Source organism: Hemiscyllium ocellatum, chromosome X, assembly GCF_020745735.1.
Source record: "Hemiscyllium ocellatum isolate sHemOce1 chromosome X, sHemOce1.pat.X.cur, whole genome shotgun sequence".
NCBI classification, from domain to species: domain Eukaryota; kingdom Metazoa; phylum Chordata; class Chondrichthyes; order Orectolobiformes; family Hemiscylliidae; genus Hemiscyllium; species Hemiscyllium ocellatum.
The window spans coordinates 18,077,335-18,138,349 of NC_083453.1; the positions used below are offsets into that span (position 1 = coordinate 18,077,335).

Consider the following 61,015-nt stretch of genomic DNA (forward strand, 5'->3'; position numbering starts at 1 on the left):
CTTTAACCAGCAACACATTTTCAACTGTGATCTCCAGCATCTGCAGACCTCATTTTTTACCCTACGTCTGATCTTCCCAGACATTATGAAAATGGAACAGCTTTCCATTGGTGGGAGATTCCTCACGTTGTGCCTGAATCTGCTGTAGACTAATTTAAAGCCATGAATACCTGTATTCAGCAACTGCATTATCTTTGTATTAAAACTATATCAGGATGGTAGAGGGCCACCATCATAGAGCTAAAACAACATTTAATATTTGATTTGGAACATTGTCTGGCAGAAGCTGGTGAAACCATATTCTTTTGAGTCAATTCAAGCCAAACTTATCTTAACCAATGAAGGTTCTCTTACACAGTACAAACCTACGTTTATTAACTGCTGATTTTTCAGAAAAGTGATTAGAATGCCCACTGTACCAAATATAAAAATTCAATATTTTAAACCAATGTTGGAGTTCAATTTTGGAAAAAGCTCCACTCATTACACATCCATAAATGAAACTTCTGATAATATTAACAGTTAAAGCTCCACTTCATTGGAAACAAATCCTGTCAGAATGTAATTAGCTACATATAATTGAAAAGAGATTATTTAACTGGCACATAGGTGAGATCAACCAGGCACCAGAAATCCTTAAATAGAGCTCATGAAACTCTGGGTAACCACTTTGATATGCTTTCGATTTATTTATCCTCTTGGCTGGAAGCATCATTTCATACTGGGATATTATTCCCCACTTAGTATACACCCACCAGCACCTCATCCAAGTTGCTATATTTCCACCTTGCTCTGACCGAGAGTACACACAGGATAACCTTGGAAACAAGAGGCTGCATCAGAGAGACAACATTTCCATTTCCTTACAGTAAACCTGGCTGGGTTTTTTTTAAAATTACAGTCTCGTTGAGGGATACAATTGTTAATAGTAGCAATGTTTAGACTGAGCAGAGACAATGGACCCAACTTAGAATCTTCCTGCTTTGTATGGTTCAGGACTACACAATGGTGCATTTACAGAGTTATTATAATTTTAATATCATGTATATATATTACAGTACTACGAGTGAAAAGTTTCATTTGTTGCCATGAAACAGCACCATTTTGAATAATTTAAGATATAGCTTGCAGAGAGTCCATCAACCCTGAGCTAGCTCATCACAACCAACATCACCTACACCACCATCACTATCTATACTGGACACAACCAATATTTATGTTGCTGATCTTTTGCCACTGGGCCTACTTCACCAACATCACCTCTGCCAATGGAGCAGTTGCACAAGTCCAGTGCTTGCTCACTCGTCTCTGTGCTCAGCCCACTTGAGGTCCATTGTCGTCTCACACCCTGGGCCTGGCTTAGGATGTGTGCTGTGGGCCCAGGTCAAGGTCTGTGGTAGGCTCACCAGAGGTTTGTATCCTGGGCCCAGCTTGAGATCATTCAAGTTCCACATGCTGGGCTTTTGCTGCTGCCGCCCAAGGGGGAGGGGACAAAACATCAAGGAAGGAAAAAAAAAGGAATAGCAAAACAAGCTCCAAAGCAGGCACCCTACCTCACTGGCATGTTGGACTGAAACTGTTAAGTAGTTCACTGAAAAAATACCTTTTAATAGAAATCACTTTAAGATGTCTATTGCTGCTGAAGAGGAGTATATTGAGCACACGTAATATTATACGAGAGTTTATAATATCTATGATTACATTTCAAAGAGGTGTTATGGCATAGAAGACTCCTCAGCTCGTTAAATGAGCATTAAGAATAAATCTCCTTTTCCCCCATTCTCTTGGGCATTACTTTGATCCAAGTAACCATATAATGCCCCACTTGAATGCCTTGATTGAACTGGCCTCCACTATATATCCAACCAGTGCATTCTATACCCCAACTACTCACTGGGTGAAAAAGATTTTCCTTACTTCCCACTTGTTTTGTGCATTTTTCTATAATGGTGGTCTTACTTTAAACATCATGTTCTGAAATGTTTGCTGGATTTAAGGCTGGGTCACATTTTTGTAACTGAGCAAGTTACTGAAAAGGCACATCTGAGAACACAAGCCAGTATTTGGTTCACTGCACCCCTTCCCCCTTCAAGAAAAATGAGAGAAAAAGGATCATAATAAAATTACCCCAGCCTTCCAGGACTATCCTCCAAGGGTGCTATCACCTGAATTAATACCAAACCACAAACTGCTCAAGTTGCAATCTTACATATCTACCTTCACCTACTTCTTTTGTTAAGTGTTGGTGTGGTTCTTTTCGCCGAGCTGGTAATTTGTGTTGCAGATGTTTCGGCCCCTGTCTAGGAGACATCCTCAGTGCTTGGGAGCCTCCTGTGAAGCACTTCTGTGATTATTCCTCCGGCATTTGTAATGGTTTGAATCTGCCGCTTCTGGTTGTCAGTTCCAGCTGTCCGCTGCAGTGGTCGGTATATTGGGTCTAGGTCTATGTGCTTATTGATTGAATCTGTGGATGAGTGCCATGCCTCTTGGAATTCCCTGGCTATTCTCTGTTTGGCTTGTCCTATAATAGTAGTGTTGTCCCAGTCGAATTCATGTTGCTTGTCATCTGCGGGTGTGGCTACTAAGGATAGCTGGTCGTGTTGTTTCATGGCTAATTGGTGTTCATGGATGCGGATCGTTAGCTGTCTTCACAGGAGGCTCCCAAGCACTGAGGATGTCACCTCGACAGGGGACGAAACGTCTGCAACACAAATTCCCAGCTCGGTGAACAGAACCACAACAACGAGCACCCAAGCTACAAATCTTCTCACAATCTTTTGTTAGGTTTATCCATAAAGAACAACTATTACAAAGCAGTTGCATTTCAATATGGTTAAGTGGTTTTATAGTGATTAATAAGAAAACATACTCCTTGGGGACTAAGTGCCCAAATAGGGGAGCAAGGGAATTTAAGGAGAGATTCACAAATCATCAAATGTAACAATAAACGCAAACAAAACATTTGGGTTGATTTCAGGACAAAGAGGGGCACTTGATGAAGGTGCAAAAACTTTCACATGGACACCAGAAGGGAGAGCCTGTATCCATCAAGCTTGGCTGAACAGCTTGATACTTTTCTGACATACGGGGTGACCTAATGGAATGGGTTTGACAAAGTAGATAGTTTCATTTACTGGGAATGGAACATGGGGAAGGAGTCCAATGAGAGGACACGATAATAAGTCTCGATCCTGAATTCCTCATTGGATTTATTTGGCTTCTTTACTGTGGTGATCAAAGTCTGACAACCTCATACAGTGCAAATAGAACGGATGCATTGAAGGGAAAGCCAAGACTGTGAAGAGGTTCAATGACATGAGTGTGGGGAGATGGGGGTCTTGTGGAACATTTTCACAGTTCTTTGCTGTATCTAAAGACCTTGCCTTTCCTAATAAATAATTTCAGTGCAAGGACAACATAATTTTAAAAAAAAACAGAAATTTGAAGTTTGGACAAACATTTTGTACATCTTGGTCCACTGCGTGAGTGGGCGATCTGGGCTGCTATTATATACATACCTTACAATATTAGTTCAAATATCATTCACCCTTTGATTTTAGACTACAAGGGAGTCAAGGGTTACAGGCAGCTGACAGAAGAGTATACTTAAAGCCACGATTGCACTGAGTGGTAAAGCAGGCACAAGTGGCTGAATGACCTAACCCTACTCAGATTTTGTTTTTATGGTTGGAAATACTGTAGAATTTTTTGGCGCTGCAAGATTGAGGCATCTACAACTCCCTGGAAGCATTTAAATTCTGTATGCATGTGTGGGGCTTTTAAAACTAAATTAGGAAAACTGTATGTTAAGGGTGAAGAATTGTGAATAGCCACATGTAAACATTCAATACGTACCAACAGCAGAGACATGTCAGTGCATTTGCTTAAGGTGAGGAGAAACAATGTCATTTTACATAAAGGAAACCATGACAGTTCACTGATGAGAGGTCATTTTTCCCCTCCATCTATTCAAGGGATGTGGGTATTGCTGGTTAGCATTTATTGTCCATCCCTGATTGTTCTACAGAAAGTGCGAGTGAGTTACCTTCTTGGGCTATTGCAGTCCACCTGATGTAGACACACCCACAGTACTCTTTGGAAAGGAATTCAAAGATTTCGTCCTCATGATGACAAAGCAACAGAGATAAAGTTCCAAGTCAGCATGGTACATGAACCCATAGGGATTCACACAAACAGTTTATAAAAAAAAACACACACAAAACACCAAGAGTTGATCACTGCACTTATTTAACTGAAGCGACTGAAACAGAGGAGCATGCATTACACAACAATACAGTGAAAACAACTTACAATATATTGTGCAATATGCATCAATAAAGCTGCAGCGATTTGGTAACTGACATATCCTTAAACAGTTGCAAGCACTTCAAAAAGACTATAGTTCAAACAAACATTCTGGTATTCGGGGTTTCAATTTTGAGAAATACAAAAATAAAGCTGCATATTGACAGCTTGCATCAGTTTTCACTTTAATTTAGTGCCTAATACACAGGTTTCACTGCAGTTGTGTAGCAGACAGCTGAAGCAAGGATTTTTTAGCTGAAGTCAAATTTGAGAGAGGCAGACAAGTCTTTGGTACAGATATTTTACAATAGTTACCACTTAAATGCATAAAAAGGGATATTAAAAAAGCTGACAGAAATAGATGCATTGACATGTTCTGTAAAAGCTACATTTAGATAACATCATAATCTATAATTTAAAATCTAGTTTGCACGACATACAATTTATTAGTTGGAGGCATGCTTCTACTTTCGGTCACAATTTTCTATTTTATTATTAGTGCCAAATACATTCAATAACTCCACAGAAGTATATTGATGCATATCGCAAGCCATAACCAAGGTCAGCACTTCGTCTGTGTCCAATTTAATTTTGCACTTCAAGATGGATCACAAGTTAATGTTTACACGCATACACAGACACAAGCCAAATTAAACATGTATTTTAAAAAATTCAAGTTTTTTGTAAAAATAGAAACTTTTGGTTGTCAATGGCTGAGAAAACAAATTTTTATCCAGTTTGTCTGAATGCTATGTTCGAACAAAAATAAAAAACAGCATATAAATTATAATCTACAAAGATTTGACAATGGAACCTCTATTAAATCACTGAAAGGACCATGCTCATCCCACATTTGAAGAATTCTATGCCCAGTTCTTTGCCAAGAGCAGGGTACACAAAGTGGTGAACTCAATTTGAAATGCATTTTATAAAACCAATTTCTTTGACAATTCTCTATCATGTCCAGATTGTGAGCAATTCACATTAAAAATACCACTAGTGATTCATTTAACTTGATAGCTACTGGTGTCAAAGCATAGCTTTTGTAGTAAAGACAAGTTGGTTGAAAACCTGTTTTGTTCTGTAACTGGATTAAATATTTGTCAACACAATCAACTGGGTTAAAAACTGGCAGAAGTCAGGCTGTGCTTGCAATAGAAATCGCTAGACAGAAAATTCACTCCATGGCATTTTAAGCTTGTGGTGGATTCCCACTGAAGTGTGGAGCCACTGAATACAGGTCTATTGCTAATAATCCAAACTGCCATATACATATCGATTACCACTGAAAAACTAACCTCCAAAGTAGCAAGACATTTAAGCAAAAATGATCTTTTGTACAGGTTTAATAGCTCCACAAAAGGCAGAAAATTATAGAATATAAAATTCAGCCAGACACAATTGTTCAGTCAGCTGGATATAATTATTGGATTACAGCATTCAGTTATCCTGCATACATTTCTCATTCTGTAAGAACAGATCCCACAGTCTTTGACTGTAAAATAATCTTTCATTCTGAACTTTTAGTGTTTGAGACACATACCAATGCTTTTTCAAATCAGTTGCTGGTCTACAGGTTACAGAATTCAACCTTCAGTTCCCATCATACAAGTAATACAAACTGGAATATAGAAGTTATCTACTTAAAAATAGGCTCATAACATTTAAAAAAGAACTACCATCTCGAATAACAAGTGTCAACTACATTATATTTAAAGGATTAGACTGGTGATTACACGTTATTAAAACTGCTGTTTTAGGATTGCTTTCTGATGCATATTATAATACTAAAATTCTGCAGGTAGCACTTGTTGGTTTAATGCAAAGCTCCAGGGAACTTTTTGATTTTTGAGACTATTATTTGGTTAAATGTGCAATTATTTCAATAATGGGGAGGCAAAGAAGTTTCCAGTTCGATTGAAATTGACTGATGACTTGCCTTTGCTTCCAAACCTGTAAAACATTTAACAAAATGAAGTTGAAGGAAAAGGTTTCATGGTAATTGTTTGTAGTTTTGCTTGTCAGATTGCAAGGTTTTGGATTTGATCAGAGTAGGCAGAAAATAACTTTAATACCCTCAAAAGTAGAAACAGCAAGAGAGTTCTCGAGCTGAACAAACACAAGTCACTTCAAATTAATCAAGCAATTTGGGTACAGGCAGAGCTTGCAATCAGACCCGAACAGTGTAAATGTTGCATAGCAATTGAGACCATTCATTCATTGTGAAACTGATTTGTTTACAAAATATTAACAGAAATATCAAGGATCCTCAGGAAAAGAAAATTCCTAGCTTTTAACTTTGAACTGGCCCCTGTAACATGGTAATTAAACAGCATTTCTTACATCAGATTCGAGACTGCAGGAGAGATGTACTTACTTGGGAGTGGTCTTGGTCAGACTGGATTTGACACGTGCAGATAAGGAACTGGACGAAGGGGTCTTGCCAATTATTTGATGTTCTGGAGTGGTCAGTGGCCCAAGCATACTCACTGCGAAGAAATCAATGAATTAGATTTCAAAGAAAATGCAACCCAAAATGTAACTTATCCCCAGATACTTTCAAGAGTTTATATTTAGATTTTCATGGAAGATCCGTTATGTTGAGACTGCACTAACATGGAGTTGCACATAGATGGTTGTTATAGAATCCCTGCAGTGTGGAAACAAGCCAATCAGCCCTACAAGTCCACACCGACCCGCCGAAGAGTAACCCATCCAGACCCATTCCCCTGTTACTCTACATTTACCCCTAACCTACACATCCCTGAACACTATGGACAATCTTAGCTTGGCCAATTCACCTAACCCGCACATATTTGGATTGTGGGAGGAAACTAGAGCACCAGTTATGTCCTGGCGCAGCCCCATTTGCAGATAGATCTACAATTTGGACCAGATTTTACTGGTGAGATCTGTAGTGCCTGACATAATCCTGACTTGGATGCTCCTGGTTTAGGAGGACCCAGGCTGGTGCAAGTACAGTATCTGCATGCAGAGTAATAGCACTTCTCCAAGATAAGTGGCTTATGCTCTCATGTGCATCAATGGAGCAGTCCTGGATGCTGTGGAAGGTCTGGAAAGCTGAATTTTCATAGACGAATGAAAATTCCTAACTACTGCACAAAGTTGAAGAGATATCAAAATGAAATGAAAACTTATCTCAAAGTATTATGCCAGCCTTTTCAAGCAATGAAAGGAGACAGGTGTAAAATGGGGTTTTTAATTACAATTACTTTGGAGAGTTATGACACTGACTTACCACCTACACTTTTAATAGTCTAACAAATGTGCATACAAGTGCATTAATACTGGACATTTTTCACAGCAGCAAATTAAAATACTTGTCAACTTGTTGCAGTGATTCTATTAGTTCACTTCTTGTTTGAACTATAGCTTGCTTTAAAAAGTGCTAAGTTCAATTCTTAATTTCAACTCTCAGGTCCAAACCAAAAAATGAGAGAAAAAAACAGAGCCACGGTCTCAACAGTCACAGCCAATCACATTTCACAAACATCCCAAAGTGACTTCCATGAATTATATTGGCATTGTCAGTGAATTTATTAAACAGAGCATCCATTTTGCACATAGCGAGATCCTACAATAATGGTGAATGAACTGCCAACATTCGTTCCTCAAATAGCAAAGTCATGAGGAGAACCCGTTCCCTGGTTTTGAATACTGTAACAGGATCTACAGAGTATGGTCACGGCTTAGTTTAATGTCACAACTGAAAGATGGAGTCGGCATCATGTTATGGGATCATGCTAAGGTTAAGTCACAAGCTGAGTCTTTGACTTGGTCCACTGACACTAGTACCTAGCTAAGTGGTCTAAGAGTCACAGTTACACAGCACAGAAACAGACCAGTCAGTCTAACTCATCCGCACTGACAGATACGTAAACCAATCCAGTTCCATTTGCCAGCACTTAGCCCATATCCCTCAGAACCTTTCTTACTCATCCACCTATACAGATGCCTTTTAAATGTTGTAACTGTACCCATCTCCATCACCTTCTCTGGCAGCTCATTCTGTACACGCACCACCCTGTGTGAAAAGGGGCCATTCAGGCCCTTTTTAAATTGTTCCCCCTCACCTTAAACCTATGCCCTCAAGTTTTGGACTCCCCTACCCTGGGAAAGAGACCTTGACTATTTACCCAATCCATGTCCCTCATGATTTTATAAACTTCTATAAGGTCACCCCTCAGCATACGACGCTCCAGGGAGAAAAAGCCCCAGCCTATTCAGCCTCCCCCTCTAGCCCAAATCCTCCAACCCTGGCAACATCCTTGAAAGCGTTCAGAAAAGATTTGCAAGTTTAATAACATCTTTCCGATAGCAGACTTGAAAATATCGATCTTAAGAATAATTTTGAACTATCGGAGGATACCCTCAAATGCAAAGCTTGAAACAAGTCAGAATGGTATTTCACCAGTTTAAATAACAATGAGTATTACCTTTCATATCAGGAGTGCTGTAAGCATTAGAATTTTCAATGATATGATTAGGTTGGATATTCTCCTGTTCCACCATTGTAAACTGGCTCCAGTATTCCACTGGCAAAGATAGGAAACGTTCAACCACCTACCACAAAAGCAGCAGCATTTAGATTGTCAGTTTCAAAACAGACTGCTTGCTAACATTTTACCTGAAAACCTTGTAAAGTCACAGATAAGTGGATCATAAGATTACTTATTTGCATCATTAAGCCCAAGCTAGAGATTATGGTTTGTGCAATTAGTGGTTAACCCAAGATAAAACAATAATATTCACAATAAAAGATTGCTACTGTGACTGTCTTTGTGACATGATGCACATAGCACCAACATCAGATAAACTTCCAACTGCTAGCACCAGAAATTCTAACAGTCTTGTCTCTTTTGAGATAATGACCCAAGTTCACCCTTTTCACCTCTGCACAATGTAGCAATTACAGTACAGATGCCAGAATGTTTGCAGTGTACACCAGACGTTTTGATCACCAGTAGCTCTCCATGTCACTTAGGAACATGAAAGGAACGGTTAACTTTAAAAGCCCAAACTTGATTCCACCACCTGGGGGCACATGATAACAGTTTGGTTACGTACCTTTGGTTGCTGCTTGGTTTCCTGTAGCATTGACATGGGAGATGGATCAGGTGTGGAATAACCCACTATTGTAGGGCCAAAGACCTTGGCAAGGTTAGCTACGTCCATCTTGCATTTTGGGCTGTTAGCCACTCTAGGAGGTAAAAAAAAACTCAAGTTCAGAGTTTTGCTTCAAATCAAGCAAACTTTCTGGTTTACTTGAGCAGACCAATGAATCAAGCAAAATATTATTCAAGATTTTATAGCAATGGAACACAGCAGAACCATACGGCCAGCTAACTGGTGCACAAGCCACATTAAATTTCCATGATGCAATGAAATTTCGCTGACGCCTATTAATAAAAAATGTTTCCATCAAATAAATGGAGATATAGGACAAAAATCTTCAAATTCAGTCCAATAATCATGAACAAAATGACAGATTTTGTTTTTGCAAATTTGAATTGAAACATTGAATTGAGTGAAACACGACTGGGAGAATAAACAGCTCAAGATTGGCTTCAAGGTTGGTGTTGTTTCTGAATTTTGCATAGAGCTGGACTTTTAAGGTCAGATAACACTTATTGAATTGTCTCCACATGAGTTTGCAAAGTCTGGATCTCATCTTGAAGGCTTTGTTTTGTAGCTTCTAACATGTCCTGTCTCATTCTGGAACTGGCTAATAAAATCGTCTCCAATTGGTGAGGTATCTTCTCGGTTCTGGAACAGTTTCTTTTTCTGTTCTGTTTCTTCTTAGGCTCAGTTAAAAATAAATCCAGAGATCAAGTTATTGCTTGAATATGTAGATAAAAAAGGAAATGTTTCTACTTCATGAGAAGTCATAAGCTTAACAAAGAAAAGATTTAAACCTAACCCCACGAAAGAAATGAAGTAGAACCTGTCAAACTACACTCCTTTCCAAGCAAAGGGCAACCAGTACAGAGTGCTTCTGCCTCCACTCATGCAAGATCCAAAGTTGCATTCACTCCATGTTTTTGTTTACAAAGCAATTGAAAAGATGAAGAATGGGATGGGAAAGGAGAGAAGGAAAATAGCAATGGCATTTGGTCTACTGTGTATAATTTGGGTCTCCTTATTTAAGATATCATTGCAGGAAAAGCAGTTAGGAGAAAGTTCAGTTGATTATGACCTGGGACGAAGGGGTTTTCTTTGGAAAGGTTGCACAATACTCATTCAGATTTAGAAGAATGAGATGTAATATTATTAATAACATACAAAATCCTAAGAGGATTTGATGCGGTGGATACTATTTTCCCTTTTTGGAGAGACGAGAACAAGTGGTCTCCTACTGAAGACAAAGTTGGGGAGGAATTGTTTCTGCCAGGGGATCATGTGTCAGTGTAACTCACTCCTCTGTAGATGGAGGAGGCAGGGTCGTTGACACATTTTTAAGGCAGAAATAGACAAATTCTTCACTAACTAATAGAGTCAAAGGTTATCAGGGAATAGGTAGGAATTTGGAGTGGAGGCCAGAGCCTAGATCACACTGAATGATGGGAGCAGAAGCAAAAAGAATCAAGTGGCCTGCTTCTGCTCCCAGTTCATACGCTCATAAAGTGAGAAATGGCTGCTTTTAATTCAGATTTTAATCAATAATGTATTATGATGCATCAGCCACTCACCAGCCACGACAAATGCTGCCAAGGATTGGACACCCCTGATGTAGTGAATGTCTTAAACTGCACAAGTTTCCAAACATACCTCTGCAGATGGATCATCAGAAATGCCAAAGTATCTCGGTTAGGTTGGGGCAGCTCACTGATAGCCTGATACATTGCTGCAACACTGTTATCATCGTCAGGGATTTCTACAGAATGAAACAAAACGTTGGTGAGACAAGCTGTGCAACATCTCTGCCCCTAGGGAAAGATAAGTTAGGAACGCTGAACTCTGTTAAATGCATGAAATGAATTAATTTACATTTCCTACAGGAAATCAAGTCCAGTTTAATATACATTGCAAACTTTTATCCCCTTTGAATAGACTGAAGCACAATGATATAGCACCAAAAAATATCAATCATAGAATACCATTCCCTTTTAGGTTAATACCCAACAATTTTACACAGGACCAATAATCTAAACTCCACTCAGGTGTCTTAACCAGCAAACTTGCCAGATATAAAAAAAAGCAAAAACATATGCTCCAATGCAAGGGAAAGCAAATAGCTCCAGAAGAGTTTAAAAACACCAAGCACCTGCTGCTCCTTTCTATTGAGCACATCGGAAACCTCAGGTGGATTGACTACTTTGCAAAGTGCCTTCATATCCAATGTTAAATTAGCAAGGTTGTTAAAGTTCACTAGTTCAACTAACAATCTAGTAACTCAATTTGTTTCCCCCTTCCCTCCTGAACCATAGTTTTGGGATTCATTTTTCCCCCCAAAATCAGACTTTTCCTTCTGCTCCAGACAGTATTGGGTGCTGTTAGTACCTCACCCAAATGGTATTGTGTCTGCACACCTTTACAGGAAGTACCGGCAGGCAACCTGATCACAGGAAGCATCACAGCCAGCTCCTACTGATGACAATTTTGCTAATATCCCCACACGAGCAGAGTATGGGAGGGGCGGATGACACAATGAGCAAGAGCAGAAATCTGCAAGGTTCTCTCATGACAATGAGGAAGGCATGGAGTTTAATTTGGTACAACAATGACTGGGCTTCAAACCTGGGATCTGCCTGGCAACAGCTGTTTCATTTCTTCTAACGTACAGATTACTTGACATCAAAATTAAAAGAACAGCAAATATTTAAAGAATGATTAGTATTTTAAGTCTCAATATTGGAGCCTTTAGAAACAGGAACAACAGTTAATAAAGGCAATATTGACTGGACACCTATATACCCTCAAAATAGACTTTGTAGTTAAATTAAAAACAAAACACCTGATGAAACTCAGTGGGTCTGGCAACATCAGTCAAGAGAGAAACAGGGTTAAAGTGTTTCAAGTCTAATCTTCAGTCCTGAAGTTAACTCAATTTTGCTCTTCACAGGTGCTGTAGGCCCTGCCATGTTTCTCCATTTTCTGTTTTTATTCAAGATTTCTAGATCTGCAGTAATTTGCTCTTATTTCATTGCCATTAGATTGTCCATGCTGAGTCATATCTGCAGTTATTCAACAAACAAGCTCATCACCAGAATCAAAATTTACAAACCTGCTGCACTTACAAACGCTGAATACAGTTTGAAAGTCACAATGGGTTCCTTCAAATTCCTCAGAAAATCTTTCAGAAGTCCACAGATTGCATGAATGTCATCCACTTTACTGAGCAATGGCATGTTCTTCCCTCTCAGGAACTTCTCCTTTAGCTCTTTCACAGTGCGGTCACACCCAGAGATACGGTACAGTCCGGTCTAATGGAGACACCAGTTACTAGCATTGTACAATTAAACCTGACAAGCTATTTCTGTGAACCTTGAACACACTTTTCCAACCTTAAATTTTTTGATAAATGGTCTACTTATACACAAGCTCATTAATTCACCTAGCATTAAAACAGGATGTCAATATTTTGAAAGGGACCCACTGTTATGCACCCAACACTCCTGCTTGTGACAATCAGCATTTTGAGGTTCGATGAGCTCGTGCCATTTTGTGTTGGAATGGGGCAAGTGCATGCTCAATGTATTGCTGTAGCTAGTAAAAGGGCAGGATTATTTCTATAGGGCAAACAGAGTTCCTTCAAGCTTCACAAAAATAATCGGAATTGTTGGTACCCTGCGTAACAATAATTACAATTCATCAGGTGCGTTGCCTACACAGAGCTTGAACTCCAGGACTGAATAGCGTGAGAAGAAAAATATAAACAGCTTGAAAACTTAACGTCTAGACATGGAAATGGTTTGATGGACTCCAGTTTATTTTGTATTAAGGCTCCAAATTGGCAAATTAGGAATGAAAGGTTTTAGTCCTACCTCAGATAATCCTCTTTGCTCAATCTCATTGATGCAATGCACCACAATGGATGGGATCATGGGTGACTTAGAAGATGTGAAGTCTGCCAAAACCCCCTGGAAGCAACACAAACAAAATGATGAATATTTCAGAAGAAATACCATTGTCATTCAGAATGATAAGATGAGGGTGATTTACTTAGACATTTCATTTATAAATTAATTGCATACACCCAAATCGATAATTTGTTAAACTATGCAGATCATTTATGACAAAGAAAACACTTGATGGAATATAAAAAGTACAATATTGTACCTCAATGCCACAGCTGATTACACTGTAAATAGCTATTTGTCATTTCATGTTTGATTTGTTAACACTTAGCTGGTCTAAACTGTTGAAAAACTTAGACAAGTTTATCTAGTTTTACTTTACAATTGCAAAGGGCTTAATTGATCAATTCTGCTGCCTGATAACAATACCAGATTTCCAGACTAAGGGTGAAGCTTACTTCTCCAATTTTCACAGGGGTTCCTGCCAAAGTTGGGATACAGGGGAGTGCACAGCGATCTCGACATTCAGGGTGAGACACAACTCTGCAGTCTCGGCACTTCAAGGCCAGCTTTCCAAATTTGATCCTTTTGCCACAAGGAACACATGATTCTGGCTTTATAACCTATAAAAATATAAAAGGACAAACATATTGTCATTTGGAACACTGCAGCACTGTTCCAGAGTTGTGGAAGTCAGTACCACATACGTACACCTCCAACCTCACCTTTTACACCTTTAAGCAGTTTCTTCAGAGAAGCACAGGCCTGGAATAATAAATCACCCATTACATCGTACGAGGCTCCATGCTTGGGACAATCCTAGGTGTGCGCATGACACCCAGGCTTACTTATAGATTGCAAAAACGTGAAAAGAAGCCTCGCTCTTAACTAAAACATTATTCAATAATTTCAAAATATCACAAACTAGACAAACTCCAGAAAACAATCTGGGACAAAGCTTGCAGTCAAAAGTTTACATGGAGAATAGTTAAACAAAACCAAAAATTGCAGCAACAGAAAAATTTAACAGAAAATGGCAAGGAGGAAGAGAGAGAGAGAGAGAAACCAGACATACCGTTTTAGAGACAAACTCGTGAACCCTTATTCCTCCATTACTCTGAGGTGTGCTGCAAGTATCAGATCTACTGGCTGCTGATGGGGTGCTTGAGGGAGTTTCCGAAATGGCATCAAGATCTGGTCCTTTCAGATTTGCTTCAAAAATAAAATGCTGTAATGTAAATGGTGTAAAGCCATAGACAATTCAGCTGGACAGGGAGAACAAACAATATACCAAAAGGAACAGTCACCAACAATTATGTTGATTAGAACTTAAAAAGCAAATAATTTACTGGTGATCAAGACAGCCATCTGGTAACTCAACTTTCATCATTGCACTCAAAAACATAAAACGGACAGACAATCAGATGAAAAGCGTAACAAATTTGGACCAACAATTTTTTGCCTTGATTATTAATTAACCTGATTTATTTACTACAAAAAAGTCTGCAAATTCTCAATGCAAATGAGCAAGAACAAATCTGAATCCCAGTTATTATACAGTTCCTATTATAATAATAGTAAATGGTTGCACAGAGGATTATCACCAGCCTGGCAAATCTTCAGCACATGCTCTCTGCAAGCTGCATGGCAAGAGGAGATAAACAGAGCGAACAAGAGAAAATTACCTCATTTAGATATAAATCCATACTGATACACAGCAGAACAACTAATCTGAATAAATTTGACCTCTGTTCAGGAAAGGTATACTATCTTTGTTTGAACATTGTTCAGTGTGTAGATATCTCTGGTTAGGCCAACATTTAATCCCCATCTTCAAATGTCCTGGCAGGTGATGGTGAGCTGCCTTCTTGAACTTCTGCAATCCTGGAGGGGTAGATACACCCACAGTACTGTGAAGGATATTAACCCAGCAACAGTGAAGAAGCAGTGATATACTTCCAAGTCAAGATGGCGTGTAGTTTGGATGGGAACTTACCAAGTGGTGTAGTACCCATATAACTGCTGCCCTGATCTTCAAGCTGGTAATGATCGTTGGTTTGGAAGCTGCTGCCAGGTTTTGAAAAGAGTACTGATGAAAATCAAGTGGGTTGCTTTGGCCTGGATAGTGTTAAGCTTCGAGTGTTGTTGGAGTTGTACTCACCTTGGAAAGTGAAGAGCATTCCTTCACACTCCTGAAGTGTGTCTTTTCATGGTGGACAGACTTTGGAAGATAGGAGGAGAGTTACTCACTACAGAACTCCTAGCCTTGTGACCTGCTGTTACAGCCACAGTCTTTATACGGATAGTCCAGTTGTGCTTCTAACCCCCAGGACATTGGAGGATTCAGTGCCATTGAACATCAAGGGATGATGTTGTGAGTGTGGTGCTGGAAAAGCACAGGTCAGGCAGCATTCGAGGAGCAAGAAAATTGACATTGCGGGCAAAAGCCTTTTGTCAGGAATCAGCCCTGATGAAGGGCTTTTGCTCGAAACATCAATTTTCCTGTTCCTCGGATGCTTCCTGACCTGCTGTGCTTTTCCAGCACCACACTCTTGACTCTCATCTCCAGCATCTCATCTCCAATGAGTGCAGTCCTCACTTTCGCCATCAAGAGATGATGGCTAGTTTGTCTCTTGTTGAAGACTACCATTGCCTGGCACCTGTGTAACACAAAGGTTATTTGCTCTTTATTAGCCCAAGCTTGGATGCTGTCTAAGTCTTGCTAGAAATGGACACAGAGTATACAGCATCTAGGGTTTCATGAATGGTGCTGAACATTGTAAAATCATCTGTGAACATTGCCAATCTGACCTTACGATCAAAGGAAAGTCATTGTTGAAGCAATGGAAGATGGTTCGGCTTAGGACACTATCCTGAGGAGCTCCTGCAGACGCCCTGTGACCAGATGATGCCTTTCAACAATCTTAACCAACTTCCTTTGTACTAGGTATGACTTCCACCAGCCATTTATTGATATTATGTGGGGTGAATCAAATTGGTTAAAGACTGGCATCTGGGATGCTGGGGACCTCAGGAGGAAGTCAAGTTGGATCATTCACTTGGCTCTTCTGGCTGAAGTTGGATGCATCTCTTTCAGCCAAGTCTTTTGCACTGATATGCTGAGCTTCTCTACCATTAAGGAAGGGGATATTTATGGAATTTTTAAAAAAGCATTCAGTTCAACTATCAAAAAGGAGTGCCTAGATTCCTCCCACAATTCAATTGCTCAAAATCCTGAATAGCTGAGTCAGACAAAGCAGAAGTTTAATGTCGGGTCTTTGCCAAGTAAGTCAACTTCATTTGGACAAACGCAATGGCTGTAAATGGCTTTAACCACAAGTCCCAACTGCAATGTGAAAGATGGAAAGCTTGCAGAATTCCAATTTTGGATAAATGCAGTGAGAATCCAATTTAGTAGTATTATAAAGCATAAATCCTTGAGTTTACTACAAACTAAAACTAAATTCTTAAAATACCCTGCAACAAATAACATATGAAAGAAACCACATTCCTGAGTTTCTAGAGGAAACTTTCCAAAATGCAACATTTCTGTCAGCATCCATCTTGGTCACCAAATGTTAACTCAGAAGAGAAGACTTCAACATTGTCAATAGAGCTTACCTGTTCGCCTCCTGCTTCTTGTCCAGTATGGTACTGTCTCAATTGTAGAAACTGCCTCGATTGGCCCGCCATTATTTGGCAAGGTCAGAGTGGTTTTAGCCACAATGGAGTCATTTGCCTGAAAAGGTAACCAAACCTGTCACCCGAAAGCATATCTTTAAAATCTCTCACACAAGCTGATAACACTAAATCTCAATCCCACCACCATGTCCCTCGACTAAAATGGTCAACTTACTTAACTTGGTACCTCTCACTGGTTGAGCAGAATCTTGCCCAACTCAAGAGAAGACTTGAGCCATTGTCTTTGGTCCACACACCAAACTCTGTTTTAAAGCTACTGTATCCATCTCTCTCACTGGTACTAGTCTAAGATTAAACAATTCTTTTCACAATGTTGATGCCACACTTGGTTCTGAGATGATCTTGTGATGTCAGATTTATGTAAAGATTGCTCATTTCCAGATCTAATATTGCCCATCTTCATCCCCATCTCAACTCATTTGCTGCTGAAACTCTCAGTCATGCTTTTGTTACCGCAAACTCAACTGTTTTAATGGACTACTGACTAGTCTCACAAACACTACCAACTACTACATATTACATCTGTCTCTCATACTCACCTTTTCGATTGATCGTGAACGCTTAGCTGGTGCTGGCTGGACATCAACCAAGACTCTTGAAGAACGCTAGAAGGAAGCAGGTACAAAATTTTTAATACAATTAGCCATAACTGGTTGCACAGCCATTATCAATCAGGAATGAATCTGGTGCGTGAACACAATTTTTCTTATCAACATTATATATTAAAAAGTGATTTCAAATAAAGTACATTGCTGGACAGCCATGAGTGAATTTGTAACATTCTATTTCTGCAAATGCACTACCCATCACCTTTCCAGGAAAATCGCCTCCTTTCACACAAGTGTACCAGAAACTTCTGGCTGAATGCAAAGCCAGTTGATAAAGGCGGATTTAATATTGGCCATGCAATCAGTAAGGAATCTAGTACGCTAATTTATAACGTTAATTTGAAAATTGTATTGAAGTGCTTCAAGGTAAGGTACAATGGCACACTATAGCTGTGAAGAGAATTATATTACTCATGGCCTTAAATCCAGGTATAAATAGATTTAGACAGGTGCACCAGAAACCTCCTGAAGGGAAAAAATTGCTTTTGTAGACTGCTTTCACATCAATCAGAACAGAAAACACTTTTTCAAAGGACAGCATGGCTTGAAGGAAGACATTTTTCATTTTAACCATGTGACAGGTTAAGGGGGAGAAACCTGGATCTGAAATTAGTTTCTGAAATAAAAGCAATTACAAAACTATGACAATACAGATAGTGAAAGTTGATTGGGAAAATAGGCTAAAGGTTAAGACAGCAGAGAAGCAGTACAGATATTTAAGGAGATGTTTCATAACTTAAAAAGTATGTTGCATTGAGAAAGATAGACTTAGAGAAGGGTGCCATACCGTGGCTAGCAAGGGAAATTAAGGATGACAATAAACCGAAAGAATAGGTGTAAAATGTCACAAAGATGAGTGGTAGGCCAGAACATTGGCAAAATATTTAAAAGCAGAAAAAGGTGGTGATTAAAAACAAGAGAGAAATTGGAATACCATAGCAAATTAGCATGGAAATAGAAAAAGAGACAGTAAGAGCTTCTGCAAGTATACAAAAAGTGAGAGAATAGCCAAAACAAGCACTGCTCTTTTAGATTGTGGGACTAATGGATTAGTAACAGGAAATAAGGAAATGGCAGAGACTTGAAGTAGTAGATAGAGGATTGGCTAATTAAAAAAAAGTTGGAATAAAGAGATCACTTTCAAGTTTGTAAGCTAATGGGTCGAGTGCCGCAGGGATTAGTGCTGAAACCTCAACTACTTGCAATCTATATTCTTGACATGGACAAAGAGACAAAGTGCATTGTATTCTCAGCAAATGTGTCTACAAGAATAGGTGGGAAAATAAGTTGAGAATGATATAGAAAATTTGCAAAGGGGTCTAGATAGCTTTACTGAGTGAGCAAACATTTGATAATATAGTTTTGGAAAAAAATGTAAGATTATTACTTTAAGAAGAACAGAATATTATTTAAAGAAAGAATACAAAATGCCATGCAGATGGAACTTGTTACCCTCGCATTTCGAAGATTCAGCTGACACGATTACAGCGCTATCTTCAATGGAAATACCTTGCAATGAAATAATTGTATGGTTTGCAAGGGAAGTCTTCAACTTGTGAAGGAAGCAAATTAATACAGAGGGAATATATAGCTGGATGGTTATCATTTTTGCAACAAATACCATGCAAATATGCACATCCTAAGCAGAGTTATAATAGCTTAACATTTTTGCCAGTGTACCTATTGAATTTGGAACCATTCTTGGCGACTTTACCAATTATGTTTAAGGTTATTTATAGTTCAATTTGAAGTGTGAAACCTACCCGTTTTTCTCTTTTCTTTAATTTCACAGTCCTCACAATGGAGGAATCCCAGTCCTGCATCAAGAAAGAGACAACTGCTTAAACAACGAATGATTTATTTTGTCAATCATGAATAACTTTTGGGAAATATTGCCTGGTTACAGTTTTCAATCTAGATCCACACAAAGTTGCTACATTAGATAAACTGCAGATGAAATAGTCAGCCTTTTGAGCACAAATCAGATCACTGAGTGTTTACATAATAATTGAAATGCAATAAATTTCTTTGAACTTGGGGGACATTTGGGCACCCAGATATTTAAGATGTTTAGCTTGTTTTTGCATTCTCTATGCTAATGAGCGCTTTACTCTGCTTGTCAAAGTGTTTCAGAGAAACCAGTATCGACAGTCATGCTTCCCCACTACTCTCTTGCAAGCATCTGCTTGCCACTAGTCTACATTAGTATGCCTGAAAGTCTGCGTTATGGTGGTAAATTCCACATTCAATCTGTCTATAATAGCAGACATTGAAATAAGGTGTTTGTCGAGTTGCCTTACCATACCCCAGAAGTAGTTTGATATCAACTAGTAACTGCCTACACAGGAGCCTATAATTTGTACAATTTAATTCTGGACAGATTAATGTACTTCAAAGCCATTAACATATCCCCAATTCCAACAAATTAAAAATGCAAAATAGTTACCAACGAGTCATCGGTCTTGTCATAGCTAATATCAGAATGGGAGACAAACGATCCAGACTCATCTATTGTTGATAATCTTAAACAAAAAAAATTAAAGAATACTCAGTGATCGTCAACACTGCAAGAACATTCATTTGACTTAATTACCTTACCACCTCACCAGTCATTAATAGCATGTAAGCTGCACATTTGTTTCCAAATAAAAAGCAGCAGCAATATTGCGATTATAGGTGTCACTCAAGGATGAAGATAAATGGCAAACCCACATGACTACAGAAGATCCTTTTTATTTCTCTCCATTTTCATTGGGAGCAAGGAAACTTTCAAACTGGATAAACTGACCATAAGTGGGCACAGTACCTTACAGTCAAGCCAAGGTGATGCCAAGTAATAGATAGCGCTTTTCGCATTTGCAAGACACTTTAAAGCTCATTTTTGAAATGCAGTTACTGTTGCTTTGCAGGCTAAAGCAGCAGCCAGTTTGCGCACAGCAAGGTCCCACAAACAGCAAATTAGATGAATAACCAGTTAATCTGACTCAGTGATGCTAACTGAGGAAATTTCATTTTTGAGAAGGCAAAACAGTGTGATCTTTAATATCCAGCTTAACAGGCATCGGGACTAAAGTTTGGAGATAGCACTCCCAGGGAACGGAGCATTTCTTGAGTACTGTACTAAAATATCAGTTTAGATTATACACTTGAGCTCTGGAATTGGACTTAAATGCACAAACTTACTCAGAAGAGAGAGAGAGTATATTCAGTGAGCTGAGTTGGCACATCAAATCTCCTATTGCCTGCCCCACTGATCAACTTCACTTATTGATTTTTTAAAAAAATTCTGGATTATAATAAGTTTCTCACCTAGAATTCCATGGTGAATAATTCATGAGCAAAACACATAATACAATCAAATGTTTGTACAAGCCAAGTTTAATAGTTTAGCATTTTGAAGCAATCTCTCATTTCACTTTTAAATCGAGAGTAGTTGACTAAAACATTAAACTGTCTTGATCAGCACATGAGAGTGCTCCATGGCTAACCATTAAAGAGAAAGGGAAATGGACGGGGAGAAAAGGAAAAAAAAGTTTTGCGCAAAGTATGCTCATTCAAAAGAAAATAAATAATTTACTTGAATCATTTGCCATTCTTTGCTGGCTTTAAGAGCTGGGAATGGATTATCTTTTCCAATGCTTACAGTGCAGTGACATCAGGCATAGACAGGGTCTTAAAACACCCTGGAAGGATTCCAATTTAAAACTGCTGGAACAGGAGAAATCAGAACCCCCCAGAGTACTGCTCTGGAGATCTGATCTGAAAACCACACTACAGGATCAAGCAGTTCCACTCTTGTCCTCTTTGATGGTTTTGCAGGGACAGGCAGCACCAAAAGCAGCCTCTGGATGTTTAGGCCAAGCCCCGAGCTGTTTGTATGAGGGCACTTCATGGATCTTTTATGTAACTATTACTATTGGAGCATCCAGGCAAAGAGGTAGTGTTGATTGGACAGTCTCCAATGCTGAAGGAAAATCTGTGCTTCCACCGTTGCCAGGAAAAAAAAAGTTGAGCATAATTATTGTGTGTGGAAAAGTACTTTGTATATAAAAAAAACTGCCCCTTCATTTGCTATCCTCCAAGTGTCGAATGAAATTCTCACTGCACTCTTCCTGATTTAACAAGATGCAAAAACCACATGCAACAATTTTTTCTCTGCAATTATGAAGCTTTACCCAAAAACTAATAGCACAAAAAATTGTGGGCAACTGAGCAGTACTACCGTTTGTTGGATGCATATCCATTAGAATTTGAGCATTTAGGGTTGAGGAAAGCAAGAGCAGACTTCTGTTCTTCATTTAACTGAATGCTGGTCGAGCCTTCTGTTATGAGGAGCTCTCGGATAAGCTGAATCTGACGTTCCTTAAATGAAAGAAAGTAATTACTATAACAGAAGAGTATCACTCACTCAAGTTAAACCTTATCTTAATGTGGTCACAGTGCCTGTTTTTGATCATTCTCCAGGCATACCTATTGGGCTGCAATGGTTAAATTGTCTGCTATTGTCACTGTTTAAATTCAGGTAAAAAGAATGAAAACAGGGCCGGATTACAGTTTATTCCTAAGGCTGTACTCCAAGCACCAGTCACTGCCATCAAGAGGGAGAAAATGGGACTAATCTGATCAAGAAGCTCCACTACACAGCAATCAGGTCTTGTACAATATTCGCGTTTAATATCTTTTTCCCCATGCTCTTTTCCAAAGGCTACAGACTTCATTAGATTGGCTCATGTTTATAGGCTGTAGTGGTTCGTCATTGTCCTCCGCAGGATAGCTGACCAGGAAACTCTCCCATTCTTACAGCTGGTCAACAGCCATATTAAAATAATTTACAGACTGCCAATTAACATGTTTAGACACATTACAAATGCATTTTCCATGGCTAGAAAGTCCTGGTGTGGGAGTCAAACTCAGTTTTTTGGCTCAGGAATGTTATCACTGCACCACAAGACCTTTGTGCATACATAGGACTGAAATATTTTTCAACACCATCTTGAGTGTGGAGTGGTATGACTATTGAAGATTAATAGGGAACAAATGTTTACAGAAAGTGCAATGGTTGATAGGTTAGCTGAATATGTACATGTACCCCAGTAAAATTATTTTGGGGTATGACCATAACGTTAGAACTCCAAGCTTTCACAATTGTGAGATAAATGAGGTACTGCAGACAACAGACCTCCATCCAATTTCATAGATGGATCAGGCCAAGTTATGGGTAGCTATATCATAAGCAGCATTCTTGGGGCCTTGCTTGTGGTAGTGTCACTAACTCAGAGCCAGGAGGCCTGTGTTCAAGTCCCACCTGCTCCAGAAGTGCATACTAATATCTCTGAGCAAGTTGAGAAGCATTCTACTCTGGAATTTCATTTTTCTTTACAAGGCTCCACCCACAGTGCAAACCTTACCCGTAAAATTCAAAAACCTCTCCTGCTGGGAGTAGAGCCCTTGAAAGGCTGGTTTTAATGGAGACGTTTGAGCTCCACTTCTCTATCGGCAATATCGTGCTCGCTGTATTTCATGGTCTTACAAAGTGATCCTTTGAGACTTTAATATTTACCCCCACTTCCCCATACTTCGTTCATAAAGTTTAATTGCTGTGGGTCACCTTCTGCAGTCAGCAGGCAGTATATGCATGCACAGGGGAAGAAGTGCTAACTACTGCACTTCAAGAGTCAATGACTATATTATGGTTTGTGTAGATGGGACAGTTTTCATTGGATGACAGTTTCAGAGTGCATGTAGGTACCAACATTTCCTATTTCTTCCATGGCCCTTGCTCTCTACTGATGCTTAGGTGGCTTCAAAGCACAAACCTGAATACCAGCAACTACCATTCATGAAGCGTTTAGGATTCTGCCATTTTGCAGTACCCTACAGAATCAGCTTCATGTAACAGAGTGAATGGATGCATGCATTCATTCATAACCAGTTTACCTTCTACTATTAGGGTTGTTGCACAGCTCTCAGAGTGCCATCTTATCTGAGGCATCTCAATTACAGTTTGCTATCTCCTGCATTAAAAGTGTTTTGCGCCTTAAGTATAATTCTGAGCAGTCAAAGTGCAATATAGTGTTGCATAGTGCATCAATTAGTAACTCTTAAAGGACATAGGAGATCCCAACTTAAATTGTTCCATTTTAGAAATGAGATCAAATTGATCATTTTACTTCTCATGTCTGGCTGCAAATAAGGCATTTGATGTAAAGTGATCTTCCTACCACAGATCATGGTGGTTCACAGACTCCCAACCCAACTACTTGTTCTGTGGTGCTGTGGAGCCCGTGGACCACATATATATGGGGAATGGGAGTTTGCACTCCCTTTTTAGTTTTCTAGATTACCTTCTCGGCCTCACTTCCAACCCCATGCTCCTGATCCTGGGTGTCTCTGGAGAAGGAGCACGCGGTGCCTACCAACTCCCTTGAGCTGTTCAGTGGGAGGTAGGCACCGCAGGGAGTGGAGTGCTTTATTTCCCCCTCCAATCTATTTTGATTTAATCCCTGCCCTCCCCTTCACATTTTGATCATGCATCGTTGCCCTCAGAGAAGGGCATTACTTGTCACTGGCCACTCAGACGTTTCCTTTCTTCCTGGTGGTGGAAACTGAATAAAGATTTGTCTTTCATTCTGTCTCACACCTGCATACACATCATGGGTGCTGGGGAAGATATAAGCACTACAGATGTTAGGCGGTAGTGTGGGGATAAAACAAACAGGAGACTGTGGCACCAGCCAGCAGAGTCAATCAGTATTGGTTCCTGAATTAAGAAAAAAGATATTCCTCAGTAGAGTTGGAACCTCTAACCCTTTACAGGAAGGTGGCATTTAATTTAATAGAGGACACTCTTCCTTCATGTCCCTCCTTCAGCAAGAGTTGCAACTCCCCATCAAAAGTAGCAGTGTCCTCCATCCCATTGCCAACAAGCAAGCAATTTGATGGCAGCCTTGGGCTTTTTTTCAAAAAAAAACCTTTGCAGCCTCATTAGATTTCACAATCTCTAAACCGGGTATGCAGCAGGTCAACCTCCAAGCACCTTCTTTCCTTTTGCCTGCAGCTGCATAAAATAGAGGAAACAGGAGAGAATTTGGGATTGTAATAATGGTCTCAAAATTAAGGCTGAGGTACTGCACATGTAGATACAATACTTCATGAAGCTCATTAAAATATCTTAAATATTCGCTTAAGTTTCATAAATTGGGGTTAATTTCATGAGTATAGCTGGACAGAACTGAATGAGTGATGACTTGAGCCAGTGATTTTCTGGTAGAGTGGTAGCGTTCCTACCCCAAGCCAGAATGCCTGGGTTTAAGGCTCACCTGCCCCAGAGGTGTCATACATCACAACAGGCTAGTTTAAAAAAAAACAAGGAAACAAAATAAAAAGATTGACTTCTGATCAACTACTTCACCAATTGGTGGTCACAAGTTTAATCACAAACTGCAATCCAATCAAAATAAATTTAGCAACAATGCAACACGCCATACTTTAGATTCTTCCAGACAAATAGACACCTGTGGTACAAGAAGCACATTTCAATTTGAGCTTTACTAGCATTTCATTATTTTTCCCTCTTCTCTTTGATAATGCATAGAATTTACAGCACAGAAATGCCCAACTGATCTATGGCACTCTTGCTTTCATGGGATGTGAACATCATAGGCCAGGCCAACATTGAGTGCCTGTCTGTAATAGCCCCTGAGAAGGTGGTGATAAACTGCCTTCTTGAAGTACTACAAGCTGCACCCACAATGCCTCCAGGGAGAGTGTGCCAGATTTTAACCTAGCAAGACTAAAGTAGCAACGGTACAGTTTGCAGTAAGGATGGTGTGGGGCTTGGAGATGAATTTTAGCCTCCACATCTCCTTTATTCAATTCAACCCCATCTATTTGTCACTTCCTCACTTTAAAGATTAATCTACACTATTCACATCAGCTACTCAAGAGCAAGGTTCTCTAGAGTCATAATTGCTTTGGTTTAAGAAGGAACTTCCGTGGCATTCTCTGACTTTTTAAATACACAACTCAGATGGTTTCTCCTGTAAATGGAAATATCAAAAGGCCATCCCTCAATTTTCTCCAAGAGAAAAATCCCAGGCCTGCCCAAACCAAGCCCTCCATTCTGGTATCACCACAGGACATCATTACTTCTCCAGTGCCTCTCACATTTTCATCATATGGATCCGAAAAACTACTCCGAACTCTGTATGACCCATAATATTTTACACAGGTTTTACTCGGTGTTCTTTCCTCTAGAAATGAAGCCCAGCATTTTGTTTGTAATTTTATGGCCTTATTAACCTTGCTCACTTTCAGATATTTACAGAAGCATATCCGTAGATCTCTCAGCTCTTCTCCCTCAATGAGAGTGGCCTCACTATTTGCTACCAAAACATAGGATTATGAGAGGAAAGGGTTGTTTCTCTGTATGTTATCCCCTTATATGTATCCAAATCTAGATGCAATAAAAATTCCATTTCAACAGCTTTGATTGCTTGTTAAGCATTTTCAATATGTAACAAATAATTCTTTGTAGAAAGCAATGGTGAGAACGAAGCAGACAGTGAGAGATACCCAATATAATTACTACTAGATCCAAACTTTATTTCCAGTACTTTTCTTTTTAAACACGGTTACTCAGATATTATTAATGAAGGTCCCACTGTATGTCAATACCACTTGCGCTGCAACTTACTTTCAGAAATTGTTAAAATAAAACTGTAGTAAATGTGATCAAAGCAGGAGGAGACAGGATGAGATGATAGCATTATTGTGTGATGGCCAGATGCACCTGGCTCTTCTCTCCTGCTACTAAAATCATTAGAAAAATTAGAAAGAACTTGCATGTAGTCAAGTACCTCATCAGATCATCAGGGTCACTCAAAATGGATCATATCTAAATGTTATTTGTGAAGTGCAATTGTTATTTAGGTAAAATGTAGTAGTTACTTTAGGAGCAAGCGTCATGTCATTGATTGCATTTGCTGCATGCAAAGTGTTGAATCCTTCTATCTTTTCAGTGACAGCAGAGAAGATAAACTGAAGATCTAGGCAGACAGATCGCTTAGATGTTCCAACTACATTATATTTAACAAGGTAAAAAACTCTTCATACTACACTGTAAGGCTAGTATTACAGTGGGACTTCAACCCACAATCTGGACACAACAGTGTGCTACCAACGACCTTGAGAAAAAGGAATCAAAACAGGCAAAGAAAACCATACATTCTAGTGAAGGATAGCACAGGATTTAAAAAAAAAACTTCATCCAATATTTACTTCAAAAGAAACGAGTTTAAATATGAAAAGTACAGGTTGGGTATCCATTGGCTGTAGCTCTGAAAACCAAGAAAAACCTAAAAGCCAAAAAACGTCTTTTCAGAAACAAGATCCAAAAATGGATGTGGACATACCAAGTTTGGGCACTCGAGGGGAAAAAAATAACTTTGCTTTTAGGTCCATTTAGGCCAAACAAAGTTATTTCTTCCAAAGGGCCAAATTCAACACCTCGACAGAACTGTTTGGGACTTGGGTTGGGGGGTGAGGGTGGAGGCAAAAGTTTTAGGTAATCTCATGGTCAGAAAAAAAAGTAAAATGGTTTCCCCCAAACGGCCTAAACAATAGCAAACCCAAAATCTGAAAGTATCCTTTATCAAAACCCAGCTGGTCCCAACACTTGCTGATAAACAATTCCCAACCTGTATAAAATCCACAAATTATGGATGAGTTGGAACTTGCACTATCCATGTGCAAGTCATCCTAAAAAACGTTTAATCAGACAATGATGCACCCAAAGAATTTGTCAATGGGTTTGCTGCAAAAGCAAATTAAACCCTAGTGGAATCACTCTTCTTTCAGATGGTGCTGTTTGTATTAGTACATTGCCAAGTCTATACTTCTATGCATCAGTTCACCTGCAAGTAAGTGTGGGTCAAATAATATTCAGCCTGTTGAGAAGATTTGTAGCTCAGGTTGAGGTTCTGAACTTAAATTTGCTTGCTGAGCTGGAAGGTTCATTTTCAGATGTTTTGTCACCAACAGTGTAGTGCTGGAAAAGCACAGGTCAGGCAGCATGAGGAGCAGGAGAATTGACCATTCGGGAATAAGCCCTTCATCAGGAATGAGGCTTGTGGGTCAGGGCTGAGATATAAGTGGGGGCGTGGTAGCTGAGAAAGCGATAGGTGGATGAAGGTGAGGGGGAAGGTGGTATTTTGGGGGTGGGGAGTCTCTGGGAAACCCACACCCAACCCCACCACCCCATGGCTGAACACTTCAACTCCCCCCACCACTCTGTCAAGGTCACGCAGGTCCTGAGCCTCCTCCACCACCAAACAGTTACCACCCGACAGCTGATGGAGGAATGCCTCATTCCGCCTTGGGACCCTGCAATCACACGGAATCAATATGGATTTCAATAGTTTCCTCATTTCCCCTCCCCCCACATGGGCCCAAGCCTCCAACTTGGCAATGCTTTCCGGATCTGTCCGGACTGCAGATGCTGGAAACCAGAGTCTAGATTAGAGTGGTGCTGGAAAAGCACAGCAGGTCAGGCAGCATCCAAGGAGCAGGAAAATTGACGTTTTGGGCAAAAGCCCTTCATTAGGAATAGAAGCAGGGAGCCTCCAGGGTGGAGAGATAAATGGTGGGGGGGGGGGGGGGGGGGGCACTGGAGAGAAGGTAGCAAAGAGTACAGTAGGTGAATGGGGGCGGGGATGAAGGTGATAGGTCGGAGAGGAGGGTGGAGCGGATAGGTAGGAAGGGAGATTGACAGGTGGGACAGGTTATGAGGATGGTGCTGAGTGGAAGGTTGGAACTGGGGTAAGGTGGGGGGAGGGGAAATGAGGAAACTAGTGAAGTCCACATTGATGCCCTGGGGTTGAAGTGTTCAGAGTAAAGTGAACAGAGTGGCAGGCGTCTAAGTGGTTTAGTCTTTGGTGCAGTGCCTTGGCTAATCTGTACACTGGTGTTCCAGGTAGCTAGACTATGGGTCAGAGCGGTGGGGGGGGGGGGGGCTCTTGATTGAGAATTTTGGTTAGTCCATAGAAATGTGGAATGGTGAGTCCACCTGGTTTAATTTTTAGAAGTCAGTCTTGTTTAATTCTCCAAATTGCTCAAGTTTGAGTAGGGCTGTGATTTGATTCTCTCGTTGTGGGGTTGGGTCTATCGCCACCTGTTGGTAAGCATCAGTATCTGCAAACAGTGCATTTGCTTTCTCAATGTAGCCTGTCCAGTTTAAAATGATTGTCAAGCATCCTTTATCTGCAGGTAGGATAACAATGTTTTTATCTTGGAGTCCTTCTAGTGCTTTCCTTTCTTGCGTAGAGCATTTCCTTCCTTTTTCCTGTTTAATTTTGGTGAGACTGTCTGTCTGATGGTTTGCCGGGTTTCTTCTGTGAGTTTGTCGTCTTGCTTCTAGGTTGTCTGTGTTGTTATTTTGAGAGTTTGCAGAGTTTTTCTGCAGGTCTAGTTTTCATTGTGTTTGTCGCTGCCAAATGTCTATGGCTCATTGTACATTCATAGTCTGTCGCATTTGTAAGTAAAATTTTTTGGCGTGAAATTTCCCAGTTGTATTTATGGAGTCAGATGTGGACATTGCTAATCATTTCTTTAAGCATTCTGCAGCTGTTTTGCTCTGCTATTCCTTTGGCTAGCAGGGTGTTAAGGGGAGATTTTTATTTAAGACATTTAGGTAGTTCCTGTTTCCTTAGGCATTATTGCCAGAAGTACAGTTGTTCGCGGGTGACGCTCTGTTGGATCGTGTTGGTTTCCCATCTTCAGGTAAGTTTTAGTATATTGCGCCCATAGGTGGTGGTGAGTTTTGAGAAGGCCGGAGGCTCATTGATCTTACCTAGTATGGTAACGGAATATCGAAAAACAACCATTCCAGCTCAGCGAGCAAACTTACATCTAATATTCAGCTTGCACTCATTCATCTCACAACACTATTTGCAACTTCATGAGGCATTTGGAGAATGTAGCAAAGATTCCATCTATTTCCCTGCTAGTGGTTCATCTCAAATTTGGCCATAAATGCCATCCAGAAAGCAAAAAAAAAGTGATGTTTTTGGTCTCTAAAAGATTAGCCTGTATCCAAAAACAGTCGTCACACTACAGCAGGGGGAGGGAATGTGGGAAAGACAAATAGAAATCAAATTGCAACATCTGCTCGATTCAGTGGAAAGGTCCTTTAATATTATGGAGGTTAAGTTTGAATATAGAGAGACGAATAAGCCAGTCGGCTTCTAGCACTGGTTTAAAATGAAAGTGAAATTTTAAGATCAACCAGACATACCAGCCTTTCACACTCGGTTTCTGCTTTCTGCCGCCGTTTCATTTCTACATCAACTTGGTTACGAGCATGCTTTAATTTGACATCAAGAGCACTTCGCTCAGTCTCAGCTTTCGTTAGGCACTCTGTAGCACGGGAAAGCTCCAGTTCGGTCTTTTGCCATTTTTTCCTACATTCGTCAAAGTTCTTGGCTAACTGAATAAATTCTGCAAGGAAAGAAAAAAAGGCAATGATATAAATTTTAAAAAAATGCTTACCGAAAGCAAAAGCTCCAGAAGATACAATCAGTACTAGATTGGCTGATGTGAAACAGTTATGTTGATGTAGGAATATGGTATCAATTTTGTTTTAAAGATGGTCATTTTTCTTCCCAAAGGATCACTTGGGCAAAACTAAAAAAAAACACTCCTAGATCTTAAGGCTCTTCTGAATCTGGAAGATGAGAAAGTGAGGACTGCAGATGCTGGAGAGTCAGTCAAAAACAGTATGGTGCTGGAAAAGCACAGGTCAGGCAGCATCCAAGTACTGCCTGACCTGCTGTGCTTTTCCAGCACCATACTTTGAATATGGAGTATGCAAATCATTGTCCAGACTGTTTGTGTGCAGAGAGTGATTAATTTCCAAATAGAGTATTTTTCAAATTCTGCAGCCCCCTCCTGCAGAAAACTTCCCAGGTCCAGCCACTTTGAAAGGACTATTCAAGGTCAGACTTGTTCACTGATTAAACACACCGAAGTAGGACAGTGAACAAATCTGCTCACACCAGTAGGACACGAGATTTAAGTGGGAGAAACTTGAGCAGTATGGATTTTAAGCAACTGATACTGGGATAAAGCAGAATGAGATTGAGACGATTGAGAAACCAATACACTGAAAATGAGCGATCAGCCTGGGGCAGAACATAAGCATGTTGGAAGGTGGGGGTGGAGAGGGTATAGTTTCAATAAGCTTAGCAACAAGTGAAAATACACAGATTAACTACTGAATCAGTGTAAAGTGGAGCCACAGGCAGAGAAATTAATATTTAATACAAAGTCACTTATTCTTTTGACACCATTAAGCAAAGTCAAAATGAATTAGCATAAAGTACCAGCAGAAATACAAACAATCGAAATCCTGTGCTGGAAACGAATGAATTGCTTCGGTAGTCCAAATATTTCAATTGGTCTACAAAGCTTTCATGAAATGCAGTTTTACTGCTCACCAAGCCAGTTTTGGAGTCCTCTCCCCCAGTTTTACACAAATACAGAGGAACCTTGGTTGTCCAAACGAGATGGACGGGCACAATTTTGTTCAGATAATTGATTATTCAGTAAATCGATTCATTGCCTTCCCTCTGGGGCTCAGAGTTTTCTGTAAAATCTGCTCCCTGTTCAGGAGATAAGGCAGCAGCACAGCTCACGAGCCCCCCTTCCCTCAACACAACCCCTCTCCTACCCCCCCAAACACCACCCCTCCCCTCCTCCCCCTCTCCAGGCAGCCAGACTGGACACCAACAAGATTGCTGCTGCTGTCTTTTGCCGGTGGGGGGGGGGGGTCTCCAAATAGCGCGTGCACGCACACAAATACACACACACCTTTTTACTGCAACTTTTTGACAGGTTCCAGTTAAGGTACAGGCCCGTGTAAAGATTCCTCTGTATACTGACTAAAACTCAAAGTCTCACAAAGCTAGATGAATAATTTCACCGATCATGGCCACATCCCAATATTAGCAAAACTAAAATGTGCTTACGAGGTTCAATTCCTTCATTCAGTACTTCCATTTGTCTGAGCAACTGCTCAAACATGTTGCGTAGAGTGACCATAGCAGATTCCATTTTCCTACAAAACAGATTAAAGTATTATAAAAGTAAAGCAACTACAACAGCAACATAGCTTCCACACATCTCTCAACTTAAAAACAAATTTTCTTGGTGCAAAGTTGCTCCTACAATATTCATACAATGTACACATGGGAGGAAAACCAAGAGTCAAATTCCTTCAAAATGTAATTTTAGTCCCACAGGTATTTTAAGTGAAGGTCAACCATTTGCCTACACCTCTACCCACAGGAAACAAACAGTTGGCTCAAAGTCACAAAGGTATCATGCACTATTTGCAGGAATAAACATCCAGATGTTACTTCGGAAAAGAATCATAAAATGCCAGTCCAAAGTTAGAGATCAGGCTGGTCACCAGCTTTATAGCTCAGATCCAAGAATCCCAGTTTAGTATTATTGCACATCAAAAGCTAAGACCTGAAGGGCCTTTAAGATTCAGGAGCACAAAGGAAACAATCACTCAACAGCGGAAATAGAGCATGTCATGATTTCAGCCAGTAATAAAGACAGTTTGATGTGATAGGGACAAAGTAATAATTCTTTAATGGTATCCAGTTACAACTGATAACAGTTTAAGGACTAAATTTCCATGGAATTCAGTTGAAGCAACCAAGCAAACATCTTAGACAAAAGGCCTCCAGCAATATAAACAGTGCAGCAGCAGTTCCTTAAGTCATTCCGCAAAGATATTTGACAATGTTTATTCCAAAAATAACTGGATTTGCAAAAGATCGTTTAAACAACCCTCAAAATTTGATTAAGCAGTCACATTAAGTGCGGTGTTTAAAAATCCAAGTATTTACAATGTGCTACAAGTTATATCATTAACAGACAGGAAAACTATTCACTTTAAAGTACAACAATTTCTATTTTTTGAATGTCATTCCCCTCCAATTCAAATAGAACAAAAGCTTTATAAAAGTATTTGCTTAAGCACACAAGCATTGAAGTGCTGTGTACAGCAAAAGACATAAAAGCTCCATAAATGCTGATATCTAGCCACATTCCACTTGTGCCCACATGTACACAATGTATTCTGTGTAAGATCAGGAATGTACAGCCCCAGGATTGCAATGGGGGTTGATGTTATGAATTGAAATTACTTAACTGAAGCTTCACAAGTTCCATTTTACAACATGAAAGTTAGCTGTTACATTTTTGCTGGGTGGGAAGGAAGGTCTTTCCATTTCCCACCTCAGCTAACACCCCTTGCTTGCTGATCTGTCAATACACAGGTTGGCAGCTATATTACCACAATTTAGAGAACTGGGAGCCCTCTTGGCTCCAAGTCCAAAGGGAAGTGGTTCAATTCCCACACCAGAGAACTGAAAATAAAGTTTAGGCTGGTGCTCCCAATGCAACACTGAGGCAGTGCTGCACTGTTAGAAGTGGACAAGACATTAAACAGACACCCCTTCTGGTGTAGATGCAAGGTGATCCCGGGGCATTATGTGAAAGTTAAAAATCACAATATCAGGTTATAGTCCAACTGCATTATTTGGAAGCACTAGCTTTCAGAGCGCTACTTCTTCAGATAGAATGGAACAGGACCATAGGACAATTCATAGCAAAAGATTAGTCATGTAACTGAAATGATATATTGAACAAACCTAGATTGCTGTTAACTCTTTCATCTATAAAATGGGTTGCAGATTTTAGTTCATTAATATGAAAATCCCAGAACTACTTTTATCTTGAGAATGCGACTTAAGATTTTAATAGAAAAAAACCCCACACTCAACTTCTCACAGGCACATACTCTATCACACTATCAAGCATACACGCTCTCTCCCTCACAGTCAGAGACATACAGCACAGAAATAGACCCTTTGGTCCAACTTGTCCATGCTGACCAGATATCCGAACCCAATCTAGTCCGACCCGCCGGCACCCAGCCCATATCTCTCTAAACCCTTCCTATTCACATACCCATCCAGATGTCTTTTATAATGTTGTAATGATACTAGCCCCCACCACTACCTCTGGCAGCTCATTCCATACACCTACCACTCTCTGTGTGAAAAAGTTGCTCCTTAGGTCTCATACCTTTCCCCTCTTCCCCCTAAACCTATGCCCTCTAGTTCTGGACTCCCTCACCCCAGGGAAAAGACTTGGTCTATTTATCCTATCCATGCCCCTCATGATTTTATAGAGCTCTCTGAAGATCACCCCTCAGCTGCCAATGCTCCAGGGAAAACAGCCCCAGCTTATTCAATCCCTCCCCATAGCTCAAATCCTCTAACCGTGGCAACATCCTGGTAAATCTTTTCTGACCCCTTTCAAGCTTCACAACATCCTTCTGATAGGAAGACCAGAATTGCATGCACACTCATGTTTATGGGTGAATTTGCAGTCACATTCTATTTCGCTCAAGCGCACAATCTGCAGGCAGTCAATCTATGTAATATTTTATAAATTCCAACTTTGGAAATAGAACCAGTCTGACTCAAGATTGGGATACAGATCAGATGTTAGCCTCATACCTTTAAAGCATTGTCTGAGCTGACATATTACTTTTCATAAAAAAAATTAAAACCTTAAGTCATCTTGGGAATGTGACGTGAAAGAAATTCTAGGACTTGCATATTAATGAATCGAAAGTTGAAGGACTTAACAGCAATCTAGGTTTGTTCAATATATCATTTCAGTTGCAGGACACTAATCTTTTGCTATAAACTATGTCTCTTATGGTCCTGCTTCACGGCTACCTGATGAAGGAGCAGAGCTTCCAAATAAACCTGTTGCTTGTGATATAACCTGGTGTGTGTGATTTTTAAACTTTGTCCACCACAGTCCACCACCGGCTCCTCCACATCATGGCTATGTGAAAGAACAGGGAAGTCCTCTGGTGTCCTGGCAAATATTTGTACCTCAAATAAACATAACAAAGACAGTTATCTGGGTTATTATCACATTTCTGTTTGTGGGAGATTTCCGTGTGCAAATTAGTTGCAATGCTTCCTATATTAAAGCAATCATTATAGTTGAAAAACGATCATCATTGACGGTGAAACACTTTGGGTTATTTTACGGATGGGGAACGGAAAAGGCATACTTTCTTTTATAAGTAGCCAATAACCAGGTGCTTTCTAAACATTTTAAAATATATTAGAGAGTCCAACACACATTTCGATCATCACAAAGGGTTCGTTTTTTCTGATTGGGGAGACCCTGGAAGGAAGGAAGGAGAAACAAACGACTCTTCCCGCTCTTCCCACAGGGGACTCGGAGACCGACTCCCATCTTCTCGCCCCCGTTTACAATCAGCACCACCCCCGCTAGCGGGTGAGCAACGCCAATCTTAGGGAGGGAATAATGGAAACGATTTCTAGATCGCCGACTCGGTTCCTTCCCCCCCCGGAGCCCTTACCACTCAGTCCGCCGCCCGGCGCCCGCTCTGTTACTCTGGACGTTTTCGCGGTCTGATTTCAAATTTCCCCCAACCGCCAATCAGGACATGGCTTTTCCACGGCCTCCTGACGAAGGCACGGACGTCGCGTAATGTAACGCCCCCTAATGACGCAATCACGTCTTGACAGGGACGTTCCCATCTCCCTGCCAAGAAACAGAACTCCTGATTGGCTGATCGGAAATCTTTCAATCAGGCGATCCTGCTGGCTTGACTTGTCTCACCCACAAACGAAAAGGTATACAAATCAAAGAATTTAACCAGATATTAAAGAAAAGTTTGACAAATTGTTACTGTTGTATTATCCCCGTTCATTTTTCTATGCAATTTGCATCTAAATTGTATATCCATAATTGGCCTTCCGTAATTGACTGTAACATGAGGCTGAGGCAGGTACAAGGTTGGCCATCTGCTGCTGAAACACTCATCCGTGCCTTCATTACCCCCTAGACTTGACTACATTCTTGCTGGTCTAACATGTTACACTTGTTCTCCTGTCATAAGCTTCCCTGACATTGGCGAGGAGCTTCCATAAAAGTGCATGAACCTTGTTGCGAGTAAAGGTTAGCTTGCTTTCTCATGTATGCTTTATTATCGCAAAAAAGCACGAATAAACAACTCAGACCCCCGTGTCCACTCGTGGCTGATCATCTACCACAATAGCAGAGGCCTCTATTACACTCATATCATTAGTAACTAGAAATCGTCTCACTCCTGAACGGTTTGCCTTATATTTGAGGCAGTCCTCTCTGGTTTTAAACCTTACAGCTTTTCCACATCTAATCCCTTTTAAGCTGGAAAAGGTTCAGAAAAGATTTACAAGGATGTTGCCAGGATTAGAGGGTTTGAGCTATAAGGTGAGGCTGAATAGGCTGGGGCTGTTTTCCCTGGAGTGTCGGAGGCTGAGGGGTGACCTTATGATTTCATAAACCTCTATGAGAGGCATGGATAGGGTAAATAGACAAGGTCGTTTCCCCAGGGTGAGGGAGTCCAGAACCAGAGGGCATAGGTTTAGGGTGAGAGGGGAAAGGTATAAATAAAGACTAAGGGGCAACTTTTTGACACAGAGGGTGGTGTCTGTCTGGAATGACCTGCAGAGGAAGTGGTGGAGGCTGGTACAATTGCAGCATTTAAAAGGCATCTGGATGGGTATATGAATAGGAAGGGTTTAAGAGGGATATGGGCCAACTGCTGGCAAGTGGGACTAGATTAGTTTGGGAGAGAGAAGACAAAATCGGATGCAATGGTGTTACAGTTAAATAAAGGTAATTATACTGGCATGAGAGAGGAACTAACAAAAATCGACTGGAAGCAGAGCCTAGTGGGAAAGACAGGAGAGAAACAATGGCAGGAGTTTCTGGGTGTAATTGAGGACACAGTACAAAGGTACATCCCAACGAAAAGAAAAATTACCGGGGGGGAGGGGGCAGAATTAGACAGCCATGGCTGACAAAGGAAGTCAGGAAACGTATCAAATAGAAAGAGAGAGCCCATGAAGTGGCCAAGAACACTTTGAAATCAGACGATTGGGAAGACTACAAAAACAAACAGAGGATAACAAGAGAGATATAAGGAAAGAAAGGATCAAATATGAAGGTAAGCTAGCCAGTAATGTTAGAAATGACAGTACAAGTTTCTTTCAATACACAAGAAACAAACGAGAGGCAAAAGTAGAAATTGGGCCACTCAAATTGATGCAGGAAGGCTAGTGATAGGAAATAAAGAAATAGCTGAAGAACTTAATAAGTACTTTGTGTCAGCTTTCACAATGGAAGACAGGAGTAATATCCCAACAATTAAGGAGAATCGGGAACAGAGTTGAGTATGGTTGCCATTACAAAAGAGAAAGTGCTTGAAAAGCTAAAAGATCTAAAAATTGATAAATCTCCTGGCCCCAGTGGGCTACATCCTAGAGTTCTGAGGGAGGTGGCTATGGAAATAGCGGAGGCGTTGGTTGTGATCTTTTAAAAGCCACCGGAGTCAGGGAAAGTCCCAGATGATTGGAAAATCGCTGTCGTAACTCCCTTGTTCAAGAAAGGATCAAGACAAAAGTTGGAAAATTGTATGCTGATTAGCTTAACCTCAGTTGTAGGTAAAATTCTAGAATCCATCGTTAAGGATGAGATTTCTAAATTCATGAAAGTGCAGGGTCGGATTAAAACAAGTCAGCATGGATCTAGTAAGGGAAGGTCGTGCCTGACAAACCTGTTAGAATTCTTTGAAGATGTAACAAGTAGGTTAGAGCAGGGAAACCCAGTGGATGTTATCTACCTTCACTTCCAAAAGGTCTTTGATAAGATGCTTCACGGGAGGCTGCTGAGTAAGGTGAGGACCCATGGTGTTCGAGGTGAGCAACTGGCATGGATTGAGGATTGGCTGTCTGACAGAAGGCAGAGAGTTTGGATAAAAGGCTCTTTTTCGGAATGGCAACTAGCGACAAGTGGTGTTTCGCAGGGTTCAGTGTTGGGACCGCAGCTGTTCACTTTATATATTAATGATCTGGCTGAAGGGATGAGGGGCATTCTGGCAAAGTTCGTCGATGATACAAAGTTAGGCGGACAGGCAGGTAGTTCTGAGGAGGTGGGGAGGCTGCAGAAAGATTTAGACAGTTTTAAGAGAGTGGTCCAGGAAATGGCTGATGAAATTCAATGTGAGCAAATGAGAGGTCTTGCACTTTGGAAAAAAAGAATTCAGGAATGGACTATTTTCTAAACGGTGAGGAAATTCATAAAGCCAAAGTACGAAGGGATCTGGGAGTGTGAGTCCAGAATTCTCTAAAGGTTGACTTGCAGGTTGAGTCCGTGGTTTAGAAAGCAAATGTAATGTCATTTATCTCAAGAGGGTTGGAATATAAAAGCATCAATGTGCTACTGAGACTTTATAAAGCTCTAGTTAAGGCCCATTTAGAATACTGTGACCAATTTTGGGCCCCACACCTCAAGAAGGATATACTGGCATTAGAGCATGTGCAGCAGAGAATCACACGGATGATCCATGGAAACAAGGAGATATTTCTTCAGCCAGAGAGTGGTGGGCCTGTGGAATTCATTGCCACAGAGCACAGTGGAGGCCGAGACGTTAAATGTCTTCAAGGCAGAGATTGATAAATTCTTGATCTTGCAAGGAATTAAGGGCTACGGGGAGAGTGCAGGTAAGTGAAGTTCAAATGCCCATCAGCCATGATTGAATGGTGGAGTGGACTCGATGGGCCGAATGGCCTTACTTCCACTCCTTTGTCTTATGGTCTTATGGATATCTGGTCAGCATGGACAAGTTGGACCAAAGGATCTGTTTCCATGCTGTATATTTCTATGGCTCTAAGAATTTTGTACATTTCTATGGAGATTGCTTCTCATTCTTCTAAACTCCAGAGAACACAGGTTCAGTCTCCTCAATTTCTTCTCACAGGCAAGTCCCACTCTCCCAGGAATCAATCAGTCTCGTGAACCTTTTCTAGACTCCCACAATAGCAAGCATATCCTTCTTTAGGCAAGGGGACCAGAACTGCAGTCAAAACTCCAGGAGCAGTCTTACCAGCATTATATGCAATTGAAGCAAGCCTTCTTTGATCCTGCACCCAAATGATCTTATAATAAAGACTAACATACTGTTTGTCTTTCAAACTGCTTGCTGCACTTGACTTATGAACAAGGACACTTCAATCCCTTTGGACATAAATGTTTTTCTAATCTCTCACCATTTAAGAAATATTCTGCACCTTTGTTCTTCTAACCAAAGTGAATAATCTTTGAATAAGTAAATAAGTGAAACACTTACCAGAATCATATTCCATCTGCCATATTCTTACCCACTTGCAGCCTGTTTAAATCCTCTTGAAGCCTCTCCATCTTCTTCTCAGGTCACATTCTCATCAAGCCTTCTATCATCGGCAATGTGGAAATATTTCAACTGGCCCCCTGCATGGACTTATTGACACGGATTGTGAACAGCTGGGGTCCAAACACTGACTTCATCAGTCACAGTCTGCCAACCTGAGGACTATCCATTTATTTCCTGGTGGTGGAATATAACTAAAGGTTTACACAGTTGTTGTTCTTCATTGTGTCTTACACCTGCACACGCACATGACATGGGTGCAGGGGAAAAATAAAAACAAAAAAAAATCCATTTATTCTTACTCTCTTCTTTCTTTCAGTTAACAATTCTTTAATCCATGCTTGTTTGTTCAGTAACCTGTGCAGGACTTTATCCAAAGCCTTCTGAAAATCCAAAAACAACAAATCCCTGATTTTCTCTCTTATTGACTCTGCTAGTAGTATTCTAAAAAGCTCCATCAGGCTTGTCAAACATTATTTTACATAAAACTGGATTGATTCTGCCCATATCGAATAATTATTATCTAAATTCTTTATTCATTCATGGCATGAGGGCATCAATGGCTAGGCAGCATTTATTGCCCATTCCTAATTGCTCAGAGGGCAGTTGAAAATCACCCACATCGCTGTGGGTTTGGAGTCACATGTAGACCAGACCAGGTAAGGATGGCAGTTTCCTTCCCTCAATGACATTGGTGAACCCAATGGGGTTTTCCAACTATCAACAATGAATTAATGGTCAATTTTAGACTCTTAATTCCAGATTTCTTTTTTACTGAATTCAAATTCTACCGTCTGCTGTGGTGGAATTCAAACCTGGGTCCCCAAAACATGACCTGGGTCTCTGGCTTAATAGTCCAGCAATAATAACACTAAGATATCACCATTTACTCTCCATAAATTCCTGATTCCTGATTTTTTTCCAGAGAATTTGGTCTTCTGCATCTACTTTGCTTTTCATGGCAGGCAGCTGATGATGTCTTGCTTGAGGTAGACCCAGTGGTAGCTTACAAGTTGGCTAAAGTTGTTGGTTGGTGGAAAACCATCTTCTGTTGCTTTCAGCATATCTGGCTTTTGCTGCATGGCTGCTGATGGAAACTGGTTGTAGGTGATGATTGGCTGTATATGATGACTGCTTGGATTTGTATCTTGCTTGTAGCTAATCCTTATGAACAGAAGGAAACAGAAAGAATTAATTTTCTTGTCAGCTCACTTCATCCTCAGTATCCAGACACGATTCTGATGTTTAGCCTGGCTTGAAACATCATCCTTCCAATCAAGAATATTTGCTTCTTTCTTCAAAATGGCACCTTGTGCTACCAAGCAAAACACTTGTGTTATTCCACAGTGAAAATGCTGAAAAAGGCAATGGAAATATTTACGTTAACGGTAAAGTACAACATGCCACCTGCAATATCGCTGGTGGCCCTTAGGTGGCAGATATGTCACAGTAAATTCATTGAATGTATCTTGAGATAAACTGGTACAATTCTGCATCGTTTTTAAAGTTTCTCTGCAGTTCACTAAATTGGTATCCTCAGCATTTTATGGACAGCAATTAGAAAAACAAAAGTTTATAAACTGGCACATTGACTTAATTGGCATTGCAGTGCTTTGGTATGGCCAACAGTTGTGAAAGTGCTGTAGAAATGAAAACATTTTCTTTCTTTTGTCAATCTTAATAAAAACTAAGTGTGGTATTCAGCTGTACGGGTTGGTTGCATTCGATTCCAGCATCCCTCAACTAGGGAGAAGTTGGGATGGAGGAATATAGTGAAAATGAGTTAGGGCTCTTACTCCTGATAAAAGCAAATTACTGCAGATGCTGAAGAAACTCAGCAGGTCTGGCAGTGTCTGTGGAGATAGAAATAGAGTTTACATTCTTTGGAACCTTGAAACTTTGGGTCTTGATCAGTGTCTCGTGATCATTGTTAAAAACTCACCTCCCAACTCCCGTCCACCTTCTACAAGGCACAGGTCAGGAGTGTGATGGAATACTCCCCACTTGCCTGGATGGGGGCAGCTCCAACAACACTTTTGAAGCTTGGCACTATTCAGGACCAAGCAGCCTACTTGATTGGCATGTCATTCCCTACCATAACCATTCACTCCTTCCATCACCAGGTGATTTGTGGTAGCAGTGTGTATAACCCACCAAGGCACCTTTGACATAACCTTCTCAACACATGACCACTACCGTCTAGAAATGTAGAAGATACGTAGGAACACCACCATGTGCAAGTTGCCCTCCAACCCACACACCACCCTGACATGGAACTATATCGCCATTTCTTCAGTGTCACTGGGTCAAAATCCTGGAACTCCCTCCCTAAGAGCACTATGTTCCTATACTGTATGGACTACAGCAGTTCAGCTTGTCACCACCTCCTCAAGGGCAATTAGGAAAGGGCAGCAAATGCTGGCCTTGCCAACAAGACCCACAATCCACTAACGAATAATTTTTAAAAAATCCTGGGAGTTTTCAGCACTTCCTATGACTTGCTGAGTATCATAGTTTTGCATGATCTGTCCCTGTGGCAATGGGATTCCTCAGAGGTATCTGTGAAAACCATTCCTGCAAGCTCACAATTTACAGAAATGAATTTAAATGACAGGGACAACTTCAGCTGATTTTACAGTTGACATATCATATTCACTTCTTCTGCAATATTCAAAACCATTAATTGATTTCAAGGTTGCTATTCAAGTCTGGATCCAGATAACAATTAGAATCCACATGAACTTTGCCCCAACATAGGTTGGGTCTAACATACGAGGAACGGCTGAGGATCCTGGGATTGTATTCATTGGAGTTTAGAAGATTAAGGGGAGATTTAATAGAAACTTACAAGATAATACATGGCTTGGAAAGGGTAGATGCTAGGAAATTGTTTCCGTTAGGCGAGGAGACTATGACCCGTGGACACGGCCTTAGAATTAGAGGGGGTCAATTCAGAACAGAAATGCGGAGACATTTCTTCAGCCAGAGAGTGGTGGGCCTGTGGAATTCATTGCCGCAGAGTGCAGTGGAGGCCGGGCCGCTCAATGTCTTCAAGGCAGAGCTTGATAAATTCTTGATGTCACAAGGAATTAAGGGCTACGGGGAGTATGCGGGTAAGTGGAGTTGAAATGCCCATCAGCCATGATTGAATGGCGTAGTGGACTCGATGGGCCGAATGGCCTTACTTCCACTCCTATGTCTTATGGTCTTGTAGACCTATTAGTTTGAAAACATAAGACAAATAGGAGTCAGGTGCAGCTTATAGTTTGAGTTCTATATTTGCTTTATGGAAGATGCAAATCTTACATCTGCATGCATGCCCTATCTGTAAAAGCCCAGCTTCTCTTGCTGCTTTTGTCCTCATCACATTTTTTACATGATAAATTCCTGTTTATGATGACAACTATCATGACCTTATAGAGGTTTCTAAAATCGTGAGGGGCATGGACAAAGTCTTTTCCCTGGGATGGGGGAGTCCCGAATTAGAGGGCATAGGCTTAGGGTGAGTGGGGCAAGTTATAAAAGGGACCTAAGGGGCAATTTTTTCACACAGAGAGTGGTGTGTCTGTGGAATGAGCTGCAAGAGGAAGTGGTGGAGGCTGGTACAATTACAGCATTTAAAAGGCATCTGGATGGTACATGAATAGGAAGGGTTTGGAGGGATATGAGCCAGGTGCTGGTAGGTGGGACTCGATTGTGGTGGGATATCTGGTCAGCATGGATGGGTTGGACCGAAGGGTCTGTTTCCGTGCTGTGTGACTCTATAAATTAGGCTGTTTTGAGGGAAAAGAATAGGAGTGGAGGGTTGGAAGGTGTAGGAAATAGGTTAAAATGAGTGGAGGGGAGCAGTGACCCATTTCTTCATGGGGAGGGTAGTTAGGAGTGGCTGCAAGATTGAAGGTAAGGGAGGAATAGCAGAGGGAGGGAAGAGGAAGGTACAAGAATGAATGGGTAGTTCAGAAGGAAAAAGGTAAGATTTTTGGAGGGAGGGGTGGTAGGAAGAGAAAAAGGCTGTGAAATGATAAAAGGATAGGGAACATGATGAAAGTGACAGGTCGGGAAAGCATGTGCAAAGTAGGAGGTGAAGGGAAGGAAATTCCTGATGACCCTCACCAAAAATGCAGTTGGCAGCTCCACAACAGGTATGTTAGAGTATATTCTGAAACCAAATGTGTGCAGAAGAGTAACCTTGTTCAGTAATATCTCTACATAAAGTCTGGAAGAAATGAAAGGTTTAAAAAACAACACTTGAGATGATGCTTTTACCGAGACATTTTTCAGAAACCCACTACTCCAAAACTGGATGAGAGAAACCTCTCTTCATAAACCATCATATGCTATTTCATAACCTTTCGAAGTTGCAAGTTTGTAAACACTCCCAGGAAAGCATTCTTCTCAATGTAAACCTCCGGAACCACTGACTGGATTACTGTCTATAAGTTTCTCCAGAACGAAATCCAGGAGGGAAACAGAATCAATGAGAGCATCACTGACCACAAACCAGTTTAAACACAAGAAACAGTGCTTATTAAGGCAAAATTGATGAGTCACATCCCAACTGACAAACTTGGCAGGCAGCTCTCTTGCATGTGTTTACACAACAGAAGAAAATATTCCAATGCCAGTATGAATGTAAAAGTAAAGCTTGTTTTTCTATTTGACACCACAGTCCTAGTATTATCAAACATATTGTCATATTTAGCACAAGTATGCCATTATTACAAACTTACAAGTTTATACTTTCAAAGTTGAACACACACACACACACACACACACACACACACATCACAGCAAATCACATGACGTTTGGCATTTGGACTACTGACAGCATTCAATCTCCAGTGGATTCCTGGACATAAATGAGGATACCTTGTTGCTATTTGAGGAATTCATACATCTCATTATTTAAGTATAGATCAATAACTTAAGATTATGGAGTTTCCAGACTCTGTTTCAATTGGACAGGGAAGATCAAAACCCAATGGATCAAAATTATCAACTTCTCATTTCATCACAACTGAAATGAACAGAAACTAAATTAACTGTAATCTTTAATATCTTTATCTGTGTCCAATTTGTCTGTGTGCAGGTGTGCGTGAGGCATTGCATTAATTTGGGGTAAATTTGAGAGATTAAATATTATTTATTTTAAACTCATGAAAACTTGCTGCTGATCTAATGAATTAGAAGATACACCAAAGGCAAGAAAAGACTTACTTCTTCACATACAAAACATACTGATTACAGGCGGTGAGAACATATGTTGTCCGTGACAATATTAACAGTCTTTCCTATAGTAGACATTACTTATAAGCAGAATGTCTCACTTGATCTTTCACACTGGGGTAATTAATCTCTCTCAAGGTGAGATGGTACGTAAGGTTGTGTTAACTAAATGGCTTCTACTCTTTACAATAGAACAAAGTCGGTAAAGCACAAGAACCATTGTGCCCAAGTATTGGTTGTGACTCAGTTGGGAACACTTTCATCTCTGAGGCAAAAGGTTATGGATTCAAGTCCTACTCCAAAAGGTACAGTGCAAATATCTCGCCTGATTATGTAGTACTGGGGGAGTGCTACACTGCCAGAGTCTTTTGAATGAAATTTTAAACATAGGCTTTGTCCCTCTTCTAAGATAGATGGGAAAGATTCCCTGGCATTACTGAGAAAGTGCAGGGGAGCAGAGGAGTTCTCTCTGAAGTCTCTGCAAATACTCACACCTTAATCAACATCACAAAACAGATGTCATTATTCTGTTACTGTTAGTTGGAGCTCACTGTGTGCAAATTGATCAAATCATACAGTCCAGAAGATGTCCCTCAAATCATTGAGTCTGCACCAACAAGCAAAGTTGACAGCCATGTTTCCTAACTACAGCAGTGACTCCATTTTAAAAGCACTCCATTGAATGTCAGTGCTTTGGGACATCCTGAGGTTGTGAAAAGTTCTATATAAATGCAGCTCTTTCTTTACAGATGGCTGCTTCCTTGATAAGCTGCTTAACAAGGTAACAGCAGGTCAGGAGACGCCCCGTGAAAGTTATACCTTGTTAGAATTGAGGCAGTTGTTTTGAGGGTCGTGGGTTTGATAAAGTAACAGCGTCACAGCGAAGTAAAATGCCACACTATTGATTTGGAGATGTGGCTCAGTAGAGAGCACGCCAGTCTGAAGGTCATGATTCCCACTCCAGGGACTTGACACACAAGCCAGGCCAATACTCCCAGCTTGTGCTGAGACATGAAGTACTGAGGGAGTATTGTACCACCAGAGGTTTAGCCTTTTGGGTGAGACATTAAATCAGCTGCCCTGTCATGTGGATGGAACAAATGCCAGCATATTATTTCAAATAAGAAATTCTGGTGACTTTGGTGTCCTGGTCAATATTTATATCTCAGCAACATGATCTGGTAACTATTACATTGCTATTTGTGGGAGCTACAATTGGCGACAGTAACCTGCTCTTAAAAAGCACAGTACCCCTTTCCACATTCCTTGGATTTTAAAGCAGTCCTTTTCCCATTTTAATCCATGATCAAAGATTCAGAAAAATGAAGAAATACTGTCTTTACATTATCAGCCCCCTGAAGGTCTCAGGAATATGAATACACACAAGTTGGCTTCACAAATTATCCTGAATTAAGTATAATATTAAACATAATAGTCCATTTATAGTTGTGTCATATGCAAATTCCTGTTGTGCAGTGGATAGCATTCAGCCCTCGGACCTAGAAGCTCTGGATTCATGTCCCATTCCAAGATCTGATAGCCACAGTAAATGTGGTGTGGCCAAATGGACATCAACAACCTGTAAAACCTTCTGATGCATCTGTGGTTGGTGCTGAGAGTCAGAGGGTTTCCTTGTCAGTTAGAACCATGTGATAGCTGTAGCACAACAGCCTCTCCATGTTAAAAGACCCCACATGCAGGTTCTTGCCACAGGCTTCACTCTGTGACAAGCAATCTCCTTGCTTCAGGTGCTAACAGAGAGCATTGTGCCCATTTGGATTTCCAATGTGGGGCTTCTTTGCCTTGCATTGTCTGTACTGGGAAATGTTCTACTTTTGATAAAAGGAAGTCAAATATAACATGGAAAGTCAATGTTCTGGAAGGATAAATGGTCCTTTTTAACATCTCTTTTTTCACTTCCCTCATCTTCTGAAGTTGTTCAGAGGTCACAGTTTTAAGAATGGAGTTCATACAGAAATTTAGACAGTGAGTACCAGATGTCCATTCCTTCCTGAAGATGATCACACCTCGTGCAATCCTATGTTCACCTTGTGCCACACAGGTATACTTAGGGGCTCACCGAATTCAGGAGTCAAGTCAACCCTTTGCACAACAGAAGGTGTTCACTAAACCATTGGTCTATAACAATTGTTAAAATATATTTTCAAACCCATGGCCTCACCTCTCCCTGCCTCTATCATTTCTTCTAACCCTACAACTCTGAAAACTCTGTGCTCCCCTAATTCTGATCTCTTCTGTATCTCTCAATTTAATTGCTCTACCACTAGTCATCTTTTCATTACATTAAAGACATTTGAGTTGTTCTTGTTGCTAATCCTCACTCTCTTCACACTTTGGTGATTGAACAGTCTCCTAATGTTGGAGAGCACTGGAGACTTTGAGTTATGAAGGGAGGTTGGATAGGCTGGGACATTTTTCACTGGAGTGCAGGAGGTGGAGGGCTGACCTCAGAGATGGTTATAAAATCATGAGGGGCATAGGTAGGGTGAATAGCTGACATCTTTTCCCCAGGGTAGGGGAGTCCAAAACTAGATGGCAGAGGTTTAAGGTGAGAGGGGAAAGACTTAAAAGCAACCTGAGGGGCAACATTTTCATGCAGAGGGTGGTGTGTGTGTATGGAATGAGCTGTCAGAGTAAATGGTAGAAGGGGGTACAATTACAATATTTAAAGGACATTTGGACAGGTACATGAATAGGAAATTCAGAGAGTGGTGGGCCTGTGGAATTCATTGCCACGGAGTGCAGTGGAGACCGGGACGCTAAATGTCTTCAAGGCAGAGATTGATAGATTCTTGTTGTCTCGAGGAATTAAGGGCTACGGGGAGAACGCTGGTAAGTGGAGTTGAAATGCCCATCAGCCATGATTGAATGGCGGAGTGGACTCGATGGGCCGAATGGCCTTACTTCCACTCCTATGTCTTATGGTCTTATGGAAATGCTTAGAGGAATATGGGCCAAATGCAGGCAAATGGGACTAGTTCAGTTTGGGAAACCTGGTTGGCATGGATGAGTCGGACCGAAGGGTCTGTTTCCATGCAGTACCACTCTATGATGCTCAGCAGCTCCCTTGTGTTAACATTGATCTGGAACATACCGGGGAATGCAAGTTCCTTCAAGCTGCACTTGTGCAGTTTCAAGGTGTTGCACTCTGGTAGAAAGAAAATGTCTGGTCGATCACTGGGATGAACCATAATACAACGGGAATGATCAAGTATCCTGCAAGTACTTACCAATATTAAATCAACTTTGCTGCCATGTGCAGTTAAAGGCCTCCCTTGCATTTGGAGAATTGTCCTTTTTTTTTAAAAGAAGTTGTAAAAAATCTACCTTTATTAAGGTGTGAGCTGTTGTTGTGGTTGAAATGCAATGCATTTTCTATTTTGAGTACTCAGCATTCTTAGCTACACTGCTCCAAGAATTAGGGTGACCTGATGTTCTGCTTTCCATTAAATATCCCGTCAACTTCAACATAGAGTCATAGAGATGTACAACATGGAAACAGACCCTTCGGTCCAACCCGTCCATGCCAACCAGATTTCCCAACCCAATCTAGTCCCACCTGCCAGCACCCAGCCCGTATCCCTCCAAACCCTTCCTATTCATATACCCATCCAAATGCCTCTTAAATGTTGCAATTGTACCAGCCTCCACCACTTCCTCTGACATCGCATTCCATACACATACCAACCTCTGTGTGAAAAAGTTGCCCCTTAGTCTTTATTTATATCTTTCCCCTCTCACCCTAAACCTATGCCCTCTAGTTCTGGACTCCCTGACCCCAGGGAAAAGACTTTGTCTATTTACCCTATCCGTGCCCCTCATAATTTTGTAAACCTCTATAAGGTCACCCCTCAGCCTCTGATGCTCCAGGGAAAACAGCCCCAGCCTGTTCAGCCTCTCCCTAGCGTTCAAATCCTCCAACCCTGGCAACATCCTACAAAATTCAGATTTCCTGGTTTTCACCTTTCTGTCAAATATAGACTGGATCTCTTTTTTTTGGGGGTGGGGGGGAGGTGGAGGGTGGTGCTTGCTTTGTGATATGTCCTTCTTCCTGTAAACATCACACCTTATTGCATCACCAGTATCTCTTCCCCTCACCACCACCTTGACCTATCCAAGGGAATCTTCACTATCTTTGGCACCAACAACTCCATCGCCAATGACAGAATCAGCTTGCTAACTGTGGCCAGACATATTCGATGAATTGTCATCATGACCTCCTACATTCAGTGCCCCTCCACAGGATTCCTGCTATTGGATGCTCCACACAGTGATAGTGTTAACAGATTGGTAATCCAGAGGCCCAGGTTAATGCTCTCGGACCTGGGTTTAAATACCACCTCAGGAGCTGGTGGAATCTCAATTCAATGATTAAATCTGGAAATATAAAGCTAGCCTGAGTAATGGTGATCATGATATTATCAAAAATTGTTGGAAAATCCCATTAGGGAAACAGTAGGAAGCAAGATAGAGGATGTAAACAGGTAAAAACGACCTGGTTTTGCTGAAGATAGAATGGTGCCTGATAGATGCTCACCATTATTAATGCACCAATCAGCCAACAACTTGTAGTGAGACATCCTGCAGACTCAAACAATACTGGCCAGTTTGTGCCATGTTGCCACGCAAGAACAGCCTCCCTGAGAGCACAATTAAGTTACTGGATTTGTACATCAACTCCCCATTAAACTCGCCACAGACTGTTAGATCCAGTAATTATCGTTGCAAAGTACCCTTTCTAACAATGCCATAATTGTTCATGAGCATCAATTCACTAAAGAGTCATAGAGATGTACAGCACGGAAACAGATCCTTTGGTCCAACCTGTCCATGCCGACCAGATATCCCAACCCAATCTAGTCCCACCTGCCAGCACCCAGCCCATATCTCTCCAAACCCTTCCTATTCATATACCCATCCAGATGCCTTTTAAATGTTGCAATTGTACCAGCCTCCACCACTTCCTCTGCCAGCTCTTTCCATACACGTACCACCCTCTGCATGAAAAAGTTGCCCCTTAGGTCTCTTTTCTATCTTTCCCCTCTCACTCTAAACCTATGCCCTCTAGTTCTGGACTCCCTGATTTTGTCTATTTATCCTATCCATGCTCCTCATGATTTTATAAACCTCAATAAGGTCACCCCTCAGCCTCTGACGCTCCAGGGAAAACAGCCCAGCCTGTTCAACCTCTCCCTATCGCTCAAATCTTCCAACCCTGGCAACATCCTTATAAATCTTTTCTGAACCCTTTCAAATTTCACAACATCCTTCCGATAGGAAAGAGACCAGAATTGTACGCAATATTCCAACAGTGGCCTAACCAATGTCCTGTACAGCCGCAACATGACCTCCCAACTCCTGTACTCAATACTCTGACCAATAAAGGAAAGCATACCAAATGCCTTCTTCACTATCCTATCTACCTGCAACTCCACTTTCGAGGAGCTATGAATCTGCACTCCAAGGTCTCTTTGTTCAGCAACACTCCCCAGGACCTTACCATTAAGTGTAAAAGTCCTGCTAAGATTGTTTTCCCAAAATGCAGCATTTCGCCTTTATCTGAATTAAACTCCATCTGCTACTCTTTAGTCTATTGGCCCATTTGATCAAGATCTCATTGTAATCTGAGGTAACCCTCTTCGCTGTCCACTACACCTCCAGTTTTGGTGTCATCTGCAAACTTACTAACTATACTATGCTCGCATCCAAATCATTTATGTAAATGACAAAAAGTAGAGGACCCAGCACCGATCCTTGTTGCACTCCACTGGTCACAGTCTGAAAAACAACCCTCCACCACCACCCTCTGTCTTCTACCTTTGAACCAGTTCTGGATCCAAATGGCGAGTTCTCCCTGTATTCCATGAGATCTAACCTTGCTAATCGGTCTCCCATGGGGAACCTTGTCGAACGCCTTACTGAAGTTCATATAGGTCACATCTCTGCTCTACCCTCATTAATCGTCTCCGTTACTTCTTCAAAAACCTCAAACAAGTTTGTGAGACATGATTTCCCACACACAAAGCCATGTTGGCTATTCCTAATCAGTCCTTGCCTTTCCAAATACATGTACATCCTGTCCCTCAGGATTCCCTCCAACAACTTCCCCACCACCGACATCAGGCTCACCGGTCTATAGTTCCCTGGCTTGTCCCTACCACCCTTCTTAAACAGTGGCACCACATTAGCCAACCTCCAGTCTTCCAGCACCTCACCTGTGACTATAGTTGATGCAAATATCTCAGCAAGAGGCCCAGCAATCACTTCTCTAGCTTCCTACAGAGTTCTGGGGTACACCTGATCAAGTCTTGGGGATTTATCCACTTTTATGCATTTCAAGACATCCAGCACTTCCTCCTCTGTAGTATGGACATTTTTCAAGATGTCACCATCTATTTCCCTACATTCTATATCTTCCATGTCCTTTTCCACAGTAAACACTGATGCAAAATACTCGTTTAGTATCTCCCCCATTTTCTGTGGCTCCACACAAAGGCCTCCTTGCTGATCTTTGAGGGGCCCTATTCTGTCCCTAGTTACCCTTTTGTCCTTAATGTATTTGTAAAAACTCTTTGGATTCTCCTTATGCTATTTGCCAAAGCTATCTCATGCCCCCTTTCTGCCCTCCTGATTTCCCTCTTAAGTATACTCCTACTGCCTTTATACTTGAAGGATTCACCCGAGCTATCCTGTCTATACCTGACATATGCTTCCTTCTCTTTTTTAACCAAACCCTCAATTTCTTTAGTCATCCAGCATTCCCTATATCTATCAGCCTTCCCTTTCACCCTGACAGGAATATACTTTCTCTGGATTCTTGTTATGTCATTTCTGAAGACTTCCCATTTTCCAGCCATCCCTTTACCTGCGAACATCTGCCTCCAATTAGCTTTTGAAAGTTCTTGCCTAATACCATCAAAATTGGCCTTTCTGCAATTTAGAACTTCAACTTTTAGATCTGGTCTATCCTTTTCCATCACTATTTTAAAACTAATAGAATTATGGTCACTAGCCCCAAAGTGCTCCCCCACTGACCCCTCAGTCACCTGCCCTGCCTTATTTCCCAAGAGTAGATTTCTACCCAGAAAATAAACAATTTCGACTGGAGAGTTTCATTCCTTCAGAAAGCAAATTGTGTTCAGAGATTTTGAAAAAATGTAAAATCTCAACATTCCTTTCTCTATCTCGCAGTCCAGTTTTTCCAGCTTTCTTTTGATTTCTCTTTCTGTACCTGAGTTGAGATTGAACTTGCCTACTCTCATTCACCCTCTTTCTCAGTCCTTCCTCTACTTCTGTCCCAGTTATTAATTCTCCCTGGTTATAGAGACATACTGTTTGGCCTATTGTATGCAAAAATCCCAGATGCTCAATGGCACAATGAAAATCATTATCAGTGGACATCAAGACATCAATCTTCACAGCCTGTGAGAGTGGGTACAGTGTCATGACATAAAGTCACAGTTCAGAAGAATGCCATTAAAAGTATTTAAAAAATCAGATGAGAAGTGGACAGGGCAGATAGATTAGATTACTTACAGTGTGGAACCAGGCCCTTCGGCCCAACAAGTCCACACCAACCCGCCGAAGCACAACCCACCCATACCCCTACATTTACCTCTTACCTAACACTACGGGCAATTTAGCATGGCCAATTCACCTGACCCGCACATCTTTGTGACCGTGGAAGGAAACCCACGCAGACACAGGGAGAACGTGCAAACTCCACACAGTCAGTCGCCTGAGTCGGGAATTGAACCCGGGTCTCAGGCGCTGTGAGACAGCAGTGCTAACCACTGTGCCACCGTGCCGCCCACTATCCCCATAGGGATAGACTGTTACCATTGTAGGAAGGGTCAAGAACCAGAGAACATGTATTTAAAGTGAATGGCAAAAGAAGCAATCGTGATATGAGCAAAACCTTTATTTTTAAATGGAGGAAGTGGTTGGGATCTGGAAAGGACTGCCCAAGAGTGTGGGAGAGGTAGTTTCAACCATGGCTTTGAAAAAGAAATTAAATAATTTTGAGAAGAAAAACATTTCGCAGGGCTGGGGTTGAAAAGACAGGTAAATGAGCAAAAGTGAGGACTGCAGATGCTGGAGATCAGAGTCTAGATTAGAGTGGTGCTGGAAAAGCACAGCAGGTCAGGCAGCATCTGAGGAGCAGGAAAATTGATGTTTTGGGCAAAAGCCCTTCATTCCTGATCTCTAATCTAAACTTTGACAGAGAACCAGCATGGGCATCATGGGTTGAGTGGCCTCCTCTTGCACTGTAACCATTCTGTGTCATCTTTTAGAAACAATCAATAATCCCTCTGCTTGGAGAATGCATTTTTACCACAATTACTTACCCATGCACTAATATAGGTCATGAAAAACTTTAAATCAGAAAAAGTTTAAGTCAGAAAAAAAAAGTCACTTCATAAATCCAGGGTCATACTTAAATCTTAATAAAGAAATGTAATTACATTTTCATTTTATGGCTGGGATTTATGAATTTTTAAATAGAGCTGCTAATACTTCATTTATTATAATGGATTTTTCTTTTATTATTGGCATGTTGAGCCACATTAGAAATTAATAAGGTGCAAAGTCTGTTCTGAGATTTCCTCAGCCCTTACCTGTCAGCTTTCTCAGACTCTGCGTGCGTGTGCGTGTGTGCATTTTGACAATCGCAATTCGAGATGTTTGTCAGGATTGGGACTGAAAATATTGAGATTATCTGAAACTCTCCTGTCTTGTCATAACTCACACCAACTCATATCACCCCTGTGCTCACTGACCTATATTGGCACCCAGTCAAGCAACATTTTGATTTTAAAAGAGTGAGATTGAATATTATGCTTCCTCTGCGGAATTTTCCCAGCACTTTGTTTTTATTTCAGATTTCCAGCAACTGCAGTATTTTGCATTTCTCTTCCTCGCTTTCCTCTTTTAAGGCATTTCTTAAAAATTACAAAGTTAAAAATCACACAACACCAGGTTATAGTCCAACAGGTTTAACTGGAAGCACCAGCTTTCGGAGTGTCGCTCCTTCATCAGGTGAAGGAGTGTTACTCCGAAAGCTAGTGTGCTTCCAATTAAACCTGTTGGACTATAACCTGGTGTTGTGTGATTTTTAACTTTGTACACCCCAGTCCAACACCGGCATCTCCAAATCTTAAAAAATTACCTCTTTGACCAAGCTTTCTGTTACCTGATCTAACATCTCCGTATGTGGTTCAGTGTCATATTTTGTTTACCTGTTTTTAACTTCCCCTTGGTCACTTGCAACAAACCTTTTTTTTATTTTTTCAGCACGTAGCTATCACATTTCATTAAACTTAGTTAACCAAATCAAAATCCAGCAAATTCCAAAGTTTTTTTTCGAGTGAGAGTCAAGTTTTATTACATTTTAAACCTGAGAAAAATAAGAAAATAACATGAAACACATACACACTAACACAGATAATACATTTTTAAAAATTGGGTGGGGGGGGGCAGGGGAGAAGGTAGTTTATGCAGACAGGAAGGTACAGACAGTTGCATTTAAAGTTTTTAAAAGTCCTTAGGTTGTGAGAGTGAAATCTGAGCCACAATGGTTAGTGGTTGTCCCGTTTCTTCAAGAGTTATGCATCTTGCAGATAACCTCGATTTCCCGGTGAATAGTGGTTTACCAAATCGCTTTCCACTGACATTAGTTTCTGTAATTGAAAAAAAAGAGCTTTTCAGATCCTTGCTGTTATCAGTCCATGTTGCTTTCTGTCTCCTTTTGCTTAAAGGCTAGTGTTGAGACTACTGTTCCTTTATGGATTCTGGACTCTAAAACTTGATAGTTCTAGACAATCTTTCATCTCTCAATATGTGAATTAGTCATACAAGTGAGACTCAAACTATAAAGGAGAATTTCTTGACACCTCTTTGAATTTCAGTGCCTCATGATTAACTTAGTAATTCCAATGCAACCAGTTTTGTATATTTCGTGCAGATTATGTGGGCTTGTGAGGTGAGCACAGCAGCCATTTTAGGTCAGTTGTGTCCTTCTAAATCCATTTTTTTAGTCCATAAAAGTCTTCAGTATTAAATACAATTGATAAAAGTTGAATATTGATAGTGCATGTTTATCATTATCACAACAATATTCACATTCAGAAAGGTCACCAATATTAAGTGAAAATTGGCCAGCAAATTCAGGGTTTAGGAGATATGCCATGCCATTGGAAAATTTCAGAACTTACCTTCCTAACATTACCAGATATAAAACTCATCTTTCTCTCAACCTTTCTGTTACCTTCAAGAACTTGCTAGATTTGCACATTAAACTTGTAATAAATTCATGAGAGAAAGCTAGATCTAGCAAACAGGGGCACCAGTAATGAAGTTATATGAGTTATGACTGCCAAATGCCGTTGACACCTATAAGTACCATTTCTTTTGGTTTTCAATTTTTCAGGAAAGTTTTAAATATATCAAATTTTATTTTTTTTTCTTATTTTTCCTCTGTCTCTTTTGCTGCTCATCCAGCCTTGCTTCCCTTTCTGTACCTAACTGCACTCCGATTCACCTTCTTCTTCCATTGTTTCTGTTCCTTTCTCAAACTTTAAATAGTTTTGCTTGCAAGGCCCATCATTCATCCTGGTCCGAACAACCCACTGTCCTGTTACTAACTCACCCTAGTGGTGGAACTGGGAAATTGTATGCGGCTGAAATTTAAACGGTTGCAGATAATTAAAGGGAAGTCGCTGAACACGAGGAAAAAGATTCTCCAAGCCACTTGAGGGTTATATGGTGTCGGTAACTTGTTCCAATCTGAAGGAATTGTCTCTTTCGAGGGTCATTTAAGATATACTGTCCCATGGAATAATTGTGGGGGGAGAGGGTTGCTGCCCTAGTTTACCACATGGTCAGCTCTTTATAATATCTAAAACAGTCCGTGCAGTTACTGAGTGAGCCTCCAAACTATGCTACAGGAAAAGATAAATCAAACGCATCTTTGTTTGTCCAATTAAAATAGGGTCCTCTAACTTAGAATCATTGAACAGTATCAGTGCAGATGGAGTCTTTTCAGTCCTTGATATTCTGCAAGGGCAACTCAGCAAGTCCTACTCCAGTGCCTCCTCTCTGGAATTCTTTTCCCATCAATGTAAAAAAGCAAAAGAACGTGTATTTGATTAATAGTCAGTGGCAAATTGAGAAACAAAAATGTCAGTAAATTACACATATCTGTAAGAATAATAGTGTTGCAATGGTAGGGGATTTTAACTTTCCAAACATAGACAGGGACTGCTGTAGTGTTAAAGGTTTGGATGGGGAAGAATTTGTTAAGTGTGTACAAGAAAATTCTCTTATTCAATATGTGGATGGACCAACTAGAGAAGGAGTAAAACTTGACCTTTTCTTGGGAAATAAGGCAGGGAAAGGGACTGAGGTGTCAGTGGGGGAGCACTTTGGGGCAAGTAATCATAATTCTATTAGTTTTAAAATAGTCATGAAGAAGGATAGAACTGATTGAAAAGTTAAAGTTCTAAATTGGAGTAAGGCCAATTTTGACAGTATTAGGCAGGAACTTTCAAAAGTCAATGGGAAGGGGTTGTTATTCACAGGTAAAGTGGGAGGCCTTTAAAAATGAGATTACAAGAGCTCAGAGATAGCATGTTCCTGTTAGTATGAAGGGGAAGACTAGTAGGTGCAGGGAATGCTGGGTAACTATAGAAATTGAGGCTGTGCTCAAGAAGAAGAAGGAAATGTATTTTGGGTTTGGACAGGTGGGATCGAATGAATCCTTAGAGGAGTATAAGGGCAAGTAGGAATCTATTTGAGAGGGAAATCAGGAGGACAAAAAGGGAACATGAGATAGCTTTGGCAAATAGAGTTCAGGAGATTCCAAAGAGATTCTATAAGTACGTTAAGGGCAAAAGAGTAACTAGGGAGAGAATAGAGCCCTTTAAAGATCAACATCGCCATCTGTGTCCCTAACCACCCAACGCCTGGAAGAAGAACGCCTGATCTTCCACCTCGGGACCCTCCGACCCCACGGCATCAATGTGGATTTCACCAGTTTCCTCATTTCCCCTCCCCCCCCCCTTATCCCAGATCTAACCTTCCAACTTGGCACTGCCCTCATGACCTGTCCTACCTGTCCATCTTCCTTCCCACCTATCTGTTCCACCCCCCTCTCTGACCTATCACCCTCACTCCCACCTCCATCCACCTCTCGCACTCTCAGCTACCTTCCCCCCAGCCTCACCCCCTCTCCCATTTATCTCACCACCCCCTCGGCTCACAGCCTCATTCCTCATGAAGGGCTTTTGTCCGAAATGTCGATTCTCCTGTTCCTTGAATGCTGCCCGACCTGCTGTGTTTTTCCAGCACCACACTCTCAAGTCTAATCTCCAGCATCTGCAGTCCTCATTTTTTGCCATGACCATCTATGTGTGAAACCACAGGAGAAGGGTGAGGTACTAAATGAATACTTTGCTTCATTATTTACTGTGGAGAAGGACTTAGAGGCTAGGGAACTTGGAGAAATAGATATCGATGTCTTGGAAAGGACTCATGTTATCAAGGAGAAGGTGCTGGAGATTTTAAAATGCATACATTTACATAAATCCTTGGGACCTGATCAGGTGTTTCCCAGATCTTTGTGAGAAGCTCAGGAAGAGGTTGCTGAGATATTTGTATCATCGACGGCCATGGGTGAGATGTGGGTGATTGGAGAGTGGTTAATATGGTGACATTATTTAAGAAAGGTGGTGAGCAAAAGCCATAGAACTGTAGACCAGTGAGCTTGATGGCAGTGGTAATTAAGTTGTTGGAGGGGATTCTGAGGGACAGGATGTACATGTATTTGGAAAGGCAAGGACTGATTAGGGATAGTCAACATGGCTTTGTGTGAGGGAAATCATGTCTCAAATAACTTAATCGAGTTTTATGAAGAGGTCACAAAGAACATTGATGAAGGCAGAATGGTAGACATTGTCTATGTAGACTTCAGCAAAGCGTTCAATGAGGTTCTACATGGTAGACTGGTTAGTAAGGTTAGATCACATGGAATACAGGGAGAACTAGCCAATTGGACACAAAATTGGCTTGAAGGGAGCAGACAGAGGGTGGTGGCAGAGGGTTACTTTTCAGACTGGAGGCCTGTGACCAGTGTTGTGCCACAAGGATCGGTGCTGGGTCCACCACTTTTTGTCATTAGATTAGATTAGACTTAGATTAGACTTACAGTGTGGAAACAGGCCCTTCGGCCCAACAAGTCCACACCGACCCGCCGAAGCGAAACCCACCCATACCCCTACATTTACCCCTTGCCTAACACTACTGGCAATTTAGCATGGCCAATTCACCTGACCCGCACATCTTTGGACTGTGGGAGGAAACCGGAGCACCCGGAGGAAACCCACGCAGACACGGGGAGAACGTGCAAACTCCACACAGTCAGTCGCCTGAGTCGGGAATTGAACCCGGGTCTCTGGCGCTGTGAGGCAGCAGTGCTAACCACTGTGCCACCGTGCCGCCCAAACCACCGTGCCGCCCAAAATCATTAATGTAAATGATTTTGATGTGAATATGGAATGTATAGTTAGTAAGTTTGCAAATGACGCTAAAATAGATGGTGTAGTGGACAGTGAAGATGATTATCTCGGAGTACAATGGGACCTTCATCAGATGGTCCGAGGAGTGGGATATGAACTTTAAATTAGATAAAAGTGAGGTGTTGTATTTTGGTAATGCAAACCAGGGCAGTACTTGTACAGTTAATGGTAGGGCATTGCCAAATAGAGAGACTTAGGGGTGGAGGTGCATAGCTCCTTGAAAGTGGAGTTGCAGGTAGACAGGGTAGTGAGGAAAGCATTTGGCACACTTGCCTGTATGGAATGAGCTGCCAGAGGAAGTAGTGGAAGCTGATACAATTACAGCATTTAAAAGGCACCTGGATGGGTATGTGAATAGGGAGGATTTAGAGGGTTATAGGCCAAATACTGGCAAATAGGACTGGGTCATATTGGGATATCTGGTTGGCATGGATAGTTGAACCGAAGGGTCTGTTTCTGTGCTGTGTCTTATGCTGTGTGATTCTGTGAGAAGGGTGCCAAAGAGCCCAGTTGCAGAATGAATGAGGTGAAGAACAGAAGATTGTGCAAGAAAAGTCGCACCAAGCCCTGATGGAATCGGCACTGTGAATCTAAAGCGACAAAACACTTGAACTGAAAATAGGAAAATTCCACCTTTCGAGTCAGGTCATAGATCAGGCACGGATTCATTGAAAAGTGGTACAGGCTGGAGGGGCTGAATGGCCACCCAACAACCCCTCCCCCCGTCCTGTGGAGCAGGATGGGGGAGAAGAATACCCTTCACTAAGGAACTGAAAGATGAGTCCCTAATTTTACTGGATTGGTGAAGTTTAATTGCAAAAATGCCATGGGAGAGTTGGGTAATGGTGCTCAGATTGGTAGGGGCACCACTACTCTACTGTACACAGACTTGGCTAGCTCTTCTCAGCCTGACCTTGGCTGAAATGAATGAACGTGAGTGTGGTGCTGGAAAAGCACAGCAGGTCAGGCAGCATCTGAGGAGCTGGAGAATCAACATTTTGGGCAGAAGCCCTTCATCAGGAATGGCTTCTGCTCAAATGTCGATTTTCCTGTTCCTCGGATGCTGCCTGACCTGCTGTGCTTTTCCAGCGCCTCACTCTCGACTCTGATCTCCAGCATCTGCAGTCCTCACTTTCTCCTGAAATGAATGAAGGCTCGTTTTTATTTTGAAACCAAGTAAAATCAAATTATACACAGCTATGTGGCTGTAGGGCTTGAAAGCAAATACAAAATTAATTTTATGAAGATCTCTGTAGCAGATAATGATTCAGGGGTAATGGGTTATAATTAGACTTGTACACCTGTGCTGTTAATTTATTCCAAACTCTGCCGAAGGTTCCAGCCACAGTGAGGGTGGGAGCAGCAGATGAGAGGCGTGCAGTGTGGGTTGTGCTGCTCACGTGCTGTGTTGCCCGGGACTATTGCCTGCAGGTGAAGTTAGACAAATTTCGAATTTACAATGCAGCCGTTTCAAAGAGTGCCTAGTTCTTTCATATGCCAAACAGGCAAGAGGGAATCACGGAGATTCATAGAATCAAAAATGATAGCACTCCTAAAGCTATTCAGCCCCTTGTACTTGTGTCAGCCCTTTTAATTAATTGTTTAGTCCCACTTCTTTTCCCTTTTGTCATTGGTTTGTCCCTGCCCTTCAAGGCTCTGGCCCAGTAATTATTGCCCATCTGTAATTGTCTTTGAGAAGGTGACAATGAGCTGTCTTCTTGAACTTTGTTTCGTACGATATACCCGCTATGCTGTTATGAAGGGAGTTACACGATTTTGACCCAGTGACAGTGAAGGGATAGTGAGATATTTCCAAGTCAGGATGGTGAGTGGCTTGGAGGGGAACCTGCAGGGGGTGGTGTTTGCCTGCTTTTGCTGCTCTTGATCTTGTAGGTGCTGGGAACTGCAGCTTGGAAGCTGCTGTGAGGGGAGTGAGTGTCGAAGGTGATGGATGAGGTGTCAATCAGATAGGCTGCTTTGTCCCTGGGTGCTGCCAAGCTTCTTGAGTATTGTTGGATCTGCATCCATCCGGGTCAGTGGACTGTATCCCATCACACTCTTGACTTGTGCTTTGAGGATGGTAGATAGGCTTCAGGGAAACAGGAGGTGAGTTACTTAGGATCTCTAGCCTTTGACCTGCTGTTGTATTCACAGTGTGTGGGGAGAAAGTGAGGTCTGCAGTTGCTGGAGATCAGAGCTGAAAATGTGTTGTTGGAAAAGCGCAGCAGGTCAGGCAGCATCCAAGGAACAGGAAATTCGACGTTTCGGGCATAAGCCCTTCTTCAACAACACATTTTCAGCTATTCACAGTGTGTATATGGCTTTTCCATATAAGATGGAAAATCGCCCTAAGATTTGAGAGTGTGTTGCTGGAAACGCACAGCAGGTCAGGCAGCATCTGAGATGCAGGAAAATCGGCGTTTTGGGCCAGAGCCCTTCATCAGGAATGAGGCTGGGAGCCTCAGGGGTGGAGAGATAAATGGGAGAGGGATGGGGCTGGGGAGAAGGTCTACCCCCCCCCCCCTCCCATTTATCTCTCCACTGCTAAGGCTCCCAGCCTAATTCCTGATGAAGGGCTTATGCTCGAAACGTCGAATTACCTATTCCTGAGATGCTGCCTAACCTGCTGTGCTTTAACCAGCAACACATTTTCAGCTCTGGTCCAAAACGCTGATTTTCCTGCATCTCCTTTGCTGCCTGACCTGCTGCGCTTTTCCAGCAGCACACTCTCAAAACTGATCTCCAGCAACTGCAGACCTCACTGTCTCCATGGAGGTAACCCTAAGATGTTGATAGTGAGGGATATAGCAATGGTAATGCCGTTGAATGCCAGTGATGATAGTTAGATTCACTCTTGTTTGAGATGATTATCACTTGGCACTTGTGTGGTGCAAGGTTTATTTGTAACTTATCAGACTAAGCTTGGATATTGTCCAGGTCTTGCTGCATGTAGTCATGGACTATCTCAGTATCTGACCTGTTGTAAATGGTGCTGAGCATTGTGCAATAATCAGTTAACATCCCCACATCTATCATTACAATTGATGGAATGTCACTAATGAAGCAGCGCCTGGGACGTCAGGACCTTCCCATCAGAAGGAACAGTTCCTTAAATATGGCAAAGCATTGAGTAACCTGTATGCAGTAATACTGAGATATGGAGTCTGGGTTGGAAATGTAGCT

The 61,015-nt window shown here is 41.2% G+C and overlaps 1 protein-coding gene across 1 annotated transcript; it reads right to left on the bottom strand.

The window, feature by feature from the left end:
- Positions 1 to 4,241: 4,241 nt before the first annotated feature.
- On the bottom strand, positions 4,242 to 35,198 carry racgap1 (Rac GTPase activating protein 1). The gene is made up of 17 exons (XM_060820876.1): positions 35,136 to 35,198; positions 31,678 to 31,766; positions 29,946 to 30,148; positions 21,876 to 22,015; positions 20,100 to 20,175; positions 19,417 to 19,470; positions 17,585 to 17,650; positions 16,965 to 17,082; positions 14,419 to 14,555; positions 13,802 to 13,966; positions 13,311 to 13,406; positions 12,551 to 12,749; positions 11,095 to 11,200; positions 9,394 to 9,526; positions 8,763 to 8,889; positions 6,683 to 6,794; positions 4,242 to 6,258 (listed from the first exon to the last, which is right to left on the bottom strand). The coding sequence occupies exons 2-17, from the start codon at positions 31,760 to 31,762 to the stop codon at positions 6,183 to 6,185; spliced, it is 1,893 nt and encodes a 630-aa protein (XP_060676859.1). The 5' UTR covers positions 31,763 to 31,766; positions 35,136 to 35,198; the 3' UTR covers positions 4,242 to 6,182.
- Positions 35,199 to 61,015: the final 25,817 nt, after the last annotated feature.

Bases quoted from the DNA above. Each gene is read 5' to 3' on its own strand.
- racgap1 (XM_060820876.1), bottom strand. From the start codon at position 31,762: ATGGAATCTGCTATGGTCACTCTACGCAACATGTTTGAGCAGTTGCTC. The intron at 19,471-20,099 runs GTAACTATTTTG...TTCTTGATGCAG, and splicing joins ACAAGACCGATGACTCGTTG to GACTGGGATTCCTCCATTGT. The intron at 13,967-14,418 runs GTATGTCTGGTT...ATATTTTTATAG, and splicing joins ACGAGTTTGTCTCTAAAACG to GTTATAAAGCCAGAATCATG.